Source organism: Hemitrygon akajei, unplaced genomic scaffold (assembly GCF_048418815.1).
Source record: "Hemitrygon akajei unplaced genomic scaffold, sHemAka1.3 Scf000082, whole genome shotgun sequence".
NCBI lineage: Eukaryota > Metazoa > Chordata > Chondrichthyes > Myliobatiformes > Dasyatidae > Hemitrygon > Hemitrygon akajei.
This window is the reverse complement of record NW_027331968.1, coordinates 1,536,363-1,608,451: the sequence shown is the minus strand read 5'-3', so window position 1 is coordinate 1,608,451 and position 72,089 is coordinate 1,536,363. Positions and strand designations below refer to the sequence as shown.

The 72,089-nt window shown below is 45.8% G+C and overlaps 1 pseudogene; it reads left to right on the top strand.

Moving 5' to 3' along the window:
• Positions 1 to 27,631: 27,631 nt before the first annotated feature.
• Positions 27,632 to 62,994, top strand: LOC140722648 (N-acetyllactosaminide beta-1,3-N-acetylglucosaminyltransferase 3 pseudogene; annotated as a pseudogene).
• The last annotated feature ends 9,095 nt before the right edge of the window (positions 62,995 to 72,089 follow it).

The following is a 72,089-nucleotide window of genomic DNA, read 5'->3' as shown; positions in this document are numbered from 1 at the left end:
TATATCAGCTAATTTCATATTATTTTGGATGCCCTATGTAGCCCATTCCCTGAAATGGCAATTGGAAAACTATTTTTACGTGAACAGATATTTGAGTTCCCCAGTATACATCCTACAGCAATTTGGGTTCATGTTGCAAGTACTCAGCATGTGCACCAATACTTGTATCTTTACACTGACACAGAGGAAATTCAGAGAAGAGCTGAGGAATGGAATGAAGTATGTGTTTACATTAAATGACCATCAGTGTAGATAACGCCCGCGTCAAATGACAATTCAGCGGAGTTTTCAAATAAAGTCGTTTTACAATGAACAGGTTTGGCAAATAAGTCGCAAATTCAAACAATCATATACCTGGTCATCCGGATATTGCTGAATTGGCGGAAGATTGCTGACTTCATACAGTTCAGGTAGGTAGCAATACAAACGTTCATTGCTGCTGGCGTGATTGTTACATTGGTTGAAGTATGTTCCAAACTATCACAGACACTCGACTGTCACAAGGACAGGGATGGCTTCAGGGTTTTCCGGGTTTTAGATGTTGAAGAATGGAAAGGGTCGGGTAACAGAGTGTAAAGTGAGTGCGATGCCAAACCAGGGATAGTATCGCAGCTGCAGAAAGGGAGGACAACGTGGAGTGTCCGTTTGTTAATAGATGGCGAGACTAACACATCACCCCATTTGGAGTATTCTGTACGGCCTCCAACCAGATTAACAGAAAAAAAAATGCAACGAGAACACTGAGGAACGATCGGGAGCGGAACGTGGACATATGCCATGTTATTGGAACGTAAAATTAAAACCTACCTAATATTCTGTGGCATATTCCCAGTGTAAAAGGTTCAGGTATGGCATGATTTCTCAGTTGTGTCCAGGAAAGATTCATGTCAGTATAAGAAGAAAGGTGGACTCGCGAACAGTTGATACCGGATCTAATATTAAGAAAGGAAACGGGTCAGGTGACAGATCTCTCCGCGAGTCAGCATTTCAGAAGATAGGGAGAACTCCCCTACATTTAGCTTGCACCTGTGTAGGACCAGGAGCAGGGAAGTATTTAATTGGGGGTCTGCGAATTATGACGCTACCTGGCAGGAACTTGGGAACGTGCATTGGGAAATGATGTGCTCAGGGAAATGAGCAACAAATATGTGGGTATTTTTTAGGGAGCACTGACATGGGGTTCAGTAAGGGCTTGTCTCATTGACGCAGGGAAAGGATGATAGCAGAAGGTAACCCTAGGTGACAAGAAATATGGACGAATCAAGAAGAAGAAAAAAGATAGTTTAGGTTTCGGAAGAAAGGATCGGGTAGGGTTATGGCGAGTCACAATGCAGACAGCAAAGAATTTAACAATGGACTTAGAAAAGGTATAAGGGGAGCTGTGAATGCCTTAGCGAGTTGCACTGAAGTAAGGGAAGAACAGGAGGATGACTAGATCAAGTGTGGGCAGATCAGAGGAAAATTGTGTTTGGACTCAAGGAAGCGGTGAAGGGTCCTTACTGAATACATTGATGAATATGAACACAGAGTCAAAAGGCTAGAACATGCCGACGCTAAGAAAGAGGATGCGCCGGAAACTTGGAAAACATTATGATAGATGATTCCACGGTGCCGGAAGGGATATAGTCCAGGTCATTTTGAAAAGCGAGCGAAGATATTGCTGTACTTTTGGACGGGATATTTGTGTCTTCGCTGGCCATGGAAGTAGAACAAGAAGACTGGGGGGGGGGGGCGCTGGGTGGAAAATGTTATTGGTTTGTTGACGAAAGATAATAGGGAGACTCCTTCGAATTACCGACCAGCGAGTATTATGTCAGTCCTGGGTCGAAATTTCGGTACACTTTACAACTATATTTGGACCTCGCAGTTATAGAGGGAAATAACCGATTTAATCTGACCACGCAGCAGCAGCTGGATAATTAATGGAATTAGGGCTGATGATTTAAGCAAATCGTTGAGCTAATGATTACACCGCCACGTTATCTAAGCTGACCTTCCATCTACATGTTACAGTGCAGATGCTACAATGACTTCAAAACAATCTTTTCCAATGAGACCTGCAACTTAAAACCAGCATTTCAAAGTGTTCAGCAGCAGCTTTTGCTGCTCATTAAAAGAACCTGCCTTCCAAAATGCCAATTCCAAATTGCCAATTCAAGTAGACACCATTTTATCCAAATGCCAATTTACTTCTGAATCGTGATTTTATCGTGTCGGGTGTAGAATTTATGTTGTTCGGTGCAGAAACGGTCAAATTTCGATCCCTTTAACCCTAAATCCACATGGCCGGTGTGGAGTCCGTGTTTCCATCAGAAATCCATAATAAATGAAGCATACATAACTACACGAACTAAAAACTCGGCGAAAGCAAACCAAACATCCGGGCTCAGACTTGTCTTCCTGCAAAACCATTGCAGGCAAGTGGAGAATACAGAATAAACAACTTCCAAAGCAAAAGGCCTCAGCACGTATTCTAAAGAACTTAGGAGAGTGAGATGTGGAGACCTGAGTCTCACATACATTAACACTTCATAGAATTTCGGAATGATATGCAGACTCCGAATTTCGCATCAGTTCCTGGAAAACACTTCGCGCAAGGAGACACAAATTTTCTGCCTCATATATGGTGAAAAAGAAGAGTAATTCAATCACCCATCCCACACAAACTACAGAAACACATGACTACCATGAAGTCATTCATGGCCGTAATCTTTCTATTTCTCTTTCAATTGAACTCAATTATGTCCAAACCTCGTGTTATATTTTAAATCCGCAATGCATTCATATTTTCAAAATAGCGCAGAAAATGGCATGCCCTTGTTTGTTCAATAGTTAATAAACATCTGTAATTGCAATCATACAACATTCAGTAAAGACTTTCGACTCCAAGACAAGGAGACGCAGAAAGTAATATATCGTCCAGGAGTTAATATTCAACACAATAAAAATATGGCGTCTCCACAACTCCAAGCATCCAACGACTTCCGAGGTTTCCCACCTCCAATTTCTGACCGAGGACAGGATTCGGATTAAATGAACCCTTTGTTGTGTAGTATCAGGGCTAATGATCCCCTGTACCTCCGATGAAGCAACAGATTTGACCACTGTACTGGGACGGCTGTCACACCCACCTCCAGCCCGGAACTATTGTCTTTACCGCCTTACTGAAGGAGTGAAGGTATATTCCTTTAGTGTGATACTCCTTTCATCATCTCACATCTGCACTTCTTTCTTCTACTGCTATAACCATCCATTTTACTCAGTCTCCACGCTTCAGTGTGTGCAAGGACAGAGCGATCGAACAGTACCAACGACTTTCTAGATTGGTAGGTGCTGTGAGACACTGAGGTTCTAACCCAGACATACAGTCAGACAGCCATAGGAAACCATTGCACAGAAACAGGGTCTTCAATCCGTCAGGTCCGTGAGGAATTGTTTAAACTGCTTACTGCCATCGACCTCACCCGGACCGTGGTCATTCATATCCCTCTCATCCGTGTACTTATCCAATCACCTCTTAAACGTTCACATCGGAATCTCAATCACCATTTGCGTTGGCAACACTGTCCACACTCTGACGACCCTCTGGGTGAAGAAGTTTCCCCTCCTATTTTCCTTAAACATTTCACATTTCACCCTTCACACATGATCACCAATTGTATTCTCGCCCAACATCAGTGGAGAAAGCCCGCTTGCATTTACACTCTCTATACGCCTTATAGTGTTACATACCTCTATCAAATCTCCCCTCAGTCTTCTACCGGCTCGGAAATAAAGTGCTGACATATGTAATCTTTCCTTTTAATTCAAAACATTCAGTACCGGCAATAGCCGTGTAACTTTTTTCTTCTTTTTTTTCAATCCTATTTGCATCTTTGCTGTAGATAGTTGAGCCCAACTGCACACAATATTCCAGTTCTAGCCCCAATAAAGCCTTAAACCACAGCAACGTAATGTCCCAGCTCCTGTACTCCATACTTCGGTCTAGGAAGGCGAAAGTGCGAATAGCTTTACGACCCTGTGTAACTGTGCTGCAACTTTCATTGAATTATGGACCTGCATTCCCAGATTAGTTTGTTCTATCGCACTCCTCAGTGCCCTGTTTCTCATTGTGTCAGACCGACCCAGGCTGGTCCGCTCAAAGTGCAAAATCCAACACTTGTTTGCGTTAACTACGATCCTCTATTTTTCAACCATTTTTCCAGCTGGTTCAGATCCCGCTTCATGCTCCGGTACTCCTTCCCGCTGTTGACTACACCCGTAATGATGTTGTCATCGGCAAATTTGCTCATCCAGTTAACAACATTATTATCCAGATCGTTGATATAGATTAAGAATAACAACGGCTACAGCGACGATCCCTGGGACACTCCACTCATCACAAGTCCCCAGTCAGAGAGACAATCATCCATTACCACACTCTAGCTTCCCCAACATAGCCAATGACTAATCCAATTTACTACCTCATCGTGAAAGCCAAGCGACTGAACCTTCTCGAGCATCCTCCCCTACGGAACCTTGAGAAATTCCTGGCTGAAGTCCCTGTAGACGGTATCCACTGCCTTGCCTTCCACACCATTCCTGGTAACTACCTCGTAAAGCTCTGTGAGATTGGTTAGACATGACCTACTACGCACTGGCCCATACTGACTATCGCTAATGTTCCTGTTTGTCCAGATACTTCCCTTCATACCCCATGACCAGCGTAGTCTGAACACCGAAGGCAATTCATCATTACATAATACTTGGAGAGTCCCTTCCAAGGAAAGCTATCGAAATCATCAAGCGGTCGGCACTGATTTTATGGCCTATTGTTTTTTTAAATTCTCCTTCACTTTATTATCCGACGCATTGAGAGTAGTCTGGAAAAGCAAGGCGACATAACTTTAAATAATTAATCGATTTAGTTAACTATAGCAAGATACGGTACGCTCGGTCGAACACAGAACATAGAATATTATAGCACAATACACGAGGTTCTGATAGGCTTTCAACTAATGTAAGTTCGATCTGACACATCCCCCCTGCATCTCAATCAGAATCAAAGGTTTCAAAGGTACATTTAAAGAATCAGAACAGATTTAATATCACAGACATACGTCGCGAAATTGTTAACTTTACTGTAGCAGTACAATGAAATACAGGATAAATAAATATAGAGAAAGCAAAACAGAGATACAGGTGGCAGCGGGGATAACAGCTGTTCCCGAATCGCTGAGCCTGAGCTTTCAGGCTTCTGTATCTCCTTCCCGGTGGTAACACTGTGTAGAGGGCACGTCCTGTTAGTGGGCAATGTTAATGACACTGTGACAAGAATCATCCCTTGTAACAATGATCAATGAGATACAGAGAATCTATACTTACCAACAAGTATCTGTTATTATTTCTACTAAAAGCACGTAGATTTACACACTATCTTCCTGTGTGCACCCTACTGGAAACCCTGACACTCCATGAACAGTCAATGAAGAGAATCGGTATTACCCGGGAAAAGAGTCTACGCTGGCAAGGCATTCCATAGAAACATAGAAAACATAGAAAATCTACAGCACAATACAGGGCCTTCGGCCCACAAAGTTGTGCCGAACATGTCCTGACCTTAGAAATGACTAGGCTTACCTATAGCCCTCAATTTCCTAACCTCCATGTACCTATCCAAAAGTCTCTTAAAAAGACCCAATCGTATCCGTCTCCACCATTGTTGCCGGCAGCCTATTCCACGCACTCACCACTCTCTGAGTGAAAAAAATTACCCCTGACATCTCCTCTGTACCGACTTCCCAGCACCTTCAACCTGTGTCCTTTTGTGGCAACCATTTCAGCCCTGGGGAAAAGCCTCTGAATATCCACATGATCAATGCCTCTCATCATCTTCCGATCCTCATGTTCCCGATCTCCACGTGTCCGTGTGGTCCTACCTTTCGGCAATGGTTGGTCTCTGGCCGCTGGAGAGTTATCACCCCGGCATGTTTGAAGCTCCGGAATCTTATATTGCTCCTCATCAATTGAACCATTCGATCTCCAAACAATTGCTCAAGGTCACCTGACCTACCTGGGTCACCTGGTTAATGGTCATTGTACAGAGCTGCAATCAACATATTGTACGTGGCTCTGCACACCCCAGCCTTGAATATTCGTATGTTTACACCCTGACTGGTCCGAACCAGTTAAATGAGGCAACCCAGACAGAGTCTAACGAGACTACAGATTGCTTCTTTGATATGTCTGGCATTTCACATAACAAGTAGCTGCTCCTCTGAGCATGGTCTCAGGTTTATTGCTCTGATTAGATTGTCCCAGAGTCAGGAATCAGTTCAGAGTCCACGCCCTTCACACAACAAATGGCGACTTGTTTGAGAATGGTCTCAGGATTAGCAGATCATTACCTGAAGCTCCCTGTGTCCACATTCAGTTCCTCTGATTCAATTATTCCAGTGTAAGAATCAGTTCATAGTTCACAAAATAATGCGGGGGGGAACAGAGACAACTGGTCTGTCTGCTTCCCCTGTCATTGATCAGACTGTAGTTTCTTCTGGCCAACAATGTTTTATGAGCCATGCAATCTGACACGACGGTGTCTTTCTCGGGTCTGCTGTCGTCTGTATGCACCGGGGTGGGTGATGGAGGTTTTGCGGAAGTGCCGAATGCTGTATGGGTCCAAGGGGCTACGGAAATGCGGTGTGATGTAACGGTTGGAACGGTTTTGTTAAGTGCCGCGTAACGGTTTAAAAGAACCAGCAGAAATGGAACACACCTGGAGTCTGGTATTGCTACAAACGAAACACTATTTATGAGTACCTACGTAATATAGTAATATAAAACCAGATAAATCAAACAGGTTAGCAGAGTTTATGCATATATGTGTAAATATAAAACCCCAAGCTTCTTCGATCTTAGGTGGTAAATACTATTCTTACGATGGTATAGCAATGACGTCAGTTCAGTTCGTGATATTAAGTTGAGTAGAATAGAGCAGAGAGAGAGAGGTGATTTGTTTCCCAAGTAAGCCGATGCCGTCGATGGTTCCGTTGTCCTCCGAAGTTCTGTTAAAGTTACCGATTGTGACCACACAAATGAGTACCGTCTTCACGCGGTAAAGCTATCAACCCAGGTAAGGGTTAAACACTCCGACAGCATTGCACCAGTTTAAATTCTGCGATCAATAACAACTCTATTAAATTGTCAATATTCTCTTTCGCCCTTTTTGAGGTAATTCAACGATCGAAGTACACCCGTTTTTAATGGGCAAACTCCACATAGGCTTGATTCCAAGACTTCCTCAAATCTCTGAACTTTTGTCTAAACGCCTCCGGAAGCAACTCGTAAACCTTAAGCACGGCATCTTTCACTGTGGCATAATCGTCTGACTGTTCAAGGGTCAGGGCAGAATACGCCTGCTGAGCCTTCCCCTTCAACACACTTTGTAACATGACAGCCCACTGATCCCTCGGCCATTTCCGACTCCGGGCCACCTTTTCAAAGTGTAGGAAATACCTGTCGACGTCGGTTTCATCAAATGGTGGTACTAACTTAATTTCTTGTCTGACATTAAACGGCACCACCAGCTCATTACCCCTACCTGGCGTTTGATCCTGTCGCTTCCATTTCTCTCTCTCTCGAACTCTCTATCTAATTTAAGTCTCTCTAACTTCATTTGTTCCAGTCGCTACTGGATCTCCTCTTTACCTAAATGAAACACCTTTAACTCCTCCTCACTAAATTCTCTCGTAGAAATATAGTGCTCGGATATTATGCTTCGGAGTCCTCCGTTTGTCATACCCTTCTTTACCTTAAGTTTCAATTCATTAACAGCTTTCCACAATTCATCCTCTGTAGCTTTCTTCAAAGCCGCAGGGTCTGAATTTCCAGAAATTGCTCAACATCCATTTCTGCTCTTTTCCGCACACAAGCCAATCAAAGGAGAGTGATCAATAAGATTGATAATCAGGCAATCAACAAGCCCCCAAATTTTCAGAATTGCTGCCAACAATTTGTTCATATCCCGGACGCAGGCCCCAATTTTGTTATGTACCCCGTAAATGGTTAAAAGGACCAGCAGAAACGGAACACACCTGGAGTCTAAGTCTTTTGCTACAAACTCTATTTTATTAGTATCTACGAAATATACTGAATATAAAATCGTGTAAATCAATCAGGTTAGCAGAGTATATGTGTATATATACACATATATACAGAGAGAGCGAGAGAGAGAGAGAGAGAGAGAGAGAGAGTAATAGAGAGAGAGAGAGAGAGAGAGAGAGAGAGAGAGAGAGAGAGAGAGAGAGAGAGAGAGAGAGAGAGAGAGAGAGAGAGAGAGAGAGAGAGTGGTGCTTTGTCTTCCAGGTGCCGATGCCGTCGATTCTTCCCACGTTGTTCTCCGAAGTCTCCATTAAAGTCACCGTCTGTGACCACACAAATGATTGTGGTATCCACAAATGATACGTTTCCACCGGTCACTCCTTTACCACACTGCGAGCAAAACCCACCCTTTCGTGGGCACTGAAAGCTCAACCAGTGTCTATTTCTTCTGTATTTCTGTCCGTGTCTTCCGTGAGTCTGTGCGTCTGTCTGAAAATCTAGCTGACCTTGTATCTATCCCAAACATGCTGAACATCAGCTGTCCATTAAATAGCTCCGCCCTTCACGAGCTGTACGATGCTCTCTCTCTGAATCAGTGTACACCCACTTTCTTTCATTTAAAGTCATAGTCCATATTGAATAAACGTTAGGATCTCGTTACAGTTTTTATAGAGAACGAGAGGTGTCAGCACACTTATCCACCAATGTGGAAATGTAGTTTACTTGTAGTACCAAAATTGGCATTTTTGACTGTAACAAAATTAAACCAGTATCGTGTAGGAGTGTTTTGCTAATAATGACCGTGCAACATTATACTGAGTGAACCTGAGTACCTGACTGCAGACCGCAGTCCCTACACTGTATTTCATCTGCCACTTCATTGTCTGTTCTTCAAACCTGTCCGAGTCCTTCTGCAGACACCCACTTTGCTCTAAGCTGCCTATCCGGCACCTACCTTCGTAGCATCTACAAAGTCGGTCACCAAGCCACCAACTCTGTCATCCAAACCGTTGACTTTAACGAGAAGCAATTTCATTACCGACTCCAGAGGAACGCCATTGGTTACAGGTAGCAAACAGAATAGGCTCGCATTGTTCTAATTCTTCGCCTCATGCCGGTAAACCAATCTTCGATCTGTGCCAGTATCTTTCCTGTAAGACCATGAGTTGTGATCTTGTTTGGCAGCCTCATGTGCAGCACGTCCTTAAGAATCATCTGAAATTCCAGGAGAAGAACATCCACTGCCTCTCCTTTGTCTATTCTGCTTGTTATTTTGTCAAAGAATTCCAAGAGATTTCTCAGGCAATATACACCCTGAAGAAAACCATGCTGAATTTGGCCCACTTTAGCATGCGCCAAGTCCCCCGAAAAATCATCCTTAATGGAATCCAACCACTGAGGACAGACTGACTGTTCTATAATTTCCTTTCTTCTGCCTCCCTTCCTTCTTAAAGAGTGGGGTGACATTTGCAACTTCCTAGTTCGGCAGAAACATTCCAAAATCGAGACACTCTTGGAAGATCGTTATTCACGCTTTAAGAGAAACATGTGGGGGAAGGTCTTCACTCAGAGGCGGTGGGAATGTGAAATATGCTGCCAGAGCAAGTGGCAGGGTCGATTTTCAACATTTCAGAGAAGTTTGAATGGGTGTACGGATGGGAGGGAATGGATGACTATGGTTCCGTTAGATGATGCTGGAACTAGGCAGATTAATGGCTTGGTACTGACTAGAAAGGCCGAATGGCATTCCCTGCGGTGTAATGTTCCATGACTCTAATTCCTTCACAAACTCTTCAACTATCTCTTTCTGAACACTGCGGTGTACATAATCTGGTCCAGGATTCTTATCTACATCCAGGCGTTCCAGCTTCTCATTAGTAATGGCATTTATACTCACTTCTGTCCACGATACTCTTGAATTATCGGCTTTTTTGAAAAAGGAGATGATATGACAGAGTAAGAAGTGTAGTGAGCAGGGGAGGAAGAATAACAAAGAGGTACCTCATCCGTGAAAGTGGGAGATGGGAAGGGGTGTTAATTAAAAAACCTCCTCAGGATATGTTTTTCTTAACTAAACCATAATTGAGCACTGCATGCCAGCATGTGTTAAACTAATACAAAATACACACCACTAAACTCAAATGAGAGCACAATCCAGAAACATGAAGAAATGGTCACTATGGAAGATCAGGTGAACCACTCTTGTCCATCCATAGAAGACATCCCAGCAACTTGAGCACACGATTTCCTGGCGAACTGAGAAATGAGTGTGCGTCGCGATGGCTCTACCTCGTTATACCAGCTCGAGCTGAGAAACAAGTAAAATATAATAATAATAATTATTATTATTATTAGAGGTTGACAAACCCTGTATAGAGAGTCGCTCGCTCCTTCATCATTAAAGGTAGAAGAATTAATTAAATAAATAGTAGAACTATATTTTAAAGAAAAAGACATGAACTTTAGACAGGGTCAGTGCAGAGCAACATTATGAACCTTGCAATAGAGCTGGCAATGTATGAACCAGATCAGCCAGATACAATGCAACTGAGAGATGGATATTAAACATAAGACCAAAAGACATAGGAGCAGAGTTAGGTTATCGAGTTTACCCCGCCATTTCATCATGGCTGATCCAACTTTCCTCTCAGACCCAATTTCCGGCTTTCTCCCTGTATCCCTTCATGTCCTGACAAGTCAAGAATCTATCAACCTTTGTCTTAAATAAGCACAAATTCTTGGCCTCTACAGCTGCCTGTGGCAAATAACTCCACAGATTCATCACTCTCTGGCTAAACTCATCAACGTTGCAAATGGACGACATGCCATTCAGAAAATATCTACTCTGGTCCTAGACTCTCCCACCCATAGGACAGAGCCCCTCCACATTCAGCCCATCGAGGACATTCGATAGGTTTAAATTGTATTACCCATCAAATTCACTTTATATGACAAGGTATTTAATCCTGGAATCATTTTCATAAACCTCTGTTAATCTCACTCAAGTGTTAGCCCATCCTTTCTAAGAAAAGGGGCCTAAAACAGCTTATTATCTCTAAGTGAGCTGTTGTGCCTTTTTCACCACACAGCCAGTATGTACAGGCCACGTAAGGTCCTCGGTGATGTGGATGCCGAGGAACTTAAAGCTGTTTACCCTCTCAACCCCAGATCCATTGATGTCAATAGGGGTTAGCCCGTCTCCATTCCTCCTGTAATCCACAACCAGCCCCTTTTGTTTTTGCGGCACTGAGGGAGAGGTTGTTTACTTGACGTCACTGTGTCAGAGAGATAACTTCTTCCCTGTAGGCCACTTCGTTATTTATTGAGATTAGTCCAATCAATATAGAATCGTTGGCAAATTTAATTAACAGATTGGAGCTGTAGATGTCGATACAGTCATGGAAATACAGGGAGTAAGGGAAGGGACTCAGTACATGGCCCTGAGGGTGCTCATATGTTGAAAGTCAGAGGCGTGGAGGTGAGGGAGCCCACTCTTACAACCTGCTGGCGATCTGAGAGGCAAGGTCAAGGACGAGATCTCTGAGCTTCCTGTCGAGCCTGGGGGGAATGATGGTGTTGAATGCTGAACTGTCGTCCAAGAATAGCATTCTCACATAAGCATTCTTCTTCTCCAGATGATAAGGACGGTGTGTAGAGCAGTGTCTATTGTGCCTTCTGTCGATCGGTTGTGTCGGTAGGGAAATCATAAGGGGTCCAGCACCCTCCTTTCGTAAAAGGGTTATATACATTAATGACACAAGCCCGCGTCAGTCACCAAGTAATCTCAATGCCCCGCTGTGTCCCCACAACCTCGTGTCATTCCCCATACCCATCCCATTGCCACACTCTCTGCCCACTGCCCCTTGTCAGGGTTCAAATTAATCACTCTACCCGCTCTCGTCCCACAGCTCTGTGTCATTTCCCGAGGTAATTAATTGTGTAAGTGGAATTATGAAAATATTATGCTGGAACATCAAAGCATAAATCAGGAACGGATATGTCCTGGAGAATGCACATCGGAAATGTGAATATATTTTAGGCTGCACTTACACGGGGTTCTGGAGAGGTTTGCCCCATTCAGACAGGGAAAGGACGGTAGGGTGAAGGGACCATGGTTGACAAGAGATGTGAAACATCTGGTCAAGAGGAAGAAAGAAGTTTCAGGAAGCTGACCTCATGATTAGAAAACAAGGATCAGACATGACTGTAGATTTACAAAGTAGCCGGGGGCAAACTGAAGAATGGAATTAGGATTACTAGAAACGTCTACAGAAGGTCTGCATTGGCTTTCAGGGAAACCCCAAGCCATTCTAGGTGTATGTGAAGAAAAAGATGACTGGAATGAGTATAGGACCGGTCGGGGATAGAAGATGAACCAAGCCCCTGAGGTCGGGGGAAGAAAGGAAGGTCCTGAATGAAGACTTTAGTTCAGAATTCACCAGTGAGAGGGATACTTGTGAGGAGGGCGTTAAACAGGCCGATGTGCGACAGCATACCGAAGTTAAGGGAGAGGATGTACTGGAACTTTTGAAAAAAAGTGCAGTAGGTTAAATACGTCTTCTTGTGTGGTCGGGAGAAAGCCTGGGTGACTGCGTGAAGCGGTGAGTCCTACCTCAGTGATGGGCAAATTATCAGAGAACTTTCTTAGAAACAGGATTTGCGAGAATTTGGAGAAACATTGCCCAATTTTGGAGAGTCAGTATGGCTTTTTGAGGGGCAGATCATGTCTCACGACCCTGGTTCAATTCTGTGAGGATGTGACGGTTCTACTTACGGTTAACAATGGCAGAACCTTTCAGAAGGTTTGGTATCCTGGGAAAGTCGGCTTGTGGATTCAGGACTGACACCCCAGGAGGCAGAGGATAGTTGTGGATGGAGCGTTTTCTCCCCGGATGCTGGTGCCAGTGGTGTCCTGCAGAGATCTGTTCTGAGACCCCAGGATATCTGTGCTTTAAAATGATGTGAATAAATAAGTGGAAGTGGAAGTGGAATAAATAAGTGGTTCATTGTATTTGCAATGATGTGGAGGTTGGTGGAATTAGGGATAGTATAGAAGGTAGTCAGAGTTTACAACAGGACAGTGACAGGACGCAGAGCAGTGCTGAGAAGTTACAGATGGTGCTCAACCTTGAAAGGTACGAAGTGATTCACTTTGGACGGATAAATTTGAAGGCTGAGGTGATACTCTCTCGAGTCAACCGAGGGCTGCAAATTAGTACGAGTTCCACAATGGAAATAGAGTGATGAGACTCTCTCCAATAAGCCGAGGGCCGTTCATCAGTACGAGAACCACAATCGGCACGGAGCGGTGCACTGCAGGAGCAGAAGGAAGTGTGATTGACAGGTGAGCTTGAACACTTCCGCTGTTCTGCACATGCTCATAGAGACGCTCGAAAGGCACTAGACCTGACAGTAAATCAGAGGGGGAAATATACAACTTCGTGGCAAATGATACAACAGCCTGAGAACCTGCTGATTGATCATAGATTTTGCTTACTATATTTGTTCAAACAGAGAATGGATGGAGAAATAGTGGTAGAATTGTGGCGGGTCTGAGAATATCTTTAAAGTTAAACAGACTGCAACGCAGGTCACGGTTATGGGGCGGTCAAGTCCTTCACTGGCAGAGTTCAGGTTCCTGCCAAACGGCCCATGTGTGCTCTGGAAAACATTGTTCTTCAAACTGTCCACAGCCCTCGCTAATCTCCCGAGGACACTCTTCCTTTTTGACGACAGGTCTCTGGAATATCGCTGTGGATCTTTTAAATTGTTTGGAGGAAAATGTGCAGTGTATTTTATTGTAACACATGTCAGTTGTCACTGTAATTTCCATCACTCACACCGCCCGGAATGACTGGAACGAACGAAAGAAAAGATGATGAATGTTCCCCTTTAATAAAGAAGTGTTCTCCGTTTCACCCGCCAGAACAAACTCCTTTCCTCAATTTCAGAAGCGAATGTGCCCCGTCAAATATTCCAAATAAATCGACTTCAAGCTAAATGCCGGATTTAAAAGCAACAATGACAAAATATATCTTCATTTAAATAGCTGAAGCCGGGTATCATGGAAAATAACATGGAAAAAAAAGCACATCATATTTTGTTTTAAAGTAATTACATTGCAAAATCCCTTGAGGAGTCAAATTCATGACAAGGGGATTGAGAGAGTAAATATAGTTTAACGTAAATGTTTGTGTAGTTGGTTGTCACTAATATCCCTGACGTGATAGCCACGCTAATTGCCTCAGTGGAATTGCTCTCTCCTCAATAAAAGTCTGCTAAACCGATCACCTGTCAATCTGAGCAGCTGAAACGTTCCGTACAACTGAACTCTGCTTCTGACGGAATATGGGATATCCGGCGATTTACTACATCGCGGCCATTTTCTATCCCACACGTGTAGCGGTTGGTGTCGCCGGTAAATGCCGGAGCTGGTTACTTTATGTATGGTGCCGTCGTTACTCTGCTGCGGTATTCGCACTGTTACTGAGCACAGATACTGCTGTCGGCTGAAACGTGTTTCCGGAATGGAGGATTCAGGCATCTGATTGTTTTATTTTCATTTTCGTACTTTGTTCGAAGTGTTTATTCTTTTGACAATTACGTATATGCCGATATTGACATTGTTTCATAATTTCACCTCACTAGGCTTTCTGAAGTGATGCTGGTCTCTGCTTTTCTAGGTCCGAGTTTCTATCAGTGCAGACACTTCGAGCTTAAAACAACTTGGCAGCTTATTTAAATGACTGTCCAGTCTATTTCCGACACGCGGGTCTGTAAATGATAAATTGTGTTTTGTATCTTTTGATTCCACTTTGTCACGGCTGCAAACAATCCGTTTAGCTCTTTCACCTCTAGTAATGGAAATGGTGTTGTTTACTGGGACGATCGTCCGTTCACCGGTACGTGAGCCGTGGAACTCAGATTCTTTGCTCTAACCTGCCCAGCCGGAGTGCAGCGACGGAGACTCCCGCTTTTCACTTCCAAGACCCAACCCTGCATACCATCGGTAGAATGGGGGCATGCAGGGAGATGACCATATCTCTAATCTCTTTTCAAATTTCTTGCAGTTAATTTAACGGCGATTGTGATCCTCTCTCGGGGAAAATGCGGACTCTCCAAATGCATCACCCATTACCTGGTTGGAATGGCAACAGCGGATCTGATGGTGGTTATCGTTGCTGCTTTAATGGAACAGACCAACAATATCTACATTTATTCCAGAACCCTGCTCATCACTCCCGTGTGCGCTCTGACACTTGTATTTCGGGTTGTAACGTCGGACTGTTCTGTTTGGTTCACGGTCAGTTTTACCTTCGATCGCTTCATCGCAATATGTTGCGAAAATTTGCGGGAGCGATACTGCACCGAGAGAACAGCAACGGTGGTTATGGTGACCGTGGTTACAATGAGCTGCGGGAGATGTGTCCCGTGTTACTTTGTCATTGAACCTTACGTCATCATTGACAACACGCCGTGGCGGTGCACCGCCACATATGAATAAGCTACTTCACCCGTGTGGAGAGGATACGAATTACTGGACCGTATTTTAACACCATTGATACCAATCGGCTTAATCCTGGTCTTTAACGGGTTAACCATAAGACATATCGTTGTGGCAAATAGAGTCCGCAGAAAGCTTCGGTACAGCAGCGACAATCAGAAAGATGCCGAGGTGGAAAAACGCAGAAAATCGATGATTTTGCTGTTTTCTATATCAGCTAATTTCATATTATTGTGGATGCCCCATGTAGCCCGTTCTCTAAAATGGCAAGCGCAAAACTATTTTTACGAGGACAGATATTTGAGTTCCCCGGTATATATCCCCCAACAATTTGGGTTAATGTTGCAAATGCTCAGCATGTGCACCAATACTTGTATCTATACACTGACACAGAGGAAATTCAGAGAGGAGCTGAGGAATGGAATGAAGTATGTGTTTACAGTAAATGGCCATCTGTGTAGATAGCGTCCGCCTACAATGGCAATTCAGCGGAGTTTTCAAATAAAGCCGTTTTAAAATGAACAGGCTTGGCAAGTATGTCATAAATTCAACCATTCATATGCCTGGTCATCCGGGAATTGGAGAATTGGCGGAAGATTGCTGACGTGATACAGTTCAGGTAGGTAGCAATACAAACGCTCAATGCTGCTACCGTGATTGTTAGATTGGTTGAATTATGTTACAATCTATCACAGACACTCGCCTGTCTGTGAAAGGTACATAAGATTCGCTTATGTACATAGACTAATTTTACGTACTTAAATAAACGCTGGTTGCGCGAACATCTGAACATGATATGTGTCTGACAGGAAATTATAAATTGACAATGTCAATGGCCACTGAAATGTGTCAACAGGGCAGGGATGGCTTCAGATCTTTCCGGGTTTTAGGAGTTTCAAAATGGACAGGGTCGGGTAACAGAGTGTTAAGTGAATGCGATGGCAAACCAGGGATAGTATCGCAGCTGCAGAAAGGGAGGACAATGTGGAGCGTTCGTTTGTTGATAGACTGTGAGACGAACACAGAAACATGAAGGACGCGATCTCTCCGTTTGGAGTATTCTATACAGCCGCCCACAAGTTGAACAAAAATAAAAACGACGACTGAAACAGGGAGGTACCGATCGGGAAGCGGAACTTGGACATGTGTCATGTTATTGGCAAGGGCAACTGAAAGTTCCCTAATATTCTTTGGCACATCCCCAGGGTAAAAGGTTTGGTTATGACAGAAATCCTCAGTTGTGTGCTGGAAGGATTCATGTCACTATATGAAGACAGGCGGACTTGTCTAATATTAGATAACGAAACGGATCAGGTGACAGATCTCTACGCGGGTCAGCATTTCAGAACGACAGGGAGAACTCCCCGACATCCACCCTGCACGGGGATAGGACCAGAGAGCATGGAATTATTTAATTGTGATATATCGGGCTACCTGGCAGGAACTTGGGAAGGTAAATAGGAAAATGATGTACTCAGGGAAATGCACAACACACATGTGGAGATTGTTCAGGAAACACTTACATGAGGTTCAGTAAAAGCTTGTCTCATTGAGGCAGGGAAAGGACGATAGCGGAAAGTAACCCTTGCTGACAAGAAATTGGAACAGCTTGTCAAGAGGAAGAAAGAAAGATACTTAAGGTTCAGGAAGAAAGGATCAGATTGGCTTAGGGCGAGTAACAATGTAGATAGAAAATGAATTTAACAATGGACTTCAAAGTTAGAAGGGGAGTAGAGATGCACTAAGATAAGTGAAGAACAGAAAGATGACCAGAGAGAGTGTGGGCAGATCAGATGTAAAAGAGGAAATCTTGTGTCTGGAGTCCAAGGAGGCCCTGAAGCTCCTCACTGAATACATAGGTCAATGTGAACACAGCGTCAAATGGCAGATATGCCAGAACCTGCCGACGCTGAGAAAGAGGATGCGCTGGAAACTTGGAAAACATTATGATAGATGATTCCCCGGTGCCGAAAGGGATATAGTCCAGGTAATTTTGGAAGGCGAGCAAAGATATTGCTGCACTTTTGGACAGGATATTTGTGTCTTAGCTGGCCACGGAGGTAGAACTAGATGATTGGAGAGTGGAAAATGTTATTCATTTGTTGACGAAAGATAATAGGGATATTTCTTTTAATTATAAGCAGGCAGTCTTACATCAGTAGTGGGTAAACTACTGGAGAGGATAATTGAAGAAGGAATTTATGTGTATTTGGAGAAACGTAGTCTGGTTAAGGAGAAACAATATGGCATGTTGTCCTTTATTAGCCAGATTGAGTTATTTGAAAAAGTGAAAATAAATCAAATAGAAGAATTAGAACAGTCGATGTGGGTGCATTAATTATGCTCAGGCTTTTCATCAGCTCCCCATAGTGGACTCATTCAGAAAGTCAGGAGGCATGGGATCGAGGGAAACCTGACTGCGTTGATTCAGAATTGGCTTCCTAAACGGAAGCAGATGATGTGGTAGACAGAGTGAATTCTGGCTGGAAGACAAAGGGCAGCCGTGTTCCGCATGGAGAGTCGAAACTTCGGTACACTTTACAACTCTATTGCGAGTCCGCAGTTACAGTGCTCCAAGAAATAGGGCTGAGGAAATAATCGATTTAATCTGATCACACAGCAACACCTGGATAATTAATGGAATTAGGACTGACGATGTAAACAAATCGCTGAGCGATTGACCGCACCAGCGCGTTGTCTAAACTGACCTGTCATTTACATATTACAGGGCAAATGATACAATGACTTTACAACCTGATTTCCAGTGAAGCCCTAGAACTTAAAACCAGCATTTCAAAGTGTTCAGCAGCAGCTTCTGGTGCTTATTAAAAGAACCAGCCTTCCAAAATGTCAATTCCATATTCCCAATTCAGGTACACACCAATTTATCTGAATGCCAATTTACCTCTGAATCGTGGTTTTATCGTATCGGGTGTAGATACGCTCATATTTCGATCCATTTAACCCTGAATCCACATGGCCGGTGTGGAATCCGTGTCTCCCTCTGAAATCAATAATAAATGAAACATACAAATCTACACAAACTGAAAACGCAGCGAAGGCAAAGCAAATATCCGGGCTCACACTTGTCTTCCTTGAAAACCATCGCAGGCAATTGGGGAATACAGAATAAACAATTTCCAAAGCTTCCATCTTCTCATGCTATAAACATTCAAGAACAGAATCAACGACTTTATAGATTGGTCGGTGCTGCGACACACTGAAGTTCTAACCCAGACATACAGTCAGACACCGATAGGGATCCACTGCACAGAAACAGGGTCTTCAACCCGTCAGGCCACTGAGGAATTACTTAAACTGCCTACTGCCATCGTCTGAACCCGGACCGTGGCCATCCATATCCCAGTACTTATCCAATCATTTCGTAAACATTGGCATCGGAATCTCAATCACTGTTTGCGATGGCGACACTGTCTACACTCTGACCACCCTCTGGGTGAAGAAGTTTCCCCTCATGTTTCCATTAAACTTTTCACGTTTCACCATTCGCCCATGATTTCCAGTTGTATTCTCACCCAACATCAGTGGAGAAAGCCCGCTGGCATTTACACTCTCCACCCGCCTCATAGTGTTGTACACCTCTATGAAATCTCCCCTCGGTCCCTACCCGCTCGGGAATAAAGTGCTGACATATGTAACCTTTCTTTTTAATTAAAAATATTCAGTCCCGGCAATAACCGCGTAATTTTTTCTGCATTCTTTCAGCCCTTCTAGTCTATGCCGACCCGTTTTTTGTTGTTAATGCCTGGTTCCAGCTATCTGCACCAGAGCCTCCATACACCTCCCATCCACGTCCTCACCCAAATTCCTCTTGAGTGTCTCAATCAAACCCACATCCTCCACTTTCACTAGCAGCTCATTCCACACTCTCACCAACCTCTGAGTGAAGAATTCCCCTTCAGATTCCCCGAAAATAATTCACTTTCACCCTGAACGTATGTCCAATGTCAGGGTGAGAGGGAGGACGGGGCAGAGAGGGAAGAACGTAATGGTGAGGGGTGGTCGAGCGCGGAGAGTGAAACAGAGCGGACAGGTTATACTTAATATCTTTCAGAAAAAATAATTGTTTGAACTTGCGGCAAATCTACTCTCCATACCCTGTACATTCTCAACCAAATTATTGATCTAGATGACAAGTAGCAATGGTTGATATTCAAAGTAAATGTTATTATCAGAGAACATATATGTCACCACATGCAACCCTGAGATAGTTTTTCCTACAGGAACACTTAGCAAATCTATAGAATAGTAACAGGATCAATGAAAGATCAAGTGGAGCATAGAATTCAACAAACTGTGTAAATGCAAATATAATTAAATATCAATGAATAATGAGAGCAATGTGGTGTAACCCTGGGGAACCTCACTAGGCCCGGGCCTCGAGTCCAATAAACAGCCTCCAACCATCACTCTCTGCTTCCTACCATCAAGACAACTGTGCATCCAGTGAGCCAGCTCTCCCTGGATCCCGTGTGGTCTGACTTTCCACAGCAACTTACCATGCTGAACCGTATCAAAGGCCTCACTGATGCCCATATCGGCCCCGATCCTGGGACAGAGGTGTCACCGATCAGAGGGCATGGATTACAACAGAGGATGAAGAGGATTAGAGGGATCTGAGGAAGAGATTTCTCACTCAGAGGGTAGCTGAAATCTGGAACTCACTGCCCGAGGTGGTGGTGGAGGCAGGTCCCTTCACAACATTTACGAAGAGGATGAGCATTGAAACTGCCGAGATACAGTCGGCTATGAACCAAGTGCTGATAAATGGGACCAGTGTAGACAGTGAGTGGATAGTCAGAACAGGTATGGCCGGCCAAAGGCCTGTTTCCGTGCTGTGCGATCCACCACTGTGGACATGCTAAATTAACGATAGGGACACCGCAAGGCATTGATTTTAAATTTCCGCATCCCTCTCCAACCTGAAATAAACCAGACTTCATCCCTTTGTCACCACTGTGAGTATCAGTTTCTGTCAAGGTAATATACAAGTTGATCACTTTTGCTGAACAACTGGCAATTGATGAAGTTTCTTCCATTAATGTTGCTGCCTTACAGCAAAACTAAATCTCTCACTTAGTCAGAATCAGTCATTAAATCAGACCCCAAACACTGTGCTTTCACCCCTGCACGTTATAACTGGAACCATCTCACTGAGGGTCTGATGGAGACATGGGATCACATCTCCCCTGCTTCTGACATTTCAAATACCCTCAGAATGGTTTTCTGATTCAGTCTGAAGGTTATGGTACATTCAGCTCATCGTCAGACCTGACAAACCGTGTCCTCCCACAGCTGGTTCCACCTGTTGTTGTGTCCTCTTTCCTCCACCTCCAGGGAAGCTGCATCTCCACACAGACTCCTCACTTGAGACGACTGTCTGTACCGGTGACACAGGAAATCACATCACTGTCACTCTCCTGATACCGTGTCTGACCTGCTCACCTCCGGGTATCCTCCCTCAACAAGCCTCTTCCTCAGTCACCATCTGTGAGATTATATAAAAATACAATCACTGTAAAACGGTCTATCAGACAGCTCCTGTACCCCTCCACCACGGGCGATGGTTTGCTGATTAAAACTGTCTCTTCTCAGCCCCTTCCCTATTCCCTTTCCCTTTGCAAACTCCAGATATGCCAGCTGATCCGAATCCACTGTGAGGACATTTATATCTCACAGGAGGATGTAGAAACCCGTGTTGTTCTCTGATACAGAGGTCACTGACACCCCACCGCCATCCCAATCTGCATCAACAGCCCATGACGGTGACAGCTCTTCCAGACACTGGGGCTTTGTAACAAACACAATGTTAACAGCAAGATTAGACAGTAATTCATTTGAAGAGAGAATTGCTGCTTCCTGAAAGGACACGCGAGCGTCCGATACATTGGAGCAGATCCTGCGCTGTTTACAACTTTATTTGACCCAGGTCACGGAACGTCCGATCATCCCACTTTCTCACAACAACAACCCCACCTTCCTCCCCTCCCGACTACTGCCTCACACCCTTCCCTCCACTCTCCCCACACTCACAGTCCACCCATAACCTTTACCGACACACACACAGACAGATCCCCTTCACCCTAAACCCCTCCGAGCCCGGAAACCACAACTAACTGATCCCACAGCCCAGGCTCGGGCGCAAAGCTAGAACTGGGGCTGCGGGACCGGAGAGCCCGGAGCCTCCAGCCGTCCGGCAGAGCTCGTTCCCGACACTTTTCATAGAAACATAGAAAACCTACAGCACGATACAGGCCCTTCGGCCCACAAAGTTGTGATTCCACGGCAGCCGGCCCCCGATTTCCACAAACCCGAGATCAGACCCTTCTTCACGGACGCCTGAACAGAAGAACCGCCGGCGACAGCTCCAGTTGGCACTGCGCTTGCGTTTAGCAGGAGGTTCTGGGCTGCAACAGCCGTGGCCGGAGGTCCCTACAGAGGGACCAGTGGACGGAGGCGAGAGGGACAACGGAGAGGCAAATCACAAACACGACAAAGTCTGCAGATGCTGGAAATTCAGAGCAACACCAACAAAATGCTGGCGGAATTCAGCAGGCCGGGCAGAATCTATCGAAAAGAGTCAACAGTCGACGTTTCCAGTTAGATAGATAGATAGATAGATAGATAGATAGATAGATAGATAGATAGATAGATAGATAGATAGATAGATAGATAGATAGATAGATAGATAGATAGATAGATAGATACTTTATTCATCCCCATGGGGAAATTCAACTTTTTTTTCCAATGTCCCATACACTTGTTGTAGCAAAACTAATTACATACAATACTTAACTCAGTTAAAAAATATGATATGCATCTAAATCAATATCTCAAAAAGCATTTATAATAGCTTTTAAAAAGTTCTTAAGTCCTGGCGGTTGAATTGTAAAGCCCAATGGCATTGGGGAGTATTGACCTCTTCATCCTGTCTGAGGAGCATTGCGTCCATAGTAACCTGTCGCTGAAACTGCTTCTCTGTCTCTGGATGGTGCTATGTAGAGGATGTTCAGAGTTTTCCATAATTGACCGTAGCCTACTCAGCGCCCTTCGCTCAGCTACCGATGTTAAACTCTCCAGTACTTTGCCCACGACAGAGCCCGCCTTCCTTACCAGCTTATTAAGACGTGAGGCGTCCTTCTTCTTAATGCTTCCTCCCCAACACGCCACCACAAAGAAGAGGGCGCTCTCCACAACTGACCTATAGAACATCTTCAGCATCTCACTACAGACATTGAATGACGCCAACCTTCTAAGGAAGTACAGTCGACTCTGTGCCTTCCTGCACAAGGCATCTGTGTTGGCAGTCCAGTCTAGCTTCTCGTCTAACTGTACTCCCAGATACTTGTAGGTCTTAACCTGCTCCACACATTCTCTATTAATGATCACTGGCTCCATATGAGGCCTAGATCTCCTAAAGTCCATCACCATCTCCTTGGTCTTGGTGATATTGAGACGCAGGTAGTTTGAGTCGCAACATATCACAAAGTCCTGTATCAGTTTCCTATACTCCTCCTCCTGTCCATTCCTGACACACCCCACTATGGCCGTGTCATCAGCGAACTTCTGCACATGGCAGGACTCCGAGTTATATTGGAAGTCTGATGTGTACAGGGTGAACAGGACCGGAGAGAGTACGGTTCCCTGCGGCGCTCCTGTGCTGCAGACCACCGTGTCAGACCTACAGTCTCCCAACCGCACATACTGAGGTCTATCTGTCAAGTAGTCCACTATCCAATCCACCATGTGAGAGTCTACTCCCATCTCCGTTAGTTTGTGCCTTAAGATCTTGGGCTGGATGGTGTTAAAGGCACTAGAGAATTCAAGGAATGTAATCCTCACAGCACAACTGACCCCATCTAGGTGAGAGAGTGATTTGTGCAGCAAATACGTGATACCATCCTCCACTCCCACCTTCTCCTTATACGCAAACTGAAGAGGATCCTGGGCGTGCCTGGTTTGTGGCCTCAGATTCTGTATTATCAGCCGCTCCATGGTCTTCATCACGTGCGACGTCAAGGCAACAAGTCTGAAGTCATTCAACTCCTTTGGTTGTGGTTTCTTCGGTACCGGGACAATACAGGATGTTTTCCACTGTCTGGGTACTCTTCTCTGCTCCAGGCTCATGTTGAAGATGCGCTGTAGTGGTTCTCCCAGCTCAGTCGCACAGGCCCTCAGTAATCGTGGGGAAATTCCATCCGGTCCAGCTGCCTTGCTGGTACAGATCTTCCTCAGTTGACCTTCCACCTGTGCAGCCGTAATCCTGGGCGTGGGCAAGGTCTCCTGTGAGTGGCTATTTTCCTGTGAGGGAAGTAAGCCTGGTGTGGATTTCTGCGGTGAGGATGAGATTGAGCTGTCGAACCTGTTGAAGAAGTTGTTCAGCTGGTTCGCTTTCTCCACATCTCCACTTATGTTCGCCCCCCGCTTTGCACCGCATCCGGTGATGATCTTCATCCCATCCCACACCTCCTTCATGCTTTTTTCTGCAGCTTTTGTTCTAGCGTCCTCCTATACTGCTCCTTTGCCCCCCTTATCTGTACTCTGAGTTCCTTCTGAACTCTTTTTAGCTCCAACCGATCACCATCTTTAAAGGCCCTCTTCTTCTGGTTTAGGAGGTCTTTGATGTGACTAGTGATCCAGGGCTTATTATTGGGATAGCAGCGAACAGTTCTAACAGGGACAACGGCATCCACACAAAAGTTAATATAGTCCGTTGTGCATTCAGTGACCTCCTCAACGCCCCCACAAAGCCCCCCTTGCAGTACATCCCAGTTAGTAGTACCGAAGCAGTCTCTCAGGGCCTGTTCAGCTTCAGGAGTCCTCTTTCTAAAAGAGCGTGTGGTAGTGGGATGCCTCATCACAATTGATTTATATCTGGGCTGTAACAAAACCAGGTTGTGATCAGCTTTCCCCAATGAAGGCAGTGGGGATGCACTATATGCCTCCTCTACGTTTGCATACAGTAGGTCAATAGTCCTATTACCCCTGGTGTAGCAATCCACGTTCTGGGAGAAAGCAGGTAGTGTCTTGTCCAAAGTCACATGGTTGAAGTCCCCTGTAATTATCACCAGTGCCTCAGGGTGCTGTGTCTGAAGCCTAGCAACAGCGGAGCTGATGACGTCACACGTTACCGTTGCGTCGGCACGCGGCGGGACATACACATTCACAACAATGACGCTTGCGAATTCTCGAGGCAGGTAATATGGCCTCATACTCACGGCGATCAGCTCAATACCTCTTTCACAAACGGAGATCTTTGTACTCACATGCCCGGGGTTACACCATCTTACGTTAATGTAGTTAACGTAGTCAATGTAGTTGAACCCTCCTTCAGGACTGAGATGGGATGAGGGAAATACCTGAATAAAATCGGGCCGGGCGAGGAAATGTCTCGCTGGAAGGTGACAGGTGAAGCCATGTAGGTGGGAAAGCTCAAGAGCAGAAGAAAATAGAGTCTAATAGGAGAGGAGAGTGGAGAACAGGAGAAAGGGATGGAGCAGTGGACCCAGAGAGAAGTGATAAGCAGGTGAGAGGACGTGAAAAGTCAGAGAGGAAGAGAGGGAATGGGAGGGAGGGATGTGAAGCGGAAATTCGTTCACAGGAAGGAGAAATAGATATTTATGCCATCAAGTTTGGGGTGGGGGTTACCCAGACGGAATATGAGGAGCTGATCCAGGACCCCGAGGGTGGACTCGTCTTGGTACAAGATGGGCTGACACGTCGGAACGGGAATGGGAATCGGAATGAGGATGTTTGGACACCGGGAAGTCCCGCTCGGAGCAGATAGTTCAAAGGTTAATTTATTATCAAAGCAGGTATCCATAAACAGCTCTGACTTTTTAATTTCTTCTCCAGAGAACCACGAAACAAAGAAAGCACGAAAATCGTTCAGAGAGAAAAATCAAACTCCCACCCCAACCTCCGCATAAAAAAGAACGGCTTCCCGATCATCAACCCCCAAATCCCACCCCTCCGCACAAAAGGGAACAATAACATCGACCCCACCCCAAAAAAACACTCCTACCCCGCACAACTGCGGAGGAGCCGGTGTCACCAGTGTAGAGGCGGCCGCATCGGGAGCAGCGAACACAGCAGGCGACCCCGGAAGATTCACAGGTGAAGTGTCGCCTCACCTGGAAGGATATTTGGACAACGGAGAGAGTTCGGCCGTCGGCCCTTTCACTGTGACTCCCCGAACTTCACATCAAATCCGTCCAAACGAATCTGGGTGAACTTTAACGACCAATAAATATAATTCCTCTGAGCAATCAGCTGTCTGAATGATCCCCTGACTCTGAGAGGAAGGGGTATCTATGGTCCACACTGTCAGGGTGGAGTTTACCAGGAGACAAAGACTGCAGGGACGACAGGTTTTCTGTTGACTAATACACTGTGTGTGGACCCCGCTGGCAATTCTGGTGTTGTGACCCGAATCGAGTCAAACACCACGCTGCCCACTCCACCAACAACACGGCACAGCCGGACCCATAACAGGGGACTTTACATCCCACAACACTGGATTCAGTGATGAAACCCGTGATTAATGTTGTTGTCCCACTGAAATCATAAGAAACGTCTATTACGGTGCTCTTAAATGCGAGCGCTCCGCCACAGGTGAGGTCACACCCCCACGCGCCTGAAGTCACACATGGGCACCCCGCACCGGAATCTACCCTCACGTGCAGATTAACTTATTATTATTTAATTATTTATCGTTTTACTTTACTATATTTCTTCACTATTCTTGGTTGGTGCTGCTGTAATGAAAGCCAATTACCGTTGGGATCAATAAAGTATGTCCGTCTGTCTGTGCGCGGTGTCTTACGTCACCGACGCTCTAATGTGCTCGAGCTTTAACTGTTTAACGCCTGAGCTACTAATCGCGTAAGCTTCCCCTCCCCCACCGCTGAAAACCAATGCTTCAAGACCGACGCTCTTCCCATTGATGCGCAGGATTGTCAATCAGTGGTTACACCCAGTAGTGGAAGCGGACCAGCAGAGAGGGTGTTACTCCCTCTAAATCCATCACCCGCTCCCGCACAACCTCTGCATCAGAGCGGAACAAATCTTAAAGTAAATGTCCCTTTTTTAGTTTTATGTCCATTTCCCTCCGAAGAAAATTTGTGTTTTTGTGAAGCGTCACCTGAGGCCAGAGTCTGAGGTATTGCTGAGAGGTAGAAGAAGACCACTCGGCCCGTCGGTTTGATGCCGGTTCCCCGGGGAGGGGGGATTTTATTGAAAGGATGAAGATGGTGAGAGAGGGGGCGGACAGAATGTTTGTCCCGGTGGGGATAGGAGGGGCTCATCTGTGGAAATGTCTGAGCCCACGGTGGTGGCGAGCAGGGGGATTCACCACATTGGGGCAAACACCGGCCGGCTGTTGACCTGCAAGCGGTCCAATGGTCCGGGCAAAGTGACAATTATTTGGACTTTGTTGAGATTGTACCTGGAATATGGTGTAAAATCCCGCTCCCCATACTAACACGGGTTATACGGACCAAAGAACAAACTGCCAGAGGAACTCAGTGGGTCGGGCAGCATATGTGGAGGGAAATGATCCATTTCCCAACATTTCGGGCCGAGACCCTCCCTCTGGACTGAGAATGGACGTGAAATAGTCAGAGAAAAGAGGTGAGGGTGTGATGGTGCAAGAGCTGGGGAGTGAGAGTTGGATTCAGGCGAGGGGGAGTTGGGAAGTTGAAAATAGTGACGGGAAGGGAGGTGAGTGATTGGGGAAACACGGGGCTGCAGAAGATGGAAATTACTTTCATCTTCGAGGAAATCAGAAACGGGCAGAAACGTGTGTCTGAGATGGGAGAGCTGTGAATATGAAATAATGTGGGAAATGAGGCCGATATGTCGGGCAGCGTGCGAGGGGCGAGGAACAGTCACCGGGTCACGTGGGAGAACCTCAACCATCACGTGATCCTGTTTTACGCAGATCAGCAGCATCTGCGTGTTTGTCTCCGAGGCTCCGCCCCATTGATGATGACGCAATAAGCACACTGCGCATGCTCAAATTCCCGGGATGGGTGGTGATGTTTTTTTTTGTCTGTGTTGAAGCAGGTATGGAGCGATGGATTGTCTGCGGGATCCGGATCGGGAGAGGGTCCTCGCCCCCTCGGGCGGGGAGCCGTGGGTGGCTGGGGGTGGAACAGATGATCCTCTGTGGAGCGAGACCGGCAAGATCCATGCGGTGAGTACTGAGTCCGGTCCGGAGCGATGCTGGGCAGTGAGTCCCGTTAACTTCCCCGAACTCGTGGTCTCACCCCGCTTGCTGGACAAAACTTACCGGGGTCTGTCCGGGTTGTGAGATCTTCACTCCGAACCTGGGGATACTTTCTATGGTGTGTTGATAAAAGTTGTTTCCGGGAGAAGGGTAAATGCCAATGTTCCAGTTCTTTGTCATTTTAGTACATAGTAGTATGTACTGTTAATTCAGTATCTGTGCATTGCTGGAGGGCCATCAGTGATTGTCCTTGATCCCTTCTCCCACCCGTTCCATCTGCTTAATCCCTGCCCATCTTGTTCAAACTCTGTCCAGCCTGCATCTCACCACCTCGATGATAAATATCGACAACCTCTCTTCCTGCGAGTTATTTCTGAATTCAGTGTTTGTTACCTGAACAGCCAGAGGATTTATTTAATGCAAAATGCGGAAGGATAAAGACAGTCACTACAATTTTAGTTTCAAAGTTACCAAATGGCCGCTGTGTTAATCTTTGCCAGACGGAAACTCCCAGTATTTAAAGTTGAGTCTGATATTACCTGTTTTGGTCATTTTTGAGAGGCAGTTTCCCTGTTGTCAAGGACAGCCGCAGAATCTGCAGGGAGTGGTGCACATTTTTATCGTTCTCTGGTCATTTCCCCTCATTGACAGTTAGCAGCCTCCGGAGCAGATGTACCAGACTGATAGCGGGGTGGGGAGGATGTTGTGAGCATTCACTGTGTCGACTGTATTAACCCTGTGTTGGATTGAAGAGAAAACTAATGAATGTGGGACTTAAAATGATATATATCAACCATCTTGCCAATTTCTGGTCAGTCTGTATCGCATCAATAATTACAATTTTAGTTTCAACTTTGCAAAATGGCGAAATGTTAATCTTGACAGCATTTAAAGTGAGTGTGTTATTTCATTTTTTTGTCATTTTTGGAGAGCCACTTTCTCTGTTGCCAGGGTAACAGCCCATGTGCCTTGCAGGGTGTGTTGCTCATTTTTATCGCTCTCTGGTCACGGTCCCTCAGTGAGAGACATCGGCCTCGGGAGCAGATGTAACAGACTGATGTGGGGTGGGGCGGATGTTGTGAGCATTCACTGTATCGACTGTATTATACCTGTGTTGGTATGAAGACAAAACTAATGAATGTGGGCATTAACATTTGTGTAACTTTGTTCAGGCCGTCACAATCGTCTTGCAATCAGTCAATAGTTGTGCATCATTGAAAGTAAAAAGAGAAAATGTTGGAACCGTTCAGCAGATCGGGCAGCATTTTGGACAGTCCCAGTTCTGATACCGGGTCTTCCACAGTTTCTCTTTCCACAGATCCAATCTGATGTACCGAGTTTCCAGCATTTAATTTCAATTTGAAATGAAATGCTTGTTATTCCTGTTAGCCCACAGGAAATGCGACAGGCAATTGTACTGGGCAAGATCTCATTTAACAATAAGATAATGATAAAATGCTTTAAGTTTAGCTGCTGGAGACAATGTGAAACGTATCCCTGCCTGCTGGTGACCCGCGCCCAGGTTTTCCAGCCCAATATCTGGCCCAGTCAGAGGATTATCAGGTTCCCATTCTGCCACAGGTTGATGCAGGAGTGTTAGTTTTTGAACTCTGAATGGTCTACACACTGCAGCATGTTACTGGCAGCAAGGGAGTCCTGGGAAAATTGGTGCTTGGCCTGTTTTCCTGCGGTGTAGACTCCGGGAATATGGATCTGTCAGGTTTTGCGATTTGACCAGGTCAGTACTTCTGTAGATGGGGCTGAATGTTCCTCCTTCCACAATGAATCACAAATCTCGGGTTGCTGGACATTGGTTGTGGGTAAATCCCTGATGTGGGGATGATGTGTGAGGTTTCTGGGGTCGTTAAGTGTCACGTGTGACCCTATCACAGATTTTGATCCAGGTAGAATGGATCTGGGGATCAAACTGCTTGGGCTTATGAGGTGTTAAGCGAGTACTTCTGGTCTGGTCTCAGCTGTTTGTTTCTGGGGTTCCTTTGGAGGCAGTGAGTGCTAATCTGAGGTGAGAATGAGTTCCTATACCATCCCTCACTTGGAGAGGAGGTCATTAAATGTATGCAGTTATAGAATTGGGCCCAGGGGTTCAGTGTTCAAACCATTTTGGAAATTTCCCCTCACTGTCACCTCTCTGTCAGTCAATGGTTCTGGGCCTGTGGTCAATGGAGTTCAGAAGGACAGTGGGGGTGGGGGTTGAGCTTGTTTAAGGAAACCTACCAAATGCTGAAAAGCCTGGATGCAGTGGACATGGAGAGGATAATTCCATTAGACGGAGAGTCTGGGATCTGAGAACACAGTCTCAGAATAAAGAAGCTTCACTTTAAAATTGAGATGAGGAGAATATCAAGTAAAGGGTGTCTATCTGTGCAATTTATTGCCACAGAGGGTGGATGAAGCTGTTATTGGGGTATATTTATGGCAGAGGTTAATATATTTGTGTTTGTTCCCAGTAGCTGCAGGGTTACAGGAGGAAGGCAGGAATATGGTGTTGGAATGAAATCAGCCATGGTTGAATGGTGGGGCAGACCAGATGGATCGAACCACCTAATTCTGTTCCTGACTGAATGATGGCTCCTTCTTATCCCATATCGTTTTTTGACGTGTGAGGAACAATTACAGATTTGTTCACTCAGATCATTATATTTGTCTTCAATGTTTAAATTTCAGTGAGTTTTATTTTTAGGAACATTGAGCAGTAATGTTTTGTTCTCCTTTGTGTTGTTAACGTGCTTCATTATTTTTCATATTAAAGTTAGATCTGCGGTGAGAGATTTATTGGAAGAAAAACCACAACTGGAAGCAAACCACGAATGAAGACGAGGGAACAGAAAGAAGTGAACCAGCCCGAGGACTGAGAGCATCAACTGAAGAGAACCCTTCAGACTCAGGGTTTCGATTGATTCAGTCAGGAGAAAGTCTGGTGAGTCTCATTTACTCAAACACTGGTCCTTAAGACATCACATACCTGTACAAGGGAAGGTAGGAAATAGATGGGGTGAGACTGAATGTGCCCAGAGGTACCAGTTATGTCTCTGTCAGACCAGTTACAATCACTCCAGGTCTGGTGATGTGCTGTCAGTATCCCAGCTCTTTAAAGTCACTCACGTTCCCTCAGTGTTTGTTCATTTCAAGGTCTTGCATCTTGTGAAGTAGCTTTCGGTCACTTCCGAGTGGGGAGATGGAAACAAAGTGAAGAGTTTATACTTAATATCTTTCAAAAAAAGTAATTCTTTAAATTTAACTGCTGCAAACTTGCTTGGCCTTTTCTCCTTGGAGTGATGCAGAATGAGAGGTGACCTGATAGAGGTGTATAAAATGATGAGAGACATTGACCATGTGGATAGCCAGAGGCTTTCTTCCCAGGGCTGAAATGACTGACAAAGGGGGGCATAGTCTTAAGGTGCTTCGAAGTAGGTAGAGGGGGGATGTCAGGGGAATTTTTCCAGTCAGAGTGGTGGGTCTGTTATGCATTGCTGGCAACGGTGGTGGAGGCGGATACAATAGGGTATTTTAAGAGACTCTTAGATAGGTACATGGAGCTCAGAAAAATAGTGTTATGCAGTTGGGTAATTCTAGACCGTTTCGAGAGAAGGTTTCAAGGTTGGCAGAACATTGTGGGCCGAAGGGCCTGTAAGTACCGTAGACTTCTATGTTCCATGTTCAAACTTCCAACCTACACCCTGTATATTCCCAACCAAATGATTGATATAAATGAAAGTAACAATAGGTGTAACCATGGGGAACATCGCGAAGCACTGGCGAGTCCAATAAACAGCCTCTTACCATCACCCTCTGCGTCCTGCCATTTAGCTGTTCCCAGACACTGGGGGTCTGTCACAAACGTAATGTTCAGGACGATTAGTCAGTAATTAATGTGCAAAGGGAATTGTTGCTTCCTGAAAGGTCACGTATCCTGTCTGATTCAATGGACCAACAACTCCCTTTTTTATGACTCAATTTGTCCTGGGACCCATCCTCACGGGTCACGCTGCATCTGATAACCCACATCCACAACCTCCCTCCATCCCGCTAATGGCCCCATACCCTTTCCACCATTTACCCCACACCTGCACACGTAGACTGATTCACATCACCCACATCCTCCTTCCCAACTTTGCGAACCACAACTAATTGACCCCACAATCTCGTCTTGGGCACAAAACTAAATACAGATCTGCAAGAACAGACAGTCTGGACTCTCCAGCTGTCTGGCTCGGACCCTCCCACTTCCACGGCAACTAACCATATAACAATTACAGCACGGAAACAGGCCATCTCGAGCCTTCTAGTCCGTGTCAAACAATTACTCTTACCTAGTCCCACTGGCCCGCACTCAGCCCATAACCCCCCATTCCTTTCCTGTCCATATACCTATCCAATTTTACTTTAATGACAATACCGAACCAGCCTCTAACACTTCTACTGGAAACTCATTCCACACAGCTACCACTCCCTGAGTAAAGAAATTGCCCCCCCGTATTACCCTTAAACTTTTGCCCCCTAACTCTCAAATCATGTCCTCTTGTTCGAATCTCCCCTACTCTCAAAGGAAAAAGCCTATCCACGTCAACTCGATCTATCCCCCTCATAATTTTAAATACGTATATCGTCCCCCCTCAACCTTCCACGCTCCAAATAATAAAGACCTAACTTGTTCAACCTTTCCCTGTAACTTAGGCGCTGAAACCGAGGTAACATTCCAGTAAATCTTCTCTGTACTCTCTCTATTTTGTTGACATCTTTCCTATAATTCGGTTACCAGAACTGTACACAATACTCCAAATTCGGCCTTAACAATCCCTTGTACAATTTTAACATTACATCCCAACTCCTATACTCAATGCTCTGATTTGTAAAGGCCAGCATACGTAAAACTTTCTTCACCACCCTATCCACATGAGATTCCACCTTCAGGGAACTATGCACCGTTTGCACCATCTGCACCCTAGGTTACTAAAGGAGGTGTCCCTGGAAATTGCGGATGCATTGGTAATCATTTTCCAATGTTCCTTAGATTCAGGACCAGTTCCTGAGGATTGGAGAATGGTTAATGTTATCCCACTTTTTAAGAAAGTAGGGAGGGAGAAAACAGAGAACTATCGACCTGTCAGCCTGACATCGGTGGTGGGAAAGACGCTAGAGTCTATTATTAAGGATGAAATAGTGGCATATCTAGATAGCAGTGATAGGATTGGGCCGAGCAAGCATGGATTTACCAAGGGTCAATCATGCTTGACTAATCTGTTGGAGTTTTTCGAGGATGTAAGAAGGAAGTTAAACGGGGGAGATCAAGTGGATGTAGCGTACCTCGATTTTCAGAAGGCATTTGATAAGGTCCCACATAGAAGATTGGTGGGTAAAATCAAAGCTCAGGGCATCGGGGGGAAGGCATTGACATGGATAGAAAACAGGTTGGCAGATAGAAAGCAAAGGGTAGCGGTGAATGGGTGTTTCTCGGAATGGCAGGTGGTGACCAGTGGGGTGCCACAGGGCTCGGTATTGGGACCACAGCTGTTTACCATTTACGTTAACGATTTGGATGAAGGCATAGAAAATAACATCAGCAAATTTGCTGATGATACTAAGCTGGGTGGCAGTGTGACATGTGATGAGGATGTTAGGAGAATTCAGGGTGACTTGGATAGGCTGGGTGAGTGGGCAGATACTTGGCAGATGGCGTTTAATGTGAATAAGTGTGACGTTATCCACTTTGGGAGTAAGAACAGGAAGGCAGATTATTATCTGAACAGTGTAGAGTTGGGTAAGGGGGAAATACAAAGAGATCTCAGAGTCCCTGTTCATCAGTCACTGAAGGTGAATGAGCAAGTGCAGCAGGCAGTGAAGAAGGCTAATGGAATGTTGCCCTTTATTACAAAGGGAATTGAGTACAAGAGCAAGGAAATCCTCTTGCATTTGTACAGAGCCCTGGTGAGACCACACCTGGAGTATTGTGTACCGTTTTGGTCTCCAGGGTTAAGGAAGGACATCCTGGCTGTAGAGGAAGTGCAGCGTAGATTCAGGAGGTTAATTCCTGGGATGTCTGGACTGTCTTACGCAGAGAGGTTAGAGAGCCTGGGCTTGTACACGCTGGAATTCAGGAGATTGAGAGGGGATCTGATTGAAACATATAAGATTATTAAGGGATTGGACAAGATAGAGGCAGGAAATATGTTCCAGATGCTGGGAGAGTCCAGTACCAGAGGGCATGGTTTGAGAATAAGGGGTAGGTCATTTAGGACAAAGTTAAGGAAAAACTTCTTCTCCCAGAGAGTTGTGGGGGTCTGGAATGCACTGCCTCGGAAGGTAGTGGAGGCCAATTCTCTGGATGCTTTCAAGAAAGAGCTAGATAGGTATCTTATGGATAGGGGAATCAAGGGATATGGGGACAAGGTAGGAACCGGGTCTTGATAGTAATTGATCAGCCATGATCTCAAAATGGCAGTGCAGGCTCGAAGGGCCGAATGGTCTACTTCTGCACCTATTGTCTATTGTCTATTATTCCGAGATTATTCTGTTCTACTGCATTCTTCAATGCCCTACCATTTACCATGTATGTCCGATTTGGATTATTCCTACCAAAGTATAGCACCTCACACTTATCAACATTAAACTCCATCTGCCATCGTTCAGCCCACTCTTCTAACTGGCCTAAATCTCTCTGCAAGCTTTGAAAACCTACTTCATTATCCACAACGCCACCAACCGTAGTATCATCTGCATACTTACTAATCCAATTTACCACCCCATCATCCAGATCATTAATGTATATGACAAACAACATTGGACCCAATACAGATTCCTAAGGCACAACACTAGTCACTGGCCTCCAACCTGGCAAACAGTTATCCACCACCACACTCTAGCATCTCCCATCTAGCCACTGTTGAATCCATTTTACTACTTCAATATTAATACCTAACGATTGAACCTTCCTCACCAACCTTCCGTACGGAAACTTGTCAAACCCTTGTCAAACAAGGTTCAAACCCTGGAACATCTGGACAGCGAAGACGCATACATCAGGGTGCTGTTCATCCAGTGCAGCTCAGCATTCAATATGTCATCCAACAAATATAATCAATAAATTGCAAGAACCTTGTGTCAGTACCTCCTTCTGCAATTGGATCCTCGAATTTTTCAGTTGCAGACCCCAGACAGTTCAGATTCGCAAACAAATCGCCAGATTAGCCATCAGCACAGGTATACCGTAGGGTTGTATGCTTAATCCCTCTGCTTGATTTTTTTTTTGTGCTTCTGACTTTGAGGCTATGCACAGCTCCAATGTCACATTTAATTTTGCTGAAAACATCACTGCCATTGGATGAATCAAAGGTGGTCACAAAGGTAGCTGAGCGAAGGGCGCTGAGTAGGCTACGGTCAATTATGGATAACTCTGAACATCCTCTACATAGCACCATCCAGAGACAGAGAAGCAGTTTCAGCGACAGGTTACTATCGATGCAATGCTCCTCAGACAGGATGAAGAGGTCAATACTCCCCAATGCCATTAGGCTTTACAATTCTACCGCCAGGACTTAAGAACTTTTAAAAGCTATTATTAATGCTTTTTGGGATAGTGATTTAGATGCATATCATATTTTTTTTTACTGAGTTAAGTATTGTATGTAATGAGTTTTGCTACAACAAGTGTATGGGACATTGGAAAAAAGTTGAATTTCCCCATGGGGATGAATAAAGTATCTATCTATCTATCTATCTATCTATCGATCTATCTATCTATCTATCTATCAGCATAGAGGAGGGAGACTGAAAATCTGTCGGAGTAGTGCCAACTACTCACTCAATGTCAGCGAGACCATGGAGCTGATTATTGACTTCAGGAAGATGAACCCGTGGATTCCTGAACCAGTCCTCAACGGAGGATCACAGGTGAAGAGGGTCATCACATGCTGTTACCATTTCAGAGGATTTGTCCCAGGTCCAGCACGTGAGTGCAATTACGAAGAAATCATGACAGCGCTTCTACTTCCTTAGAATTTTGCGAAGAATCGGCATCTAAAACTTCAACAAACTTCTTCAGAGGTTTTCTGAAGAGTGGATTTATTGGTAGCATTATGATATGAAAATCCAAATTACCTTGAATGTAAAATCACACAAAAGGTTAGGAGATATGGCTAATTCCCTCAGGGTAATGCTGTTCACACCATTGAGCACATCTACACGGAGCGCTGTCACAGGTGTTAGGAGAGACGCAGGCTTGTACCGTGAGTGTTGAAGCCACACACACACACACACACACACACACACACACACACATAAATAACATTGTTAGCTTTTGTTTATCTTGTTTAAGTTGCTATATTATAAGTAGATACTAACTAAGATAATGGTTTTAACATTAAAACCCCACTCAATGTATAATCTCTTTCTGCTGGTACGTTACGAAATCGTAACAAAATTGGGGGCTGTTCCGCGACGTGAACACATTTGGCGCTTATTGATTTGTTGATTACCGATCTGATTGGCTGCTTCCCTTTGGATCGACTTGTGTGGGGAAACCAGCAGCAATGAATATTGGGGAATTTCGTTGTGTCGTGGAGGTAGATAGTCGGATTTACTTATTTTGCAATCTGAACTGCACTTGCCCTATAAATACCACACAACACTGTTTTATTTTTTCCTGATGCAGCACCTTGATATACCTATGTATTGAATTGTCTGTACTGAATGGCACGCAAGAAAAGCATTTCACTGTGTCTAGATTGACGTCGAGGTAGCGAGTTGTCAGTTCTGGGATGAAACTGATCAATTTGTCAAATGGATATTGAAGGGCTGACAGGGATCAATATTAAGGTACGGGCTGATTGCCATATATGGGTGAGTAAGGCTGATATATTCGCAATGAGTGTCGGGGTTCTCGAGAGAGTTGATGTAGAGGAAAACAAGGAGATGGAAGTTCAAACACCAGTGAAGGTATACAAGCAGATTGGTAACGTGGTGTTCAATACGTTCCGAATACCTCCCTTCACTGATGGGAAAGGTCATGATGCAATTGTAAATAGCATTGGCCTGATTAGAGTATCATGCTGTTCCTGCTCCCCGTAAGAAATGTATGTAATCTCAGTGGAGCCTATTCCCAGAGGGTTCACCAGTCAGTTGCCAAACGTGGGGCACTTCAGGTTATCAGCGGATAATCTGCCATAGCCTCCTTCAAGCGGAGGAGTGGGAGTTATTTCATTCAAATGTTATTACAGACATACATGTTTTCGGTGGTGTGAACCTATTCTCCGCATCAGATGCATCTATAGCGAAGTGCAAATGCAAAGGTTGAGTGGAAGTTCAGTTTTAGTGTAAGTTAGTGTAAGGTGTTGACTTTCCTCATTTCAGTTTGATGTAACGGATCCCTGCTTCTCTGTCAAACTGTACATCTGCGGCGGTGCCAGATATTGCGAAATCGTTTGAACGGATGTCACAAGATTGACAATAAGAAACCGTTTTGGACGTGGAAATGCCTCTTTTCTCAGTTTCACTGAAGCGTGGGAAGGGGGGGGGGGCGAACATCAGAGGAAGACAATGGGAAGGTGAGAGAAGGAAATGGGAGTCGGGCTGGTAAAGGAAAATGGTGGAGGGGTATAATTATCGGAAGTTCGAGAAGGCTCTCTCACTATATCTCCAAACCTGCACCTCCCTCTGGTGACTCTTCTCCTTCCCTTTCTTCCAAGGCCTTCTGTCAGAATCCTATCAGATTCTCCCCTCTCCAGTCCTTTAACCAACCGACCTCCAGCTCTTTACTTCACCACTCCCCCCTCCTAATTTCACCTGATTAATTCCATTTACCTCTTCCTCTCCTCCACCATTTCTAACGTTGACTTTTAATGTCTTACTTCCAGTCCAGAAGACGGGTCTCGGCCCGAAACGTCGCCTATACTCAGGCAGTAGTGACAGGAGACTCTATAGTAGGGGTCAGACAGGTGATTCTGTGGGCGCAGGAAGGAAACTCGGATGGTAGTTTGCCTCCCAGGTGCCAGAGTCCAGGATGTTTCAGATCGCGTCCAAGATATCCTGCAGTGGGAGGGAGGACAGACAGAGGTCATGGTACATATTGGTAACAGTGACATAGGTAGGAAAAGGGAAGATGTCCTGAAAAAAAGACTATAGGGAGTTGGGAAGCAAATTGAGAAGAAGGACCCCAAAGGTAGTAATCTCGGGAATACTGCCTGTGCCATGCGACATTGAGAATAGGAATAGAATGAGGTGAAGGGTAAATGTGTGGCTGAGGCATTGAGACAGGGGACAGGGATTCAAATTTCTGGATCATTCGGACCTCTTTTGGGGCAGGTGTGACCTGTACAAAAAGAATGGGCGGCACCTGAATCCCAAGGGGTCCAATTTCCTGGCGGGGAGGTTTGCAAAGTCTACTGGGGAGAGTGTAAACTAGAATTGCTGGGGTTGGGAACGGAACTGAAGAGACTGGGGAAGAGGAGGTTGGCTCACAAATAGAGAAAGCTTGTAGATAGTGCGAGAGGGAGGATAGGCAGCTGATAGAGAAGGGACGCGCACAGACCGACGCTTTGTGATGGATCTATTTTACTGCAAGGAGTGTTGTGAACAACGCGGATGAGCTTAGAGCGTGGATCAGTACTTGGAGATATGATGTGGTGGCCATTACAGAGACTTGACTGGCTCAGGCACAGGAACGATTACTTGAAGTGCCCGGTTTTAGATATTTCAGAAGGGATAGGGAGGGAGGCAAAAGAGGTGGGGGCATGGCACTGTTGATCAGAGATAGTGTCACGGCTGCAGAAAAAGTGGACGCCATGGAGGGGTTGTCTACAGAGTCTGTGTGGATGGAAGTTAGGAACAGCATGGAGTCAATAACTTTACTGGGTGTTTTTATAGGCCGCCCAATAGTAACAGGTATAAGGAGGAGCAGATACGGAAACAGATCCTGGAAAGGTGTAATGATAACAGAAACACGAGGAAATCCGCAGACGCTGGAAATTTAAGCAGGAGAATGGGGTCATCGTTGGGTGTGGGAGCAGCCTGCAACTGCGACTGCACACATGCTTCGATTGTGACCCCCGTTTTCCCTTCCCATGCCAGCTCTACAATTCCCTCTCCCTCAGATCCCACCGTTAACCGCTGGAACCTCGGTGCTCCATCTTCCTCTCACCCCAACCCTCCCCTCTCCAATTATCTACTAGACTACCCCCCCCCCTTTGATCCCGGCTCTCATCCGTGCCGGGTCTTTATCATCCCCTCTGACATTCCACTCTCTGAGCAGAGCGCTCTGTCCTCAGTAAGGCCCTCGCCTTTATCCCCCTTCGCCCACACCTCAGCAAGTTCCGCGTACGCCATGACGCTGTACTCTTCTTTCGCCGGCTCTGTCTCCGAGCTCACATTTTGGCAAGGTCTCTCCCACCCCTACCGATGACCCTTTCTCCCGTCTTCAACCCCCCTCCTCTTCATAGACACCCCACTCTGGTCTTCTGCCTGCTCTGGATCTCTTTATTGCTAATTGCCGACGGAACATCAACCGTCTCGACTTCACCACTTGACTACACCTTGTTCCAATGTCAACCTCACTCATTCCGAACACTCTGCACCAATCCCAACCTAACTATAAAACCCGCTGATAAGGGGGGCGCCTCTACCTGGCCGAGGCATAGCGGCAACTCGCTGATACCTCCTCTTATTTACCCCTCGGTCATGACCCCACTAAGGAGCACCAGGCCACAGTCTTCCACACCATTACCAACCTTATCAGCTCTGGGGATATCCCATCTACTGCCACCAACCTTATACGCCCCGCACTTCCCGTTTCTACCTCCTACCCAAGATCCACAAACCTGCCTGTCCAGGTAGACTCATTGTCGCAGCTTGCTCCTGCCCCACTGAACTCATTTCTGCATACCTTGACACTGTCTTATCCCCCCTTGTTCAATCCTTTCCCACCTATGTTCGTGACACTTCTCATGCTTTGTATCTTTTCAATGATTTTAAGTTTCCTGGCCCCCATCGCCTTATTTTCACCATGGGCGTCCAGTCCCTCTATACCTCCATCCCTCACCCGGATGGTCTCGAAGCTCTTTGCCTTTTTTTGGATACCAGACCTAACAAACTCCCCTCTACCTCCACTCTCCTCTGTCTAGCGGAACTATGTCTTACTCCCAATAATTTCTCCTTTGGCTCCTCCCACTTCATCCAAACCAAGGGTGTAGCCATGGGCACCCGTATGGGACCCAGTTATGCCTGCCTTTTTGTTGGCTTTGTGGAACAGTCCATGTTCCAAGTCTATACGGGTATCCATCCCCCTCTTTTCCTTCGCTACATCGAGGACTGCATTGGCTCTGCCTCCTGTACGCATGCTGAGCTCGTTGACTTCATTAAATTTGCCTCCAACTTTCACCCTGCCCTCAAATTTACCTGGTCCATTTACGACAACTCCCTCCCTTTTCTTGATCTCTCTGTCTCCATCTCTTGAGACGGCTTATCTACTGATATCTACTACAAGCCTACAGACTCTCACAGCTACCTGGACTATTCCTCTTCCCACCCTGTCTCTTGCAAAAATGCTATCCCCTTCTCACAATTCCTCCATCTCCGCCGCATCTGCTCTCAGGATGAGGCTTTTCATTCCAGGATGAAGGAGATGTCTTCCTTTTTTAAACAAAGGGGATTCCCTTCTTCCACCATCAACTCTGCTCTCAAATGCATCTCTCCTATTTCCCGCACATCTGCCCTCACACCATCCACCAGCCACCCCACTCGGGATAGGGTTCCCCTTCTCCTCACCTACCACCTCACCAGCCTCCAGGTCCAACTTATAATTTTCCGTAACTTCTGCCACCTCCAAAGGAATCCCACTACCAAGCACATCTTTCCCTCCACCGTCTTTCTGCTTTCCGCAGGGATCGCTGCCTACGCGACTCCCTTGTCCACTCGGCCCCACCATCTCTTCCCACCGATCTCCCTCCTGGCACTTATCCTTGTAAGCGGAACAAGTGCTATACCTGCCCTTACACTTCCTCCCTCACCACCATTCAGGGCCCCAGATAGTCCTTCCAGGTGAGGAGAGACTTTACCTGTGAGTCAGCTGGTGTGGTATACTGTGTCCAGTGCTCCTGGTGTGGCCTTTTAGACATAGGTGAGAACCGACGCAGACTGGGCGACTGTTTCGCTGAATACCTACGCTCGGTCCGCCAGAAAAAGCAGGATCTCCCAGTGGCCACACATTTTAATTCCACGTCCCATTCCCATTCTGATATGTCTATCCATGGGGTCCTCTATTGTCAAAATGAATCCAAACTCAGGTTGGAGGAACAACACCTTATATACCGACTGGGTAGCCTCCAACTTGATGGCATGAGCATTGACTTCTCTAACTTCCGTTAATGCCCCTCCTCCCTTTCTTACCCCATCCCTGACATATTTAGTTGTTTGCCTGTTCTCCATCTCCCTCTGGTGTTCCCCCTCCTCCTTTCTTTCTCCCTAGGCCTCCCGAAACCATGATCCTTTCCATTCTCCAGCTCGGTTTCACTTTCACCAATCACCTTTCCAACTCTTAGATTCATCCCACCCCCTCCGGTCTTCTCCTATCATTTCGCAGTTCTCCCTCCCCTCACTACTTTTAAATCTCCTACTATCTTTCCTTTCAGTTAGTCCTGACGAAGGGTCTCGGCCCAAAACGTCGACAATGCTTCTCCTTATAGATGCTGCCTGGCCTGCTGTGTTCCACCAGCATTTTCTGTGTGTGTTGTTTGAATTTCCAGCATCTGCAGATTTCCTCGTGTTTAGGCAACATAATGGCCAGGACATCAACAGGATCCCGGACAGCTTCTTCCACCAGGCTATGAGAATAATTAACATGCTGACAAAATCGTATCTTATGTTCTATTGTTGAACATACTATTTATTATAAATTACTATAAATTGCACATTGCATATTTAGACGGAAACGTAAAGATATTTACTCATGTATATGAAGGATGTAAGTGAAACTATTTTGGTCAACCATCGTCCAGCCTGTATCCCACCACCTCAAAGATATATATACCATCTTGGTCAACATCTGTCCAGCCTGTATCCCATCAACGATTATATATCAATAATCTCTCTTCTACCGTTGTCTTCATGATGACGTATTTTTGCCTCACTGAGTTGATACTGAAATCGGTGTTTGTTACCTGGAACTACCGGAGGGTTTATTGAATATAGCACGTAGTAAGTTAAAGAAAGCCATTGCGATTTTAGCTTCAAAGTTAAAATGTCTGTTGTATTAATCTTTGTCGGAAGGAGGGTTGGAAGCAGAGAATACAGATTGATAGTGGGGTGGGATGGATGTTGTGAGCATTGACTGCATTATCCCTGTATTGGATTGAAGAGAAAACTAATGAATTTTGGTATTACATTTGTGCTAATTTGTTCTGACCGTCACAAATATCGTGTAATCAGTTAATAGTTGTGCATCATTTAAAGTAAAAAGAGAAAATGGTGGAAACGTTCAGCAGATCGGGCAGCGTCTTGGACAGTCCCAGTTCAGATACTGGGTCTTCCACAGTTTCTCTTTCCACACATCCAATCTGATGTACCGAGTTTCCAGCACTTTACTTTCAATTTTACATTTAAAATGTTTTATTCCTATTCGTCTACAGGAAATGTGACGTGCAATTGTGCTGGGCAAGATCTCATTTAACAATAGCATAATAATAAAATGAGTTCAGTTTAGCTGGTGGAGACAATGTGAAACATTATACCCGCCTGCTGTTACCCCGCGCCCAGGTTTTCCAGCCCGCTCTCTGGCCCAGTCAGAGGTTCATCAGATTCCCGTTCTGACACAAGTTGATGTCGGAGTGTTGGTGTTTGAACTCTGAATGACCGAGACACTGCAGCATATTACTGGCAACAAGGAGTCCTGGGCGAGTTGCTGCTTGAGCTGTAACCCTGGGAAACACTGGGCATTTAGATCTGTCAGTATCTGGGATTTGACCCAGGTCAGTACTTCCACAGATGGGGGCTGGATGTTCCTCCTTTCACAATGAATCAAAAGCCTTGGGGTGCTGGGCATTGGCTATGGGGACATTTCTGATTACACCACTCAGTGTGAGATACGGGGACGATGTGTGAGGATTCGGGGGTCGGTGAGTGGCAGATTCAGCTGTGTGACCCTGTGAGGTTAGGTCCTGAGATATCACAGTTTTAGATCCAAGTACAATGGACCCGGGGTTCAAGCTTCCCAGGTTTATGAGGTGTTGAGCCAGTATTTCTGTTCTGGGCTCAGATGTTTGTTTCGGGAGTTTCTTTGGAAGAAGTGACTGCCATACCGAGGAGAGGATGAGTTACCATCCCATCCCTCAGTGAGACGCTGTGAGTAACTGGGCTGTACCGTGTTTGCAACAGTAGAAATAGACCCGTGAGTTTGGTTTTCAAACTGTGTTTGGAAATCGCCCCTCATTGTCTCCTGTCTGTCAATCGTTGGAAATGAAGCAGATGTGTTCAGTACAACTGTGGCTCACGTGGTTCACAAGAGTAATCTCAGGAACGAGAGGGTTTCTGTACGGGGGTGATTGATAAGTCTGTGGCCTGAGGTGGAAGGAGATGTTATTAACTTCAAACTTTATGTATAATCACTCAAAGAGTTGTTCTGAATGTGCATCTAACGAGGGCTGTATAACTCGTCTCCTTCTGCCATAGGCCATGAACTTATCAATCACTCTTACTGTCGACCAACTCTCCAAGATTTCGAATTCTGCAAAGAAGGGATCCGTTTGCTCCACGACCGCTGGACTAAGCGTGTAAATGTAGGCGGGGACTATGTTGAAAAATAAATGTGCTGGGTTTTCTGAACTTGACTCCTACTACCTTGGGCCACGAACTTATCAACCACAGCTCGTATGACAAGCATTTGATAACTCTAAGCTTGTACATAATAATGTTCAGAAGTACAGAGGTGGACGGGATCTTATTTAAACCCACAGAATATTGAACAGCCTGGATACAGTGGACACGTGGAGGATGTTTCCATCAGACTGAGAGTCTGGGGTCTGAGAGGACAGCCTCGGAATAATCAAGCTTCCCTTTAAAACTGAGAGAAACTTCTTCAGCTAAAGAGTGGTCGATCTGTGGAGTTTGTTGCAACAGATGGTGATTGGGGCTGTCACTGGATATATTCACGGCAGAGGTTAATATATTATTGATCGTTAACTATTGTCATTTTTTGTTAGCCAGAACTATCAGAGGATTATTGAATACAGCTCGTTAAAAGCAGACTTTACAATTTTAGATTCTTCATTTCTAAATGGCTGCAGTTTTAAACTTTGTCATAATTAAACTAACAGCATACGATGTTGAGTTTGTTATTTCCCTTTTCGGTTATTTTTGGTGAGCCACTTCCTCCGTTTCCAGGGTAACAGCCCACCAGAGCTGCAAGAAAAGTTGCACATTTTTTATCGCGCTGTGGTCACCGCCTCTCAGGGTAGAGTCAGTGGCCTCAGGAGCAAATGCAACAGAATGATATTGGGAGGAAAGAATGCTGTGAGCATTGGCTGTATGGAATGAACTGAGAACATAGAACTAGAGAAACATAGAGAACCTACAGCATAATACACAGGCCCTTCGTCCAACAGTGCTCTCCCAAACATGAACATACTTTAGAAATTTCCTAGGGTTACCCATCAGCCCTCTTCTTTTTATCTCCATGTACCTATCCAGAAGTCTCATAAAAGGCCCTGTTGTATCCACCTCCACCACCGTCGCCGGCAGCCCATTCCAGGCACTCACCACTCTCTGCGTAAAAAAACTTACCCCTGACATTGCCTCTGTAACTTCTCCCAAGCATCTTAAAACTGTGCCCTCTCGTGTTAGCCATTTCAGCCCTGAGAAAACGCCTCTGAATCTCCACAAGATTTAAGCCGCTCATCATCTTATACACCTCTATTAGAGCACCTCTCATCCTCCATCTGTCCAAGAAGAAAAGACCAAGTTCACTCACCCTATTCGCATAAGGCATGCTCCCCAATCAGAAAAATCCTTGTAAATCTCCTCTGCACCCTTTCTATGGCTTCCACATCCTTCCTGTAGTGAGGCGACCAGAACTGCACTCCAAGCACAGTACCCCAAGTGGGGTCTGACCAGGGTCCTATATAGCAGTAACATTACCTCTTGGCACTTGAACTCAATCACAAGGTTGATGAAGGCCAATACACCGTATGCCTTCTGAATCACACAGTCAGGCTGCGCAGCATTTTTGAGTGTCCTATGGACTCGGACTCCAAGATCCCTCTGATCCTCCTCACTGCCAAGAGTCTTACCATTCATACTATATTCTGCCATCATATTTACCTTCTAAATTGAACCACCTCACACTTATCTGGGTCGAACTCCATCTTCCACTTCTCAGCCCAGTTTCGCTTCCAATCCGGGTCCCGCTATAACCTCGACAGCCCTCCAAACGATCCACAATACCCCTAACCATTGTGTCATCAGCAAATGTACTAACCTATCCCTCCACTTCCTCATCCAGGTCATCCTTTATAAAACTTACGGAGAGGAATGCCAGAACACTCATCTCAGCATCTCAGTGTTGGAAATTGTCAATATTGCCTTTTTCCAGTTTACTGACTTTTAGATTACAGTTCTTTTTGGACAACATAACGATCTCCCTATCTGTCTCGGTGTCGATCCGTCTATCTATCTAGCCATCCATCTGTCTATCTACCTGGCAATTAGACTTTCTGTCTGACTGTCCTCTACCCGCCGGGATCCCTGCTTCTCTGTCAAACTATAGATATGCGGTCGTGCCAGATATTGCAAAATCGTTTGAACGGATGTCACAAGATTGACAATAAGAAACCGTTTTGGACGTGGAAATGCCTCTTTTCTCAGTTTCACTGAAGACTGGGAAGGGGCCGGAGAACATCAGAGGAAGACGATGGGAAGGTGAGAAAAGGAAATGGGAGTCGGGCTGGTAAAGGAAAATGGTGGAGGGGTGTAATTATCGGAAGTTCGAGAAGGCTCTCTCACTTTATCTCCAAACCTGCACATCACCTCCCTCTGGTTCCTCTTCTCCTTCCCTTTCTTCCAAGGCCTTCTGCCAGAATCCAATCAGATTCTCCCTTCTCCAGTCTTTTATCAAACTGACCCCCCAGCTCTTTACTTCACCACTCCCCCCTCCTAATTTCACCTGATTAATTCCATTTACCTCTTCCTCTCCTCCACCATTTCTAACGCTGACTTTTAATGTCTTACTTCCAGTCCGGAAGACGGGTCTTGGCTCGAAACGTCGCCTATACTCAGGCTGTAGTGATCGGAGACTCTATAGTCAGGGGTCAGACAGGTGATTCTGTGGACGCAGGAAGGAAACTCAGATGGTAGTTTGCCTTCCCAGGTGCCAGGGTCCGGGATGTTTCAGATCGCGTCCAAGATATCCTGCAGTGGGAGGGAGAACAGCCAGAGGTCATGGTAAATATTGGCACCAATGACATAGGTAGGAAAAGGGAAGATTTCCTGAAAAAAGACTATAGGGAGTTTGGAAGCAAATTGAGAAGAAGGACCCCAAAGGTAGTAATCTCGGGAATAGTGCCAGTGCCACGCGACATTGAGAATAGGAATAGAATGAGGTGAAGGATAGTTGCGTGGATGAGGCATTGAAACAGGGGGCAGGGATTCAGATTTCTGGATCATTCGGACCTCTTTTGGGGCAGGTGCGACCTGTACAAAAAGGATGGGCGGCACTTGAATCCCAGGGGGACCAATATCCTGGCGGGGAGGTTTGCAAAGGCTACCGGGGAGAGTGTTACTAGAATTGCTTGGGGTGGAACGGAACTGAAGAGACTGGGGAAAAGGAGGCTGGCTCACAAATAGAGAAAGCTTGTAGATAGTGCGAGAGTGAGGATAGACTGCTGATAGAGAAGGGACGCGCTCAGACCGACGCTTTGTGATGTGTCTATTTTAATGCAAGGAGTGTTGTGAACAAAGCGGATGAGCTTAGAGCCTGGATCACTACTTGGAGATATGATGTGATGGGCATTACAGAGACTTGGCTGGCTCAGGCACAGGAACGGTTACTTCGAGTGCCGGGTTTTAGATATTTCAGAAAGGATAGGGAGGGAGACAAAACTGGTGGGGTTCATGGCACTGTTGATCAGAGATAGTGTCACGGCTGCAGAAAAAGTGGACGCCATGGAGGGGTTGTCTACAGAGTCTTTGTGGAGGTTAGGAACAGGAAGGGATCAATAACTTTACTGGGTGTTTTTCTAGGCCGCCCAATAGTAACAGGTATATGGAGGAGCAGATAGCGAAACAGGTCCTGGAAAGGTGTAGTGATAACAGAAACACGAGGAAATCGGCAGACGCTGGAAATTAAAGTAGGAAAAGGGGTCATTGTTGGGGGTGGGAGCAGCCTGCAACTGCGACTCCACACATGCTTCGATTGTGACCCCCGTTTTCCCTTCCCATGCCAGCTCTACAATCCCCTCTCCCTCAGATCCCACCGTTAACCGCTGGAACCTCAGAGGCTCCATCTTCCTCTCACCCCAACCCTCCCCTCTCCAATGACTCAACCAGCCTCCCTCCTCTGATCCCAGCTCTCATCCGTGCCGGGTCTTTATCATCCCCTCTGACTTTCCACTCTCTGAGCAGAGCGCTCTGTCCTCAGTAAGGGCCTCACCTTTGTCCCCCTTCGCCCACACCTCAGCAAGTTCCGCGTACACCATGACGCTGAACTCTTCTTCCACCGGCTCTGTCTCCGAGCTCACATTTTGGCAAAGACTATCCCACCCCCAACCGATGACCCTTTCTCCCGTCTTCAACCCCCCTCCTCTTCATAGACACCCCACTCTGGTCTTCTGCCTGCTCTGGATCTCTTTATTGCTAATTGCCGACGGAACATCAACCGTCTCGACTTCACCACTTCACCACACCTTGTTCCAATTTCAACCTCACTCATTCCGAACACTCTGCTCTCCACTCCCTCCGCACCAATCCCAACCTCACTATAAAACCCGCTGATAAGGGGGGCGCTTTTGTAGTCTGGCGGACTGACCTCTACCTGGCCGAGGCACAGCGACAACGCTGATACCTCCTCTTATTTACCCCTCGGTCATGACCCCACTAAGGAGCAGCAGGCCACTGTCTCCCACACCATTACCAACCTTATCAGCTCTGGGGATCTCCCATCCACTGTCACCAACCTCATAGTTCCCACACCCCGCACTTCCCGTTTCTACCTCCTACCCAAGATCCACAAACCTTCCTGTCCAGGTAGACCCATAGTCTCAGCTTGCTCCTATACCACCGAACTAATTTCTGCATACCTTGACACTGTTGTATGCCCCTTTATTCAATCCTTCCCCACCTATTTTAGTGACACTTCTCACGTGACATTCAATGATTTTAAGCTCCCTCGCCCCCACCGCCTTATTTTCACCATGGACGTCCAGTCCCTATATACCTCCATCCCCCATCAGGAAGGTCTCAAAGCTCTCCACTTCTTTTTGGATTCCAGACCTAACCAATTCCCCTCTACCATCACTCTCCTCCGTCTAGCAGAATTAGTTCTTACTCTCAATCATTTCACTTTTGACTCCTCCCACTTCCTCCAAACCAAGAGTGTAGCCATGGGCACCCGCGTGGGTCCCAGTTATGCCTGCCTTTTTGTTGGTTTTGTGGAACAGGCCATGTTCCAAGTCTATACGGGTATCCGTCCCCCTCTTTTCCTTCGCTACATCGACGACTGCATTGGCGCTGCCTCCTGCATGCATGCTGAGCTCGTTGACTTCATTAACTTTGCCTCCAACTTTCACCCTGCCCTTAACTTTACCTGGTCCATTTCCGACACCTCCCGCCCCTTTCTTCACCTCTCTGTCTCCATCTCTGAAGACGGCCTATCTGCTGATATCTAGTATAAGCCTACAGACTCTCACAGCTACATGGACTATTCCTCTTCCCATCCTGTCTCTTGCAAAAATGCTATCCCTTTCTCACAATTCCTCCGTCTCCACCGAATCTGCTCTCAGGATGAGGCTTTTCATTCCAGGACGAAGGAGATGTCTTCTTTTTTTAAACAAAGTGGATTCCCTTCTTCCACCATCAACTCTGCTCTCAAACGCACCTCTCCCATTTCCCGCACATCTGCCCTCACCTCATCCATCCGCCAGCCCACTTGGGATAGGGTTCCCCTTCTCCTCACCTACCACCCCACCAACCTCTAGGTCCAACTTATAATTCTCCGTAACTTCCGCCACCTCCAGCGGGATCCCACTACTAAGCACATCTTTCCCTCCACCCTCTTTCTGCTTTCCGCAGGGATCGCTCCCTACGCGACTCCCTTATCCACTCGTCCCGCCCATCCCTTCCCACCGAAAACCCTCCTGGCACTTATTCTTGTAAGCGGAACAAGTGCTACACCTGCCCTTACACTTCCTCCCTCACCACCATTCAGGGTCCCAGACAGTCCTTCCAGGTGAGGCGACACTTCACCTGTGAGTCGGCTGGTGTGGTATACTGCATCCGGTGCTCCAGGTGTGGCCTTTTATATATTGGTGAGACCCGACGCAGACTCGAAGACTGTTTCTCTGAACACCTACGCTCGGTCTGCCAGAAAAAGCAGTATCTCCCAGTGGCCGCACATTTTAATTACACGTCCCATTCCCATTCTGATATGTCTATCCACGGCCTCCTCTACTGTCAAAATAAATCCAAACTCAGGTTGGAGGAACAACACTTTATTACCTGCTGGATAGCCTCCAACCTGATGGCATGAACATTGACTTCTCTAACTTCCGTTAATGCCCCTTCTCCACTTCTTACCCCATCCCTGACATATTTAGTTGTTTGCCTGTTCTCCATCTCCCCCTGCTGCTTCCCCTCCCCCTTTCTTTCTCCCGAGGCCTCCTGTTCCATGACACTTTCCCTTCTCCAGCTCTGTATCACTTTTGCCAATCACCTTTCCAGCTCTAAGCTTTATCCTACCCCCTCAGGTCTTCTCCTATCATTTCACATTTCCCCCTCCCCCCACTACTTTCAAATCTCTTACTATCTTTCCTTTCAGTTAGTCTTGACGAAGGGTCTCGGCCCGAAACGTCGACAGTGCTTCTCCTTATAGATGCTGCCTGGCCTACTGTGTTCCATCAGCATTTTGTGTGTGTTGTTTGAATTTCCAGCATCTGCAGATTTCCTTGTGTTTACTCACACAATGACTGCCACCTTGATTAAAACAAGAGCTCGGCAAGGAGGAGGGAACCGATGCAAAGGGAAAGGGAATGAGAGGAATGGAAGTCGAGGGACAGGATGATGGCTGTGCGGGAGTGACTCACACAACAGTGGTGGGAGGGTGACTGGTGACGGTTCCTTCTCAGATTGGCAGCTGGGCAGCATAAAATCGACGGCTGCAGTTGGGGGAAGAGGGTTTGGTTGGGGGAAACACGGGGAGCGAGGTGTCGCAGACGGGTTCATGGTTAATGGGACGGAGATCTGAGAGTTGCAACAGAGGGAGAGGGGAGCGACTCACTCAATGACAAAGGAAAGTGTGGGCGCAAAAGTGCCATCAGAATGTGTTCGCCACCCAAGCTGAGACGGATGTCGGAAGAGGTGGCAAGGCTATAGGGAGGAGAGCGTATTGGGGACGATGGGGCGAGTACGGTAACAACTCCCTGGATGGCACTGCTCGGAGGTGGGGGTAAACATTGATATTGGAAAATGGCAGCCATCCAGCATAAGAAGCACAACATCGAGTTTGGTGCCGACGAATGGAAGGGGAGGGAAGGGGTTTGCGAGTGATGGGACGGGAAGGGATGTGACAAGAAGGTGAGTGCGAGGGAGTGATTCACTTAGTGTGGAGGATGAAATTGCGCGGGGTAGACTTCCTCCAGCAAGATGGCTGCCGACAGTAGGTGGGATGCACGGCGCGGAGACAGGGTGTAAAGGAAAGCAGAGAATGAGGGTCAATGCGATTCATTGGACAATACCTCGATAACGGCTATCAATGGTACCCAGCACAAATAGTCCACCAGTCTGAAAGGGATGGGCGACGATAGAGGGGAGAGCGAGGCTACCGAGAGCAGAATGTTTCAGGACTGAAGGGACAGAGGTGCGGAACTTTGCAGGGTGGGGCAACGAAAGGTGGAGTAGAGCCTCTCTCGCTCCTATCTGACACTCCTTCGCTCCTCCCCGTCCCCCTTCTCTAACCGTTTCTCTCCCTCTCTCCTCTCTACACCTTCCACCTCGCTCCACTCTGCCTCTCTCTCGCTCTCTCCTCCCCCTCGCTACTTCTCCCCTTTAATCCCCCATTTCTCCCCGCGCTATCCCACCTTCACTTCTCTTCCTCTACCTCTGTCCCCCGCCTTCTCTTCCTCCTCTCTCTTCCCTTCTCCCCTGCTCCCACTCAGGCTCTTCTCCGTCTTCATTCTTTCTTGTTCCTCGCCTTCTCTCTCTCTCTCCACCTTTTTTTCCTTCGCTCTCCCCCTCTCTCGTCCTCCCTTTCCCGCTATCATCTCTCCTCTTTCACCTCTCTCACTATCTCCTCTCCCATGTCCCCTCCTCCTATCTTCCCCACTTACTGTGTCACTCACTCTTCTCCTGATTGCTCAGCGCAAAACTCACTCATCCTTCTCTCTTCCGCTCCTCCTCACATCGTTACCCCTCGTCTCTCTTTCTAGCTCTCTTTCACATCTGTCATCTCTACCTCCAATCCCGCCCCGCCCACACCCCGGGGTACCGGAAGCTCCCAATCACCATCGAAACCTGTGCTGTGCAGGACTCGACTCGATTTTCCTGCTATTGACGACAGCCTTGAAGACTGACGTCACCAAGGAGAGAGTGAGATAAGCGGGGGAGTGTTTGAGAGGGAGAATGGGCGACGAAACGGGGTAGAGACTACTGGAGAGGCTGAGTGGCAGAGAGCGAGATGGAAAGGTGGGGAACAGAGAGATATAACGAGAAAGATGGAGATGGCGAGTGGGGGGAGAGAGATGGAGGGAGGATTGAGAGTGAAAAGGGAAGGGGAGAGTGCAAAGAGAGAGATAGAGGGAGAGAGAGTGGTCTGAAAGAGAAATGGCGATAGAGGGGGAGGAAGGAAGAGAAAGAGATTTGAAACAGAGTGGGGACGAGAGAGTGAGGTGGTAAAGAGAAGTGAGGGAAAGGAGGTAGGGATAGCGAGTGAGAGGCAGTGACAGTGAGTGAGAGGTTTTGAGAAAGATAGGGATGAAAGGAGAATGGCCGGAAAGAGAGCGGAAAGTCGGGAGAGAGAGAGATAGATGGAAGGGGAGAAGGGGAGAGAGGATAAGAAAGGACTTCTTAACTCTCTCCCAGAGTTTTAGCTTCTGTCCACACTGCGAGCAAAAACCCTACCCTTGTCGTGGGCACACAAAGCTCACCAGCGTCCTCCTTGCCTCAGGGGTCGTGTGTCTCCTGTGGTGTGTCTTGTGTGTCTCTGGTGTGTGTCTGATTAAAAAGTCAACGACCTTGTATATATCTCCAAGTGCAGAACACGAGCTGTCCATCACATAGCTCCGCCTTTCAGTTTCCAAGGCAACTCACAGATATTCTGTCTCCCTGATGCTGAATTAGCACACAAGCTGTTCGCTCCCTCTCTCTCTCGTTTAAAGGAACAGTCCACTTTAGAATAATCTTTCAGATCTCGTCACAGTCTAAACATCAGTACAAGATCTGTGATATATTCGCATATTCTTAAGAAAGTTTTGTTGTTAGAATCTCGGCTAACGGCGAAAATTGCAAAATTTTGCAAAATTTCATGGACGTACATAGATGTGTAAGTCACGTGAGCCCTTCTCCCGCTCCCATTTTACCGCAGATCTGCCTTGTTTCCGAGGCTCCGCCCCCAGCTCTGATGACATAAATTACAGTCCTGACTTTCCTTCAGTTCTGTGTTGAAGCGGGTCGGCGGCGGCGGCGGATCGTCTGTAGGATCCGGATTGGGAGACGACCATCACCCCCAGAGTCGGGAATCCGGGGGAGGGTTCACTGTCCGGGCGTGAAAACAAGTTCTCATCGGTGAGTACTGAGGCCGGTCCCGAGTGTGGAAGTCTGATGTAAGGTAATGCACCCAGTTAACTTCCCCGATCTGGCGGCCTCCCTGCGCTTGCTGGACAGAACCTGCCGGGGTCAGTCTGTGTTGTGGGACCTTCACAACATACCGACTGAGATGAGCCGCCGCTCAGCCCCTCTTGCCCTGGTGCTGGGAGCGTGATGGGGTGGTGATACCGAGACCGCACTCATCCATTGTGGTTTATCCCGGGAAATTTACCTTCATCACCCGGCCCCGCATCGGGTCCAAACTTCACCTGGAACGATAGCTGGTGTGTACGATTGTTTTACATCTTTCCAGGGCACGGGAAACGGCCCTTCCACCTGTTGTGTTCTTGCAGACAGAGAAGGTTAAACCGAGCAATCGCACCTTCGGGACACTGCTCCATCTGTCTGAGTGGATCCATCTTTCACCCGTTCAGACAAGGCAGTGAGATCCAGATCTCTCACGGCCTCTCGTTTTAGGTGGCCATCGTTGTGTTTATTTTTCATTGAATCTATACCACTGTTCCGACTTGCCGAAGCGCAGCCACTGTTTCCGGTTTTATAACCCCATTAAATGCGACAAATAAGCCTTTTCCAGTTATCTCGGTTTCTCAAACATCGAGTTATACTGTGAGGTCAAGAGTCCAACTTATCACCGGGGAACATTCAATGTGCTTACAACAGCAGCCTAGAAGGTTTCCTGCAGCCTGGTGCTCTGTGTTTTCAATGTTATTTTAAATCTTCGACCCGGCTGAGAAGAGAGAATAGCGAGGGTTATGAGGATCTTTGATGCTGCCTGCTTTACTGATGCAATGGGAAGTGCAGTCACAGTCCAGGGAGGGGAGTCTGGTTTCTGTCATGTCCTCAGCGGTGCCCACAGTTTTCTGCAGTTCCTTGCAGTCAAGAGTAGACCAGTGGCCTTATGAAGGCGTTATGTATCCGGAAGGTATATTTTGTATGGCGTTTTGATAAGGTTTAGGGAGGGGCAATGTGCCTAAGCCAAAGTTATTGTTGTTTGATCTGGGTTTGTCATTTTAGGATCTTTTTCCATCGTATTATTCAGTCCCCGTGTATTGCTGAATGACCACCAGTGACTGTCCTTGATCCCTCACCCACATGGTTCCATCTCCTCATTCACTCACATCTTGTACAACCTCTCTCCAGCCCGTGTGTGCTCACCTCAATGATGTACAGTACATCAGCAATGTTTCCTCTAACCTTTGTCTTCATTGTGAAGTGTCATCTTGGACCTTTTATCTCATTGAGTTTTTCAGGAATCGTTTTCTTTTTGTTAGCTAGAACTACCAGAGGTTTAATTGAATGCAACACCTAGTAAGGTAACAGTTACAAGTTACGAGCCCAGGGTATGGCAGGAAAAATTCAGGAGAAGGAGAGTCCTTCAACTAATATTGTAATCCTACACAAATGAGTGAGATGTTACAGGTGAGAGACAGGATTGATGAGCCGAGATCATCATTCATGGTCACAGTGAATGCTGGATACCAATGAAATTAAATATCCGCGGATACAATCGAGTGTATTGTTATTTATTAAAAACTGTACTGTATACAAGCATGTCTCCCCTGTTTAATGTAACACCACAAGTCAAGATCACAAGAGATTCCTCATAGAAAAACTCACGGGGGCAGGTATCTGTCTGGTAAAACTTCTTCTGATCTCCCACCTACCCAGTCACATCTGACAGAAGGGAAACAACACTGCAGATGGTGATCCACAACAGGTCTCAGCAACCGACTATATAATGGAACCATCAACTCCTTACACCGCCTTCCCCCACGACCACCCCCCGCCCTGGCTGTAATCTCCAATGTGGGTGGTTCCATACTTTTGACCACCAACCGAAATGCAGTCTCGGATGGACAGATCGTGTCTATCCCGCCAGTGAAGGAATAAGCAAAGCGAATCCTCAGTTCCCTCGCTCGGGGATCGGTAAATCCCCGAGTGTGGACGGATCGGCTTCCTGCTTCTGCAAGCAGTAGCCCGGGAACAGTTCCGGGATGCGGGAAGCTCGCACCTCCCGAGCCTTTGCTGATGATTCGGAGCCGGGTTGAAAGTGCGGCGTTTCCGATAACACCTCCAACTACACCGTTCTCCCCCGGGACGTGCACAGGAAGTCGATGCATTCAATTAGACGAAAGGAATTATTAATTCACTTAAAAGCGATTTGCTACATTTCTAATGTCGATCAACATTATCAATCCCATTCGTGTTCATAAATGTGGCTGACTGCCTTTGTGATGCTTATATTTCAGTAAATACGGCTTCTGACCTTATTATTGTTCAGTCAGCTCCTGGTGATAATCATTAACCAAACCCACAGCTTTATCAGCGGGTCTCTCCGCGTCCTGTTCCTTGGTACAAGGAGCTTGGTACAAGGAGCTTGGTACAAGGAGCTTGGTACGTTCTGTCTCCAAACAAACATCACCATGGAGATGAAGTGTCATCTCAGTGATTTTGAGAGTGGAATGTTGTCGGTGCCAGAGGGTGCAGTTTGAATATCGCAGGACTGCTGAACTCCTGGATTGTCCCGTTCAACAGTCTCAGTTTGCGGAGAATGGTGCTGGGGAAAAAAAGATCAGGTAGCGGCATTTCTGAGAGAGAAAATCGTCTTGGTGATGAGAGAGATCGGTGGATAAAGGCGGAACTGATTCAATCTGCCAGGAAGGCGACAGTAACTCAAATAATCACGTTAATACTGCACTGTGCAGAGAGGCATCGCTGGACGCGTAACGTGTCGAACATTGAACTGAATGGGCAACGGCAGTAGGAAACCACGGATATACAATCAGTGGCCGTATTATTAGATACCGGAGGAGCACAATACATTGCACATCGACATTTCTTATCAACAATGAGATTTAACCCAAAGTTTAATTTTAAATACCACTGACAGATACTTGTGGTCTTTGCTAAAATAGCACACTCACTCCTGCAAAGAAATCAGGCGGTTCCGCAAAGCCATACAATGTTAAAGACAGTATTTAAATGGTAGAAATGTCATGAGGGGACATGGAATGGACCCAAATGCAGGACGCAGGCACTGAAGTACAAGGGGCAGGACGGGGACAACTAAACGATAGAACAAGGTGGGGTGACCGTGCGTGAGGAACGTGGCATTCAAAGGTGATCCTGGGGTTCAGAGATAGTTCAGGCAAGGCAGGAGGATCCTCAGGATTCAGGCAAGGCACGAGGATCCTGAGGATTCAGGCAAAGCAGGGTCTTGGGCTTCATAGCAAGACAGAGTCCTCCGCCAGGTGACGGCAATCTGGCCTGACTTACCTGACGGAGGCGAGGGGTAGGTAAGGGGCAGAGACCTTCGGACGGGCCGCATGACTTCTTGGCACTTCCGCCTCCCAGGCGTGAACACAGAGGCCTGGGCAAGACGCGGTAAACCTGGGCAGGTGCGGGGTACCACCTGTCGGGGGCAAGGGGTAGAAAGTGGCTGAGCCCTCCGCCAGGTAACGGCAATCTGGCCTGACCTACCCGAAGGAGGCGAGGAGTAGGTAAAGAGGCAGAGCCCTCTGCCAGGTAACGGCAATCTGGCCTGACCTGCCCGACGGGGGCGAGGGGTAGGAAGGGGACTAAGTCCAGTGTGACTCCGAAACTGACTCACAGAACTAGTTGATTAGCGGTGGGTACTACAAGCCGGGGAGAACAGGAACGAAGACCAGGCGATCGGCACCAGCAGGACAAATATGACGCACGGATCGGCACAGGGAAAACAGGGCGACCAGCGCAACACAGGACGAGGAGGTCAAAACGGGATGAACGGGATGGACAGTCAGACAGCGCGAGCAAGGCAAACCGGACGGAACCGCGGGACCAGCACCTACCAGGGAAGCAAAACAAATCAGATTCAGAGCAGGACAACCCCCAACTAGACTCACTCTCAGAGCCCCTTGTATCCACCTACCAGCCGATGGGCATCAGGTGCGCCTCCTTGAGTCCAAATAAGCCACAATGATCCACAGGTGTGACTAATTGACTCAAAGGATGAAAGGAGGGACGGCTACAAGTCCCGGGGTCCGGAGTCCACGGACCAGATCAAGACCCGGAATGGGGGCTCCGGACCACAACAAGAAACACTAGAAAACCTGCCGTCCCAAGTGGGCGTATTAACTCATCGTAGAGCTGCCCACCCAGTACAGTCTCTGTGTTTACTCTGTGCTGGTCTGTTACCAGCGAATCCGAGCACCGGAATTCCGTGGGACCAAACAGTAAGTGAACACAATCAGAGTAATGTTCAGTTGACAACACACACATAAGCCTGCACGTCACACTTATCAGCACGTAACTCCAGACCCTGCTTCACAGCGCAAGAACTAGACGGCACAAAAACACATTCGAGCCAATGGTTCTGATGTGCTGTTCGATCCAGGCTTAATTTTGCACCTCAGTAGACGGTGACAAAGATTGCATACTGTATCTCACGACAAATCGATCTGCTCCAAGGAGCAACCGCGACCCGTATCCTGGTTCAGATCGGGTGGTGTCATCGCATTAAATCATTGTTTACTTTGGGACCAATTTACTGTCAGACTATAAACTCCAGTGACAGCTGAGGGCAGAAATCGCTGTGGGCTTATAGGAAAGACACAGTAGCAGGATGGGACATGTGAACTCTGGTGAGAAGTTATGATTTTGGAATAATCTTTTCTTTTGAACATCGGACGTTCCCTTTCGCCAGATTTAACTGTGCCCGGCTACCTGGAGCAGCACCGATCTCAGAGTCAAAAACTTTATAAAGCAATCTTCAATATTTGTCCACAATGGGGCAGCAACTGTGTGGTATTACAAACTGGTGATAGCCACGTCCAAAAGTGTACAACATATTTCACCATCAGATTAGTGTTCACTTACTGGAAATAAATAACCCTATCTATCAGATGACTTTCATGACTAATGGGTCTACTTATGTTACTCCCGTCGGTGTGTTACCCCGCTATCACCGTTACTTTACAAATACCTGAGCTGTTTAAAGAAGAAGATGTACTGGCGCTATTAAGGAATATAAAAGTGGATAAGTCTCTGGGACGTGACAGAATATTTGCTAGGAGCTTGCGGGAGGTTAGTGTAGAAATAGCAGGGGCTCTGACAGAAATATTTCAAATGTCATTAGAAACGGGGGTGGTACAGGAGGATTGGCGTATTGCGCATGTTGATCCATTGTTGAAAAAGGGTTCTAAGAGTATACCTAGAAATTATAGGCCTGTAATTTTGACGTCAGTGGTGGGTAAATTAATGGAAGCTATTCTTAGATATGGTATATATAATTATCTAGATAGACAGGGCCTGATTAGGAGCAGACAACATGGATTTCTGCGTAGAAGGTCATGTTTGACAATCTTATTGAATTTTTTGAAGAGGTTAAAGAGAACGTTAACGAGGGTAAAGTAGTGTATGTTGTCTATATGTACTTCAGTAAGACCTTTGACAAGGTTCCGTACGGAAGGTTAGTTAGGAAGGTTCAATCGTTAGGTATTAATATTGAAGTCGTAAAGTGGATTCAACAGTGGCTGGATGGGAGATGCCAGAGAGTAGTGGTGGATAACTGTTTGTCAGGTTGGAGTCCGGTGACTAGTGGTGTGCCTCAGGGATCTGTACTGGGTCTAATGTTGTTTGTCATATACATTAATGATCTGGATGATGGGGTGGTAAATTGGATTAGTAAGTATGCAGATGATAGTATGATAGATGCCGTTGTGGATAATGAAGTAGGTTTTCAAAGCTTACAGAGAGATTTAGGCCAGTTAGAAGAGTGGGCTGAACGATGGTAGATGGGTTTAATGCTGATAAGTGTGAGGTGCTGCACTTTGATAGGACTATTCAAAATAGAACATACATAATAAATGGTAGGGTATTGAGGAATGCAGTAGAACAGAGTGATCTGGGAATAATGGTGCATATTTCCCTGAAGGTGGAATCTAGTGGATAGGATGGTGAAGAAAGCTTTTGGTATGCTGGGCTTTATAAATCAGAGCATTGAGTATAGGAGTTGGGATGTAATGTTAAAATTGTGCAAGACATTGGTGAGGCCAAATTTGGCATATTGTGTGCAGTTCCGGTCACCGAATTATAGGAAAGATGTCAACAAAATAGAGCGGGTACAGAGGAGATTTACTAGAATGTTACCTGGGTTTCAGCACCTAAGTTACAGAGGAAGGTTGAACAAGTTAGGTCTTTATACTTTGGAGCGTTGAAAGTTGAGGGGAGAATTGATAGAGGTATTTAAAATTATGAGGGGGATAGATAGAGTTGACGTGGATAAGCTTTTTCCATTGAGAGTTGGGGAGATTCAAACAAGAGGACATGAGTTGAGAGACGGAGTAAAAGTTTAGGGATAACACGAGGGGGAACGTCTTTACTCAGAGAGTGGAGGCTGTGTAGAACAAGGTTCCAGTAGAAGTGGTAGAGGCAGGTTCGATATTGTCATTTAAAAAAACGGATAGGTATATGGGCAGGAAAGGAATGGGGGGTTATGGGCTGAGTGCAGATCGGTGGGATTAGGTGAGAGTAAGCATTCGACACGGACTAGAAGGCCTGTTTCCGTGCTGTAATTGTTATATGGTTATATGCGAGATGATAGACATTCAAATGGAGTAGGATTTGTACATTGAATGGCAAGGCACTGACAAGTGCATAGTTCACTGAAAGGCAGGATGATGAAAAAACCTTTTAGCATGCTAGCCTTCATCAGTTATGGTGTAGAGTTTAGGGGCGGGGGATTATCTGCAGTTACATAAGTTGTTGCTGAAACCACTTTTGGAATATTATCTACAATTTTGGTTACCTTGTTATAGGAAGGACGCTGTCAAGTTGGAGAGGGTGCAGAAGGAATTTACGAGGATGCTCTTTGGACTAGAGGGCCTGGGTTACAGAGAGGCTGGCCATGCTGGACCTTTATTCCTTGGAGAATGAGAGGTGACCTCAGAAGTTTAAAATCATAAGGGGTATTGATAAGGTGGATTGCCATTATTGGAGAGTCCAACATGAGAGGTCACAGATAGAAGAGAAGAGGGAAAAAATTGAAAAGAGACCTTGGGGATAACCTCTGTACACGGAGGACAGTGAGTACCCGGAAGAAGCTACCAGAGGAAGTGGTTGAAGTGGGTTCATCTGCAACATTTAATCGGCATTCGGACGGGTACATGGAAGGGAGAGGCTTGGAGAGTTATGGGCCAAACTAGACAACTGGGACTATCAGGGAGGATGCTGTGGTTGGTATGGACCAGTTGAGCCGAAGGGCCTGTTTAGATCGCATTACTCTAGGATTCCATAATTCTAAAGTGACACAAGTTGCATCCCTGTGCAAATAGTTTTACTTGTACACATCGTTCTGCTATCAGTCACTGGCGTCTTTTCAGGGCTCCTGGCATCCAGGGTTTTACTCATACACATTGTGGATCATGCTAACTATCTGCCCTGTTCTGCTATCAGTTATCTGTGCTTTCTCTGGGCTCCTGGAGTCCAAGGTTCACTGCTCTTCATGAAGCGTAAATTCCTGCCGTAGGTGATGATGGTGCCATTTTCCTTCAATAGATATGAGCCTGCGATGGCTTTGCTGTCTTGTCACAATTGCTTACTACTGAATGCCTGAGTGGAATTAGCCTTGCCTTTGGGACTAGTTATGCCTTAGTTGTAGCCTTCCATACAGTGGCTTGACCAATGGATGGCAGCGTTGGTGGGCCTCTTCTAATTTAGCTTTGAATACAATTCTCTGGTTAAAATAGAAGCAGGAAGCCAAGGTCCTTGAGTATACTTCTCTTTGTTTCTCCTATTGTAGGCATACATAGACCAGGTTGAAATGCCATGAAAATCAGGTGCTTTCAGTAGCTCTACTAACACGTTACCTTCCCTGCACTGCCATATACTCAGTTACTAATCAATGGTCAATAATACATCATCTTCCATAGTATCAGTAACCTGTGAACTCAACCTGAATGGTGAGCGAGCTGGGACCTTACTCTTTAGAGCAAAGGGGGAGGAGAAGTGATTTGATAGAGGCGTATAAGCTGATAAGAGGCATAGATAGAATGGAGTGCCAACAACTTTTTCCCAGGGCAGAAAGGGCTAATATGATGGGGCATAATGTTAAGGTGATTAGAGAAAAGTATAGGGGTTTGTCAGAAGTAGTATTTTTTTAAAAAAAGAAAATGGTGGGTGTATGGAATGCACAGCCTGGGTAATGATAACGGTAGATGCATCAGTGAGATTTAAGAGGCTTTTAGATAGACACATGGATGAAAGAAAAATGGGGAGCTATTTGAGAGAGTAGGGATAAATTGATCTTGGAGCAGATTAAAAGGTCGGTGCAACATCATGGGCCAAAATGCTTGCATTGTGCTATATTGCTCTATGTCTGGCCCAGTTCAGTTTAAGCCCCGAGAGGAGTGATGAGAGCTGTGGAGAGAGGTGGAATACAGCCTTTGGAATCATATATCTTTATGCCCAGAAAGAAACTATGCGATTTGCAGTTTAATGACAGAGATGGTTTCCGATAGGTAGATTCGTTTTTCTGCTGGGATGGAATGCTTCAGGTCAATTAAACTTTCAACAGCGTGTAGGGCCCTGCCTATTCCTTACATCACCACCATTTTGGGGTCAATATTACAAAGCATTAGTGAACCTCATTACAGTTTAAACGTCTCATTGTTCTCAAGCATCACGTAAATGTAAAGCTTTCTTTGAATTAATCCATATTTTTCTCTACTTCAGGTGAAAGATGAGAGGACACTGGCGATTCTATGAGAAAGTAGTGCCGGGTGTTCTGATTACTCTGGGATTGTTCTTCATGTTCTCGGATAATGACAAACGTCGAAAGACTGATGAATTTGCAGAAACTGTTCATCGCAAAGATCTGCCCAAGGTTGTTACTGCTGATGCAACTAAGTCAGTGCTCAAGCCAAAGTGCCACGCGAACACGACATTGCTGCACCTGTCCTCATTTGATCAAGAGAAAGAGCACATAAAAAACTTCTTGATGTATAAACACTGTCGAGAATTTAACATGATTCAAAATGTCCCAGACAAATGTGGTGGTCGAGAAGGTTCTCAGAATGTTTTCCTGCTCCTGGTGATCAAATCTGACCCTTTCAACCAGGATCGGAGGGAAGTGATAAGGAAGACCTGGGGCAGAGAACGCGAATTCAATGGGGTCCTAATTAAGAGAGTCTTTATCTCTGGTGTCTCTCCTGACCAAAAAGAAAGCAGGAAATTGAATCAGCTGTTAGCAATGGAAAACAGAGAGCACAGAGATGTCCTACAATGGGATTTCTTGGATACCTTTTTCAACCTCACCCTCAAACAATACAAGTTGCTGCAGTGGGTCAGTGAATTTTGCCCCAGTGCTAAATTCATCTTCAATGGAGATGATGATGTTTTTCCCAACACCGATAACATGGTTGATTACTTGCTAGGCATGAAGGTTCACCAACACCTGTTTGTGGGCCATCTCATTTATGGGGTTGGGCCAATTCGCCAGACGTGGAGCAAGTATTGTGTGCCAGAAATAGTGACAACCATCAACTCGTACCCACCATACGTTGGTGGAGGGGGGATACTTATGTCTGTGTATACAGCTCACATCATTTACCACATAGCCCAAGACCTTGAACTATTCCCCATTGATGATGTATTTTTGGGGATGTGTCTGGCCAAGGCTGGACTAGCCCCACACTCCCATAGTGGATTCAGGACAGCTGGAATCAGTGTTCCTTCAACCCAAGATGACTCTTTCAATCCTTGCTATTACCGTGAGTTGCTGCTAGTGCACCGTTTTCGGCCTTTCGAACTGCTATTGATGTGGGATGCAGTGCATGATGCTAATCTGAAGTGTGCTCATGCTGCCCAGAAGTCTGCATCCACAAAAAGGACCGCATGAGTCATGAGAGCATGTAGCAACTGTTGGAATGTAATGCAGTTTGTAAACAAGTGTTAATCAGTTGTTTATGCAATGTAAGATGGTTAATTCCTAAATTATATTGGAGGATACATTAATTCATAGGGTTGGTGCCTTTCTACATTCCACAAATGTTTGTAAAGCTGTCAGGTGTCATCACTCAGCCTAATTCTTACTGCACCCATAATGACATTACAATATTGACAGAAGCACCACAATTTAAGTCAATTGTAAAGTTATTCCAAGTGAGTTTCAGTCCTTGTTGCATTGCGTGCAGATAGGTACAGCATGTTCACTTGGGGCATTTGTATAATATGTCCCCAATAAAATTTTTAGTAACAGTTATAGCTGTGTATTTTCTTCTTGCCGTTTCTTACATGTCCCGTGCAAAATATGACAGAGACAAATGCATTTCTTGGACTGGAACTGTGAGAACAACAAAGAATCTAGATCTAAAATTGTCTCAGGGTTGGAGGAATAGAGAAACTTACGGGCATCACTTCTGTACTCAAATGTCAGCCTGCATTGTGTCTGTGTAACTACATATCAAATAGAAGCACACACGCAGGAGATGGGTTTAACTGGTGTATTCACATTGCAGAGAGGGAAAGAGATCAATGAACATGTGGGGACAACAGATCAATATGCATACATAGGCAGCAGTCCATATGTAGTGCGAAGGGGAGTGGCATTAGATTTGGCAGGTGTCTTGTCTAAGACAATGTACTCGGTTGCCAGTGTCATGTTGCTGGTATTGGCACGGTCATCACTGAGAGGTAAGTCCGGTAGCTTTGACTAGTGGCCAACCTGGACATCGGAAATCTGGAGAGGAGGGGACTTCAATAAGGCTCTTTGTCCGAGGGGCAGCTCACGGCAGTGCAATAGAGCAATCGGTGACCAATCAACTAGTGGCCAATCGGCATTTGGGATTGATTAGTAAGAGCAAATTAAAGGAAGGTGGGGCAAACCCAGTGGCCGTCGTCTGAGTTGAAACATAGAAAACCTACAGCACAATATGGGCCCCTCGGCCCACAGAGCTGTGCCCAACATGTCCCTACCTTAGACCTACCTAGGCTTTACCCATAGCCCTCTTTTTCTAAGCTCCATGTAACGATCCAGGAGTCTCTTAACAGTCCGTATCGTTTCCGCCTCCACCACCGTCGCCAGCAGCACATTCCACGAACTCACCTCTCTCTGTGTAAAAAAAAACTTACCCCTGATCTCCTCTGTACCTACTTCCAAGCACCTTAAACTATGCCCTCTCATGCTAGCTATTTCAGCCCTGGGAAAAGCCTCTGACTGTCCACACGATCAATGCCTCTCATTATCTTGTACACCTCTATCAGGCGACCTCTCATCCTCCATCGCTCCAAGGAGAAGAAGGCCGAGGTCACTCAACCTATTCTCATAAGGCATGCTCCCCAATTCAGACAACATCCTTGTAAATCTCCTCTGCACCCTTTCTATGGTTTCCATGTCCTTCCTGTAGTGAGGCAACTATAACTGAGCACAGTACTCCAAGTGGGATCCGACCAGGGTCCTATATAGCTGCAACTTTGCCTCTCAGCTCTTAAACTCAATCCCACAATTGGTGAAGGCCAATGCACTGTATGCTATCTTAACCACAGAGTCAACCTGTGTAGCAGCTTTGTGTGTTCTGGGGACTCGGACCCCAAGATCCCTCTGATCCTCCGCACTGCCAAAAGTTTTGCCTTTAATTCCATATTCTGCCATCATAGTGTAGGGACTGCGGTCGGCAGTCAGGTACTCAGGATCACGCAGCATAATGTTGCACGAACATTATTAGCAAAACACTCCGACACAAGACGGGTTTCATTTTGTTACAGACAGAAATGCCAGTTTGGTACTACAAGTAAACTGCATTTCCACATTGGTGGAGAAGTGTGCTGACACCCCTCGCTATCTGTAAAAACTGTGACGAGATGCTAAGGTGTATTCAATATGGACTGTGCCTTTAAAAAGAGAGAAATTTGGTGTACACCGATTCAGAGAGAGAGAGAGAGAGAGAGAGAGAGAGAGAGAGAGAGAGAGAGAGAGAGAGAGAGAGAGAGAGAGAGAGAGAGAGAGAGAGAGAGAGAGAGAGAGAGAGAGAGAGAGAGAGAGAGACAGCGAGAGAGCACCGAGCAGGCCGTGAGTCTCCATGGTTACGGAAGGGCGGAGCTATAAATGGGCAGCTGGCGTTCAGCATGTTTGGGATATATTCAAGGTCAGCTGGCTTTTCAGACAGACACACAGACACGGACAGAAATGCAGAAGAAATAGACACTGGATGAACTTTCAGTACCCACGAAAGGGTGGGTTTTGATCGCAGTGTGGCAAAGGGGTGACCGGTGGAATGTTATCGGTGTGTTTAACCTTCGATAGCTTTACTGCGTGAAGGCGGTACTCTTTTGTGTGATCACAAAACTTTAACAGGACTTTGGAAGGCAACGGAAAGATCGACGACATCAGCTTACTTGGAAAACAAATCACCTCTCTCTCTCTCTCCTCAATTCTACTCAACTTAATATCACGAACTGAACTGACGTCATTCCTATACCATCGTAAGACTGTATCATTGACCACCTAAGCTGAAGAAGTTTGGGGTTTTATATTTACACACTTACATTTGCATAAACTCTGCTAACCTGTTTGATTTATCTGGTTTTATATTACGAGATTACGTGGATACAGATAAGTAGTATTTTATTTGTAACAATACCAGACTCCAGGTGTGTTCCATTTCTGCTGGTTCTTTTAACCCGTTACAGGGTACGTAACAAAACCGTTCCAACCCCTACAACACACCGCATTTCTGTAAACCCCTTCGACCCTACAGCACTCGGCATCTCTGCAAAACCTCCATCATCCACCCCTGTACATACAGACGACAGGAGACCCGAGAAAGATACCGTCGTGTCAGATTGCATGGCTCATAAAACATTGCTGGCCAAAAGAAACTACAGACTGATCAAGGCCAGGGAAGCAGACAAACCAGTTCTCTCTGTTTTCCCCCATTTTGTGGACTACGAACTAATTCTTGCACTGGAATAATTTAATCAGAGGAACTGAATGTGGACACAGGAAGCTTCAGGTAATGATCTGCTAAACCTGAGCCCATTCTCAAACAAGTCGCCATTTGTTATGTGAAGGGCGTGGACTCTGAACTGATTCTTGACTCTGGGACAATCTAATCTGAGCAATAAACCTGAGACCATGCTCAGAAGAGTAGCTACTTGTTAAGACAAGTGTTTTCAACCCATTTTTCAGCTGGTCCAGATTCCGTTTCATGCTCCGGTACTCTTCATCACTGTCGACTACACCCGCAATGTTGCTGTCAGCGACAGTGTGTAAATCTACGTGGTTTTAGTAGAAATAATAAAATATACTTGTTGGTAAATACAGATTCTCTGTATCTCATTGATCATTGTTACAAGGGATGATACTTGTCACAGTGGCGTCCATCATTAACATTGCCCACTAACAGGACGTGCCCTCTACACAGTGTTACCATCGGGAAGGAGATACAGAAGCCTGAAAGCTCAGGCTCAGCGATTCAGGAACAGTGTTTCCCGGCCGCCACCTGTATCTCAGTTTTGTTTTCTCTATATTTATTTATCCTGTATTTCATTGTACTGCTACCGTAAAGTTATCAATTTCGCGACGTATGTCTGCGATATTAAATCTGTTCTGATTCTTTAAATGTACCTTTGAAACCTTTGATTCTGATGGAGATGCAGGGGGGATGTGTTAGATCGAACTTACATTAGTTGAAAGCCTATCAGAACCTTGTGTATTGTGCTGTAATATTCTATGTTCTGTGTTCGACCGAGCGTACCGTATCTTGCTATAGTTAAGTAAATCGATTAATTATTTAAAGTTACAACGCCTTGCTCTTCCAGACTACTCTCAATGCGTCGGATAATAAAGGGCAGGAGAATTAAAAAAATATTAGGCCATAATTATCAGTCCCGACCGCTGGATGATCTCGATAGCTTTGCTTGGAAGGGACTTGCCAAGTATTATGTAATGATGAATTGTCCTCATTGTTCAGACTACGCTGGTCATGGGGTATGAAGGGAAGTAACTGGACAAACAAGAACATTAGCGATAGTCAGAATGGGCCGGTGCGTAGTAGGTCATGTCTAACCAATCTCACAGAGCTTTACGAGGTAGTTACCAAGAATGCTGTGGAAGGCAATGCAGTGGATGCCGTCTAACAGGGACTTCAGCAAGGAATTTCTCAAGGTTCCGTATGGGAGGATGTTCGAGAAGGTTCAGTCGTTTGGCTTTTACGATGAGGTAGTAAATTGGATTCACCATGGGATACGTTGGGGAAGCTAGAGTGTGGTAATGGATGGTTGTCTCTCTGACTGCGGACCTGTGATGAGTGGAGTGTCCCAGGGATCGTTGTTGTGTCCGTTGTTATTTGTAATCTATATCAACTATCTGGATGATAATGTCGTTAACAAGATTAGCAAATTTGCCGATGACAGCAACATTGCGGGTGTAGTCGACAGTGATGAAGAGTAACGGAGCATGAAGCGGAATCTGGACCAGCTGGAAAAATGGGTTGAAAACTGTCAGATCACATTTAACACAGACAAGAGTTAGATTTTGCACTTTGGCGGACCAGACAGGGTTGGTCTGACACAATGAGAAATAGGGCACTGAGGAGTACGATAGAACAAACGAATCTGGAAATGCAGGTCCATAATTCAATGAAAGTTGCGCCACAGTTAGACAGGGTCGTAAAAAAAAAGATTTTCGCACATTGGCCTTCATAGACCAAAGTACTGAGTGCAGGAGTTGTGACGTTACCTTGCTGTTGTTTAAGGCTTTATCGGGGCCTAGTTTGGAATACTGTGTGCGGGAAAGATGAAAATAAAGTTAAAATAATGCAGAAAAAAATTACACGGCTAGTGCCGTGACGGACTGAATGTTTTTAATTAAAAGGAAAGATTACATATGTCAGCATTTTATTGCCGAGCGGGTAGAAGACAGAGGGGAGATTTGACAGAGGTATACAACATTATGAGGCGTATAGAGAGTGTAAATGCAAGCGGGGTTTATCCACTGATGTTGGGCGAGAATACAACTGGAGATCCCGGGTGAAGGGAGAAATGTGAAATGTTTAAGGGAAACATGAGTGAAAACCTCTTCACTCAGAGGGTGGTCAGAGTGTTGCCAACACAAATGATAATTGAGATTCCGATGTCAACGTTTAGGAGTTGATTGGAGAAGTCCACGGATGAGAGGGATATGGATGGCCACGGTCCGGGTTAGGTCGATGGCAGTAGGCAGTTTAAACAATTCCTCCCGGTCCTGACGGGCTGGAGACCCTGTTTCTGTGCAGTGGTTTCCTATGGCTGACTGACTGTATGTCTAGGTTAGAACTTTAGTGTCTCACAGCACTGAACCATCTAGACAGTCATTGATACTGTTCGATCCCTCTGGCCTCGCACACACTGAAGCATGGAGACTGAGATAATGGATGGTTATAGCATGAGAAGATGCAAGCTTTGGAAGTTGTTTATTCTGTATTCTCCAATTGCCTGCGATGGTTTTGAAGGAAGACAAGTGTAAGCCTGGATATTTGCTTTGTTTTCGCTGCGATTTTAGTTTGTGTAGATTTGTGTGTTTCATTTATTAATGATTTCAAATGGAGACACGGATGCCACACCGGCCATGTGGATTCAGGGTTAAATAGGTCGAAATATGAGCGTGTCTGCACTGGATGCGATAAAACCACGATTCAGAGGTAAATTGGCATTATGATAAAATGGTGTGTACTTCAATTGGGAATTTGAAATTGGCATTTTGCAAAGGCTGGTTATTTTAATGAGCAGCAAAAGCTGCTGCTGAACACTTCGAAATGCTGGTTTTAAGTTGTAGTGCTTTGAAGTCAATGTTGCATTTGCCCTGTAATACGTAAATGACAGGTCAGTTTAGACAACGTGCCGGTCCAGTCAATCGTTCAGCGATTTGCTCACGTCGTCAGTCTTAATTCCATTAATTATCCAGCTGCTGCTCTGTGTTCAGATTAAATCGACTATTTCCCTCAGCCCTATTTCAGCAGTTTAACTGCAAACTCCAAAGAAAGTTATGAAGTGTACCGAAATTTCGACTCTGCATGCGGAACACGGCTGCCCGCTGTCTTCCATCCAGAATTCACTCTGTCTACGACATCATCTGCCTTCTGTTCGGAAGCCAATTCTGAATCAACGCAGCCAGGTTTCCCTCGATCCCATGCTTCCTGAATTTCTGAATGAGTCCACTTTTGTGAGCTGATCAAATACTTGACCGTAATTAATGCACCCACATCGACTGATCTGATTGTTCTGTTTCTTTTATTTTCACTTTTTCAAATAATTCAATCTGACTCATCAAGGACAACATGCCATGTTGTCTGTCCGTAACCAGACTACGTTTCTCTAAATACTCATAAATTCCTTCTTCAATAATCCCCTCCAATAGTTTACCCACTACTGATGTAGGACTCCCTGGTCAATAATTCCAAGAAGTATCCCTATTATTTTTCGTCAACAAATGAATAACATTTTCCAACCTCCAATCATCTAGTTCTACTTCCATGGCCGGCAAAGACACCAATATCCTGTCCAAAAGCTCAACAATATCTGAGCTCGCCTTCCAAAATTACCTGGAGTATATCCCTTACGGTATCGGGGAATCATCTGTCACCTGGTGTATAACCCTTCCGGTATCTGGGAATCATCTATCACCTGGAGTATATCCCTTCCGGTACCGGGGAATCATCTATTACCTGGAGTATATCCCTTCCGGTATCGGGGAATCATCTATCACCTGAAGTATATCCCTTCCGGTATCGGGGAATCATCTATCATGTTTTCCAAGTTTCTATCGCATCCTCCTTTCAACGTCGGCATGTTCGAGCATATCTATCTTTTGACGCTGTGTTCACATTGATCAATGTATTCAGTGAGGAGCTTCACCGCCTCCTTGGACTCCAGACACAAGTTTTCCTCTTTTACATCTGATCTGCCTACACTCTATCAGGTCTCCTCCTGTTCTTCACTTATCTTAGTGCATCTTTACTCCGCTTCCTACTTTGAAGTCCATTGTTAAATTCTTTTCTGTCGACATTGTGACTCGCCAAAACCCTATCTGATCCTAAAGTATCTTCCTTTCTTCCTCTTGACGAGCTGTTCCATATTTCTTGTCAGCAAGGGTTACTTTACGCTATCATCCTTTGTTTCAATGAGACAAGCCGATACTGAACTCATGTAAGTGTTTTGTGAACAATCTCCACAAATCTGTTGTGCATTTCCTTCAGTACATCATTTCCTTATTTACCATTCCATGTTCTGGCCAGTTAGCACCACACATCGCAGATCTCCAGATCAATACATCTCATACTCCCTGGTCATATCCACGTGTACGGTAAATGAAGGAGAGTTCTGCCCTGTCGTTCTGACATGGTAACCTGCGGAGAGATCTGTCACCTGATCCGTTCCCCATTCTAATATTAGATCCGGTACGGAGTGTTCGCTAGACTGTTTTTCTTTTTATATTGACATGAATCCTTCCAGCACACAACTGAGAGATTATGCCAGACCGCAAGGGCAGGATTGGCTGCTGGACTTTCCCAGGTTCATATATTTCAAAATGGAATCAGATAAAAGAAAGTAAAGGGAGTCCCATTGAAACACGGGGAGTGTATGATAGCACGCAGAATCCGAAAGGGAAGGAACCGTGGAGTGACTGTCTATTGATAGACTGGGAGTAGATCTCAGAGCAGAAAGGGAGCAATCACTAGTTTGTGAGCATTCTGTACAGACCATAGACTCGCACCCCATCACCAAAAATTAAATATATATAAATAAATAAAATAAAATATATATGTGTGCGTTTCTGTGTGTGTGTGTGTGTGTGTGTGTGTGTGTGTGTGTGTGTGTGTGTGTGTGTGTGTGTGTGGTGTGTATACACACACATAGATACAGAAACAGCGCGGAGATGCGGAGATATATTTTGGACAGTTGCCATATTAACAAGCTGTTGTCACAGGCAGCTTAAATTTCAATAAAATTCATCGGCACTTCCTCGCGTTAAAGGGTTTAGATATGACTGAATTCCGCAGTTGCGTCCAGAAATGAGTCCTGGCACAATTATCGGACAGGCGGAATGGAGAACAGTCCCTCCTGGATCCTGCACCAGAAAAGGAGAAGGATCATGTAATAGATCTCTTAGCGGGTCAGCTATTCGAAATGTCCGATAACTACACCGGGATAGATGCAGACTGTATTTAATTGGTGCTATTGGGTAACAACTTGGGAGCCGAATTCGGGAGAAGGTTTGCTCCTTGAACTGCACAACAGGTGATTATTTGTTGACTTACATTGGGGTTGAGTATAGACTTGTCTCATTGAGGCGAGGTAAGGACGGCAGTGTAAAGTAAACCTGGTTGACAACGATATTGAACACCTCGTCAAGAAGAAGAAAGAAAGATATCTGAGGGTCAGGAAGAAACGATCAGGCAGGGCTATGGAATGTCACAATGTAGCCTGGACGGAAACGAACAATGAACTTAGAAAGGGACATGAGGCATCCTTGGAAAGTCGCATTAAGGTACGAGAAGAACAGGAGGGTGATGAGACAGAGGGTGGGAGAGCTGAGAGATAAAATGGTAAGCATTCGTCTGAAGTGCAAGGAAGCTGTGAAGGACCTTAATGATACTTTGCTTATATATTCAACAGTGAGCGGGACCTTGATTAATGCGGATTAAGCGTAACAAAACACAGATATACCGACGGTAACAATTATGCGCTGGAAACTTATAAAACATTAAAATAATCATTCGCCTTTTCTAGAAGGGAGATACTTTGTTGAAAGCGGGCGAAGATATTGCTGCGAATTGGGGCATGATACTTGTGGTCTCACTATCCACAGAAGTATAACCGGAGGATGGGAGGGCGGCAAATGTTTTTTTTTCTTTGTTCTAAGAATTCCGTGAGGATTGTCCTGAGATTTACAGGCCAATGAGTGTTCCGTGAGTTGTTGGCAAGCTATTGGAGAGGATTTTTAAGGAGGAAATTTTTGAGTATCTCGAGAAACGTATTCTGGTTGGGGATAGGCAGCGTGGTTTTGTAATGGATGGTCATCATTTTTCCCATGACTGATTTCTTTGAAATTGAAAAAAAAATACCGCCTAAGTCCGAAGTCGATGTGGGATGCATTAACTCTGTAAGGTGTTTGACCGGGCTAGGCATGGTAGGCACGTTCAGAAAGTTAGATGGCATTCCATCTAGGGAAACCTGGTTTCGTGGACTCAGAATTAGCAAATTGGCAGATTA